At 51.9% G+C, this 54042-nt stretch overlaps 1 protein-coding gene across 3 annotated transcripts; it reads left to right on the top strand.

Annotated features, from left to right (window-relative positions):
* Positions 1–13585: 13585 nt before the first annotated feature.
* Positions 13586–53793, top strand: LMO1 (LIM domain only 1). Of its 3 annotated transcripts, XM_036860955.1 has the most exons (6): positions 13586–13736; positions 18163–18422; positions 18800–18987; positions 48552–48765; positions 51326–51451; positions 53414–53785. In XM_036860955.1, exons 4-6 carry the CDS (start codon positions 48554–48556, stop codon positions 53517–53519), a joined length of 444 nt encoding a protein of 147 aa, XP_036716850.1. In that variant the 5' UTR covers positions 13586–13736; positions 18163–18422; positions 18800–18987; positions 48552–48553; the 3' UTR covers positions 53520–53785. The 3 variants fall into 3 exon arrangements, with proteins under 3 accessions (XP_036716850.1, XP_036716848.1, XP_036716849.1); XM_036860953.1 differs by lacking the exon at positions 18800–18987 and having other exon boundaries at positions 53414–53793; XM_036860954.1 differs by lacking the exons at positions 18163–18422; positions 18800–18987 and having other exon boundaries at positions 13604–13736.
* The last annotated feature ends 249 nt before the right edge of the window (positions 53794–54042 follow it).

Genomic DNA, 54042 nt, shown 5'->3' with positions numbered 1-54042 from the left:
TGTCTCTGCTTGTCTCTACATGCTGGCTTAGTCTTTGTCTCTCCACAGAGCAGCTTTATCTATGTGGCAGAGAATATGAGTCTTGAATTTTATATCTTACAGCTTCAGCCACCAGAGAGGGACTAACTCAACTCTCTTGGTCCCAAGTCCAAAACTCCTAGCAGGGGGGACCCATCAGTCTAGCTTGGATCAAGTGCCCACTCCAGGGTCCATCAGGCCATGGGGGTGGGATTACGTTAAGAGCCGAATATCTTTCACAGGAGACATACGAATGGAATGATGGATGGGGGCAAGTAATGGGAGGTTATGCTAAGCAGACATCTCATAGTTGTCTACTACAGTGACTGTGAACCCTGGTGCCCAGCATGGGGCCTGAACATAGGAGGCACAAGACACTGTTGGCTGTAGAAAAGGGGAGCATGAGGAAGGCTGAGAGGCTTTCGGTCCAGACGTACAAAGCAGAAGTGTCAGGCCCACCTTCACTCCTTGGCATGGTTCTGCTGGCCTTAGCAGATCTGGGCTTATCTTAGGCCATTCAGTCTAGATCAGTAGCTTCCAGCTCCTGAACTCCTGTTAGGATCACCCCCAGACAAATGCTCAAGGTCAGGTTAGGTCTGACTAGCCTAGGCGGCTCCCCTCTGGGGCACAGGTTTGTGTGTTATCACATTGCTCTAAGAGTTGCTGAGCCAACTTGCTGGGGCCCTCAGGCAAGGCATGAAGTAGGAGGGTGCCACCTTAGCCAGGGACCCACCTGGGTCCTAGGAAGTGGAGTTATAGGAAAGGCAGCCCCCTGAATTTTTTGTGTCCACAGACCTGCGTCACATCTTCAAGTTCAGAGAATCTGGCTTAGAATCAGCAGAAAAGGTGAGTGAGGGGTGGGGACTGCACGAGGCCCCACAGCTGGAGCAGTTGGGCTAAAATAGCCAAGGGTAGGGTCAGGATGAACACCTAACTAGGCTCAGACCAGGGATATCTAGGCAGCCTAAGACAGAGGCTAATCCCGCTGGCCTTGACTCCTGCTCCAGCTGTGCCCTCAGCTAAAAAGATATACTTCTGCATATCCTTTCCCCCATCTGTCCCAGGGTCAGGCCCTATGTGACCATCAGGGAACTTCTTGAAGGAAGGATGAAGCAGGACATATAGCAAGGGTCTGCTCCAGGCCAAGGGAGCATTCTGGGCAGCTTCCTAGAAACCAAAGTCCTGGCAAAGCAAAGCCTGGAATAGGAAACTTGGAACTTGAAGAAACCATTTTATTGCTGGGGAATCAGGCTCAGTGTCTTCATTAGGGGAAAGGCGAAGCTGCTGTAATAGACCCCAAGCTGCGATGGCTTGAATAAGATGGAACTTTATTTCTCTCTCTCATAACAGGAGGTAAGAAGCTCAGGTTGTCAGGGCTGCTCTACAAGGTCACTCAGGGACCCAGCTTCCTTCCACTTTGTTTCCCTGCATCCTTTCCGGTGTTGTCACCTGCACAGTCAAATCTGGGTATTGGAATGTCTGTATTCTAGCTTATGGGAAGGGAGGGAAGACAGGAAGCCCTGGATAAGCAACGTCCTTGTACACAAGAGAGGGAAAAGTAGCTCATATCTCTCCTGCCTACAGATGAGAATAGTAAGTTGTCTACACCTATTTGCAAGGGAAGCTGGGAAAGATAGTCTCCAGTTGGGCAGCTGCCCCGGAGGGAGGGGAGAACGGAGGCTGGGGACACCAACAGCAGTCGGCCATGCTCAGGAAGGGGAAGTTGCCTGAGATCTGCATGAAGTAGTGTTCGAACCTGCATCAGGATCCAGGCCTGAGCAGTCAGCACCAAGTCTGAGAGGCCTCAGGGCAGCACCGCAGGCTCTTTGAGGGTCTGAATTAGCAGCCGGTCTCCAGGCTGTGGGTGACTCAGTCTGCTGGGCTGGGGCATATTTAGTGCAGGCCCTCAGTAGTGGCTGACTGTGACCTCCAGCCCTGACAGGACTCGGATATTTCTGTGACTGACCACAGAAGGGGCCCAAGTGTGAGGGCTCAGTGCCTGGCTTGGAGAAACCCAGGCAGGTCCTGGGTAGCAGCAGCCATAGAGGACTAGGTGCTTCCAGGGTGACGGGTTTTCCTCCGAACTTGTATCATTTGGGAGCTGGTGGGGCCTCTCAGACAGGCTGAGCGTGACAAAGAACCCCTTGGGCCTCTTCAATTTGCGGCAGGGGTAGGACAGAAGGACCCCACTAGATAGAATCTGGAGGAAGCAGACCAGGGGCGCTTCCCCATCAGGTTCATGTACCTTGGCCCCTGCCTGCAGCATCGGGAGGACGGCTTCTGGGATGCGTGTGCTGTTGGGACATGCAGTTGTAGCTCCAAGGGGACCACCTGCACGTGGCTGTGTTCACTCTGGTAAGCTTGTCGGGAAACTGTCTGTTCTCTGGGACTGAATCACAGTGCTCAGCCCACGGGCCGGTCGGCAGGAGTCCATGAAGCTCTGGGACCAGCCCCAGCCCCACGAGTACGTGGGAATGCCCGGCTTCGGAGACCCAGCCCAGGATCACTCCAGGTCTTCAGCCCTCGGTGGACAGGTGATTAGGAGGACGGGAAAGGGAGCAGAGGACCCTAATCATGCAGGATGATTATTCAGGATTCTGATTGGGATTGGGATTGGGATTCTGAAGCTGCCGATCAGGCTGGAGCTTGGTTGCCGGGGTGGCTGTGACCTCAGAGGGGACAGTGGGGCTCCAGGATCCCCCCCGTGGTGAGGGTCTCTGATGGGTGGGAGGTGCAGAAGAAAGCCATTTGGAGACTGAGTGTGCCGCACTCGAACTGCCGGGGAAGCCTGCAAGCTCACCAGCATCGCGGAGGGCCCTGTCATCACCAGTTCTCAGAACAAGCTAGATGACTAGATAAATAAAAGAGTGGGGGGAAATATTTGAGGAGACAGATTCTCCCAACTGTGGTTAGGGTGGTGGCTGTGAGAAGGGCAAGGACAAGTTCAGAATCTCAAAGCTGGGTTAGACCCCTGGGCCTTCTTGTCTGACCCATTTCTCCCCCAAAGCAGGGGGTTGGAAGAGAAGATGCAAACACTTACAACTTAACAGTTTTTCTTTTATCCCCGTCACACAAATAAGTATACAAATAACTATGTAATTAACTAGATCGTTGTGATAAGAGCTATGGAGGAAAAGCAGAGGGCCCTGCCAGACTGTAAGAGGGAGATCTAACCTAGTCTGGAGGGGAGAGGCCACCCTGACGAAGAGAGTGACATTAAATCCCAGACCCACGGGGTGAGCAAGAGGTGGTCCAAATGAAGAACGTTCCATGTAAACGGAACAGCGAGCCTGCAGGCCCTGAGGCAGGTAGTGGTTCAGACAATGACAAGGGCAGCGACTGCAGGTGGGAGCAAGTGGTGGGTGCCCGTGATGGGAGGTGCTTCAGGAGACCCTACTTGTGCAGAGCCAAGGGACAGGCTGCGGATGGCGGCTTTCTGCGGAGAGCAACGGGGAGCCATTACAGCTCTGACGGTTGGCCGACAAAATCTGATCTGCATTTTGAAGACATCTCCTGGCTGCATACGGGGTATGGAGGCTGTATTAGTGGGCCTCGGGGTGGATGCGGGGAGGCTAGCAGAGAGCTCTTGCAGCAGCATGCAAAAGATAATGGTCCCTCAGACTAGTGCAGTCGTGGTGACTATGTGATTGGAGGGAGTGTCAAAAATGACTCCAATTTATTTCTAAATTTTTTAAAATTACAAGTTACTTATTCATTATAAGTAATGAAAAGATTCTAAAGGTACACAATGAAGAAAGTTGGTACTTTGCCCTTAACTCCCGCCTTCCACTCTCACCTGCTAAGGCCACCCTGCTGACAGCCTGAACAGGAGCAGCCTTGCACATCTTGCCTTTGTGTTCATCTAAGCAGAGAGAGGTTTTCTTTTAAATGGGATATTACTTGCTACTTACTCTGCAACCTACTTTTCTCGCTTAACAGTACATCACAGACACCCTTCGCAATTCCATAGGTGTAGGTCTCACTCCCGTTTTAACAGCTGCATGATGTTCTACAGCTGGGCTGTACGACAGTTTATTTGATCATTGAGTGACATTGATATCAGATAGTTTCCAGTTTCCTGCCACCACAAACAATGCTGACATTATAAGGTTATCCTTAAATACGGGTGATTTTCCTCCATAAGATATATTCCCAGAAGGAGAATTTCTGGGTCAAAAGGTATGTGCATTTCTAATTTTAATCAATAGCACCAGGTTACTTGCCCCAAATTGTAACAGATAGTGCCTGATGACTTGCTCAGCAACAAATGAGAGCACCCATTTTCTCACATTTCTAGCAGACCTTAAATTTACTCTTAATTTTTTTTTCCAATCTGATGAATTAAAATAATGAAAACTTATTTTGCTTTAATTTGCATTTTCCTAAACAATAATGAGGGTAAGCATTTTATTGGCCATTTAGATTTCCTCCTCCCACAACAGCCTGTTCATACCCTATTTCCATTTTTCTTTTGGGCATTTGTCTTTTTCTTTACAATTTATAGAAACTCTTTGTATATACGACATTTTCCCTTTTACTGTTTTATATTTTGCATATATTTTTCTGGTAAATCATTTGTCTTTTTTCTTTGCTTATGGTATCTTTTGCCATCAAAGTTTTAAAAATTAACTTAGTATAATGTCTATCCTTTCTTTTGCTACTCTTGCAGATATCTCCCACCAAATTTATTCATGTTTTCATTATCCAAATCTATTCCATTTTTCCTTTAAATTTCTTCTAATATTTTCATTGTTTCATTTTTGTATTAAAATTTCTAACCCATTTGGAACATAATCTTTATGGGAGTGGGTAGGGATCCCATTTGTTTCTTCCAGATGGATAACCAATTATGGCAGCACCATTTTAAAAAATAGCTTTATTGAGATATAATTCACATACCATACAATTTACCCATTTAAAGTGTACAATATAATGCGTTTTAGTATATTTATAGATGGGTAAATCACCACAGTCAACTTTAGAACCTTTCATTACCTCAAAAAAAAACCCTGTACCTTTTAGCTGTCATCCCACTATTACCCCCACTCATCTGCTTTCTGTCTCTACTGACTTGCCTACTCTTGACACTTTGAATGAATGGACTCATATAACATGTAGACTTTTGTGACTGCCTTCTTTCACACAGCATAACATTTTCAAGGCTCATCCATTTTGTGGCGTGTATCAGTACTTCATTCCTTTTTATGGCCCAGTAATGTCCATTTGTCAGTTGATGGACATTTGGTTTTTTCCCACCTTTTGGCTATTATAAATAATGCTGCTATAAACATCACTGTACAAATTTTTGTGTGGACGTGTTTTCAGTTCTCTTGTCTATATACCCAGAAGTGGAATTAATGGGTCATATGGTGATTCCATGTTTAGCTTTTGAGGAATTACCAGGCTGTTTTCCAAAGTGGCTGCACCATTTCACATTCCCACCAGCAGTTATGAGTTCCAATTTCTCCACATCTTCAGCAACATTTGTTATTATCTGACTTTTTGGTTTTAGCTTCTTAGTGGGTGTGAAGTGGTATCTTATTGTGGTTTGGTGTGCATTTCCAATGGTGTTGAGCATCTTTTCAGGTGCTTATTGTCTTATTTGTATATTTTCCTTAGAGAACTGTCTATTCAGATAGTAGTACCATCTATTATTTGTTTTCTCTGATGAATTGAAACTTTTATCGTATATTAAATTCCTTTCTAATTTGGATCTATTTATTGGCTCTTTGTTCCTCTGATCTATTTGTCTCTTCCTAGCTTAATCCTGTACTGTTCAGATCACGGTGGCTTTGCAGTATGTTTTATTATCTAATAATGCAATTTCCCTTCAACTAATCTTTCTTTTCATGTTTTCCTAACTAGCCTCAGATATTTATTTTTCAAATATACTTTAAATTAATTTTTTACACTTCTAAAGTACTTTTAATTTGGGATTCTAATGGAAATTGCATTAAATCTGTTTTTGAAAGGATTCACTTTTTATGAGAATAAGTCTTTTCTTTGAAACATGGCTATCTTTCTATAAGTTCAGATCTTGTTATATGTCCTTCAATATGATTTCATAACTTTCTTCAAAGAACTTTATCTTTGTGATGGTTGTTGTTTTAAAATCATTCCTTGGTATTTTACAGTTTTGTCACTATTGCAAATGATCTTTTTTGTCATTTCCATTTCTATTATATCATTGCATTGAGAAAAAAAACCTATAGATTTCTATTTACCTTGTATTTAGCCACCTTCCCAATTATCTAACTAATTCTAGTAGCTTTTAAACTAAATTTTATTGGATTTTCTTGATATACAATCACATCATTTGTAAGCAAACATGTTCTTGTCTTTTTTAAAAAATCAGCTATTTATTCCGATTAGTTTATCTTCTTGTCTTATTGAATTAGTTAAAATCTCCAAAAGATGTTAAACATTAGTGATGATAATGAGCATCTTGTCTTGTTCCCAATTTCTGGAAATAGCTTCTGAATGTCATATATTTGCTATTGGGTTTTGGTAAACAGTCTTTATCAAATTCAAGTAATTTTCTTCTATTTTTCTTTGTTTTGTATTTTATTAGCAATATTTGCTGAATTTTATCAAATGATCTTTGGCATCTATTACTATAATCATATTTTGTTCCTTTCATTTGTTGATGCACTGACTTATATTGATAGATTTCCTGATGCCGAATTATGTTTTTGGTGTTAAAATAAACCCTTCTTTGTATGGTGTAAACTTTTGATACTTTTCCCATATCTAGTAGCTAATATCTTATTTCAAATTTTGCACTCATTCAAACTGGTCTGTGATTTTTTTCTTCCTTTTTTTGTTCAATCTTTATAAGTTTTGGGAATTAAGAAAATGCTAGCTAATAAAACAAACCAAGAAACTTTCCAACTTTTTCTCTTGTCTGGAAATAGTTTAGGTAACATTAAAAATTACCTGTTTTTAAAGGTTATATAAACCTCATTTTTACTATAATCTGTGGCTTGAGATATTTTTAATTTTATTCTTAATTATGGTAAAATACACAAACATAAAATCCACCATCTCAACCATTTTTAAGTGTACAGGTCAGTAGGGTTCAGTACATGCACATTGTTATGTAATCAATCTCCAGAACTCTTTTCATCTTGCAAAACTGAATCTCTATACCCATTACACAAAAACTCCCCATTTCTCCCTTCCCTCAGCCCCTGGCAGCCACAATTCTACTTTCTGTCTCTATGAATTTGACTATTCTAGATACCTCAATATAAGTGAAGTCATGTAGTATTTGTTTTCCTGTGATGGTCTTACTTTACTTAGCATAATGTCCTCAAGTTTCATCCATGTTGTAGCATGTGTCAAAATTTCCTTCCTTTTTAAGGCTGAGTAATATTCCATCATATATATACGGCATTTTGTCTACCTATTTGTCCAGTGATGAACACTTGAGTTGCTTCCACCTTTGGGCTATTGTGAATAATGCTGCTATGAACAGGGGTGTACAACTATGTCTTCAAGACTTTGCTTTCAATTCTTTTGAGTATATGCCCAGGAGTGGAATTGCTGGATCATGTGGTATCTTGTAATGTTTTAATAGCAGAGTTTTCATTAAAAAACAAATCTTCTGCTATTGGCCTATTCAGGATATCAATTTCTGTGCTCAATTTTTCACAGTTTTCTACTTTGGTTGGAAATCATCTATTTTGTCTAGGTTTTCACATTTATTTTCATAGGCTTACATACATTATTGTTATAATTCTTTAACCTTTCCTGTATCTGTGATATACCTCTTTTCTTATAGCTAATATTGTATGTTTTTGTTTTCTTTTTTTTCTTAAGCAGGTTTGCCTGAAAAAAATTATCTATTTTGTTGGTCTTTTCAAAGAACCAGGGTTGGACTTTCATTTTTTCTTTTAATTATTTTTCTATTATTTGTTTATTTTCTATTGAATTAATTTCTGATTTTTAACTTTGTTAATTTCATCTATTTTCTTTTGGCTTTGTTCTCTTTCTGATTTCTTAGATTAAATATTTTTTTTTTTTTTTTTTTTATAATGTAGGGCATTTTTTTATAGCTACTTTATTTATTTATTTTATTTTTGGCTGTGTTGGGTCTTCGGTTCGTGCGAGGGCTTTCTCCAGTTACGGCAAGTGGGGGCCACTCTTCATCGCGGTGCGGGGACCGCTCTTCATCGCGGTGCGCGGGCCTCTCACCATCGCGGCCCCTCCCGTTGCGGGGCACAGGCTCCAGACGCGCAGGCTCAGTAATTGTGGCTCACGGGCCCAGCTGCTCCGCGGCATGTGGGATCTTCCCAGACCAGGGCTCGAACCCGTGTCCCCTGCATTAGCAGGCAGATTCTCAACCACTGCGCCACCAGGGAAGCCCAGATTAAATATTAATTAAATTTTCTTTTAGTCTTTTTTTAATGTTAAAAGCATTTAAGATGCAACTATTTAAAGTTTATTTATTTATTTATTTTTGACTGTGTTGGGTCTTCGTTTCTGTGCGAGGGCTTTCTCCCGTTGCGGAGAGCGGGGGCCACTCTTCATCGCGGTGCGCGGGCCTCTCACTGTCGCGGCCTCTCTTGTTGCGGAGCGCAGACTCCAGACGTGCAGGCTCAGTAGCTGTGACTCACGGGCCCAGTTGCTCCGCGGCATGTGGGATCCTTCCAGACCAGGGCTCGAACCCGTGTCCCCTGCATTGGCAAGCAGATTCTCAACCACTGCGCCACCAGGGAAGCCCAGATGCAACTATTTTAAAAGACCTCTGTTATAACTGTAATAAATATATAGAAAAAGTAAAAAAGCATTTAAGGCTATATTTTTTCCTCTGAGTACAGCTGTGTGTCATAAGTTCTGTATGGTATGCTGTTATACTAGGTGATTTATAATTTCAGTTTTGATCTTATTTTTGATCCAGTAGTAATTTAAGGGAGTGTTTCTTAATTACCAAGCAGTATATACTTTTGGCCTTGAAATTAGTCTTATTTGACATTAATATTGCTGTCCCTTCTCCCTCTCTGATTGCACTTACTAGGTGTATCTTTGCCCATTGCTTTATTTTCAGTCTTCTTTGTCACCTTGTTTTTGGGAATATTTCTTGTAAACAACATTTGGCTATATTTTATGTTTTAACTTAGACAAACTGTTTTTTGATAGGGAAATTCAGTCTCTTCACATTTAGTGTAATATACTGATATACTTTACTTATTCCATCTTATTCCATATATTTGCTGTTTCTTACACACACACACACACACACACACACACTTCTTTTTGGTTACTTTTGCTGGCTTGGTTGAAATTCTGCTTTACTTCCAGATTTCTGGTGTTAAGAACTGAGTGGCTGGTTTACTGGAACAAGATGAAGAAAGATTTGGGAAGAAAATCATGAGCTCAATTTGTATTTTAAATTTTAAGATACCTTTGAAACAGCCAAGTGGAAATATCAAGGGGACATTTGGAAATACTGGAGTAGAACTCAAAGGAGAAATCCTGAGTAAGGGCTACACACCCCAACAGCCGTGGACAGAACCCCAGGGGAAGGTGTTCGGCAGGGGGAGGTGGGCTTTTCTGTCTAACACCTCTCATCTCATAAGGTAGGAGGTGACATCATCTGCTGAGACTGCAGTGGAGCAGGGGGATGAATCAGACAGTTGGGGAGACAAGAAGAGAAATGAAACAGAAGTTCAGGAGCATGGGAGAGCATGTGTGGCTTCAGGAGACCTCCCGGGCAGCGAGGGGCAGTGGGAACAAAGCCTTTGGTTGGCCTGATGTTAATGATGCCCTTTGCATCTCCTGCTGATCTCCACTGCCACCAGGCAAAGCTGGCAGTGGGGGCTGTTCCGGCCCATTCCTGCTCCCACAGCCTCTCCCTTCATGCCAGTCACATAGCTAAAACAGGTTGGAATATGGAGCCCATACCTATGCTGGGTACCAGATCTTACACATTTACAACAATTAGCCCTGAATTCTCATGCTCTGATTCTCTTCTTCTGGATCCTCTTCTCCAAAAAGGTGTAAGACCTTCTAGGAATGCTTACATGTGTTATCCAAGTGCCCTCTGGACACTATCAGATTTGGAGTTCTGGATAAAGCCATTTTCTCTCTAACAGTCCCAGGGTTGGGAGGTAGGGTTGATGGGCTAGGGATACAGATGCCTCCCATATAACTAGAGCTGGTCCCCAATACTCTTGCCGTCTTGTCGTCCATTGCATGCATGTGCTGCCACCAATGCCACCGAGCTGCTGACCCAGTTGCTCTTGTCCCTCTTTACAGTTACCTTTTGTTCCTAGTGACCAGCTCTTTCAGAGGAGGCTTCAATAGTAAAGCCGTTACTGACTTGCTTCCTCATCTGCACCATTGCCCTCTTCCTATGGGAGTGCCAGGTGGAAGTGGGTCAGGCCTCACTTTGTGCCATACCTGGAATTGTTGACCCTCCAAACTCCAGGCCTTGCTACTCAGTCTAGATGCCCATGAGGATCTCCTTTCAGGAAGCTCACTGTCTCTCCTCCAGCGTGGTTTCCGTTGGGGACCTTGATCCTTACAGTAGGTCTGTCCATGTCTGAATCTCAGGCATGGACTGAGTTCAGTGTCCTTCACCAGTGCTTGGGGCCCATATAAATTCAGAGATGGGCTGGGCATCTGTTTCAGTATCCCTGACCACCCATCATGGTTAAACTCTCTGAATTTTCTCTTCCTCTATGAAAACCAGGAGGCTGGTCTTCTAAGAGCTCACACAGGCCCTTGGTGTGAGTGAGGGTGGGGGCAGAGGAGGCTGGGTGCTCAACCCCTCAGGCCGGCCTCTTTGAGTGTCAGATCTGGCCAAGCAGATCACTCAATTGCAGGGCCACGCTAGTCCACATGGCGCTTCTGTGCAAATTAGCAAAAAGTGCCCTCTTTTGGTGGGTGCAGCCCATGTCAGGCATGTGGCTTGGAGAGCAGAGAGAGGGCAGAATTTCAGCCCCCTCTTGTCCTGTTGGCCAGATGCCCTAGTGCCAGGAACAGCCGGCACCAATCCAGGCAGTGGCCATGCCCAGCAACACAGAGAACTAAACAGCATGGAGATCCAAATATTAGATCCAGAGGAAGCATACACCTGGGTTCTGGTCCCACGCCATCTGAGATCCTGGGGAGGGAGGAAAGATGGTACCCAAGGTTCTCTCCTTCTGAGCCTCCATTCTTATATCTGAATCCCTCCCCTACCTCTGCAGCTCCCATTTTCTCCAGTGACCCAGTGTAGACTCTTCATATGATATCTGTCCTTCCACTCCAGAGGAGAGCTGAAACTATGCCCTCAGGGGCTGACCTTATACTCCAGGGCTCAATGGAATAATCCACATACCACTCAGTAATCCAGACTTCACACAGAGACACTCACTTAGAGAAACGTAGGGGAGATGTTTCCTTAGAGGGCTTTGAGAGGTGGGCAAGGGCTTTCTAAGCAGAGGGATGCCATGAGAAGAATCACTAAAGCAAGAACCTGCAGGGTGTGTTCAATTACAGTAAAGCAGTCCAGAGGGGCAGAAGTGTGAGATTGTTGTTGGAGATCAATAGATAGCAATTGAATTGAAGTGAAGGGCAGTGGTTGTTACAAAGGCTTCCCCAGATCTCCCAAAGGACCTGAAATGATAGGATAAGTAGTTAGGGCTTTGTCTTATGGACAAAGGGGAGCCATGGAAGCTTTTTGAGCAGGAGAGTAGCAGGGTCAGGTCTTGGCACCAGGAAGATGACTCTAGCAGCTTGTGCTGGATGGTGAGGAGGAGGATTTGCCAGACCTAGTCATGGCATGGCTATATTCAGTGCTCATGGGAGACTGAGAGCAGCAGATTTGGGAGATCATCCTGAAGAGTACCTCTGAACAGTCCACTTTTCTTTACTGAATTGAATATAATTAATTCAATCATTTCACAAACTTTTCCCAATATGAACTGTGTGGGTCCATGTGCAAGGATGGAGGAGGGCAGGAGGAATCAGGATGAGCCCTCCCTTCCCCCCAGCCCTCTCTCCACCCCTCAATCAGAATGTGTTTTGATAAGTGGGGGCTTGGGGACAGCATAAGGGTGACAAGCTGTGCTTCCCCCACCAATTAAATTTTTTAAAAAGTGGCTATGGAAGGAGCGAATATTAGTTTCCTGATTTATAAAGCCAAATGGATTAAGCTCATTCATTGCCCGAGGAAACAAAAAGGAAATCTTCAATACCTCTGTGCACATTGAGAACAGGAACAATACCGGTCTTTAGAAAGCAGAAACCTAATTTGGGGGAATCAATTACCCTCTGTGTCCCTGCCTCTGTGGGCTCTCTCACTGGCTCTCTCTCAATAGAGATTTCCTGGGAGGTAAAATGTGGAGAAGTTGGTGGACCATAGGCACACTCTCCGTTCAGCCTTACAGACAGGAGGCAAAGAAGTAAGGTTTGTGGAGTTGGGTGGGGAGGTGTGCCTAGATATCAAGCACTTGTGGAAATGGGAGGGGGTGAGCTGGGACTGGGGAGGGCTTTGGAATAAACGCTGGAGAATGGGGGAAGTATAGGAATGTGCAGTGAGAGGGCCAGGGAAGGGGATGATGGGAACCTGAGGTTTATAACTGGGGGGAGGGGGAGCATAGTCCAGTCGGTGCACAAACAGGTGATGGGGGGAGGGGGACACTGCCCCAGCCTGGGCACCGCCTCCTGATTCTTCCGGTTTCTCTTGTGTGGTCTGCACTTGCCCTTGTGGGTTTGAGCGTGCAGTGGGCAATGGCCAGGCAATTAGGCGAAAAGGAAAGGGGATGGGTGCCTACCACAGTAGCCAGGGAGTCACATTCACAGCCACACACAGAAGCACTCGCACAATCTCATACATTCCTGCGCTGGGCCTCGGACCCTCGCCCTCAGTCCCCAGACTCAGAGCCACACCCAGCCCGATGCACTCACAGTCGCACACGTGGAGTCCCACACTCACAAGGACAGGGTTACAGACTCAAAACGACACCCCACACACTCCCACCCGAAATCACACACATTCCGCCACCCCCAAGTCCCAGCTGAAGCTCACACAGTGGCTCACTACCCCACACAGCCCACACTCTGGCATGTGATCACACACACACACACACACAGAGTCCCTCACACGCACACACTCTGGCTGTGCTTTTGTGTTTTGTCAGAATTAATGAGAAAAGTTCCCGTGCCCTGCGGGTAATTAGTGTCCTTGGAGTTAAATAAGCTAATGGCGGGCACCTCTGGCCCAAGCAATTATGTTTGTGTATTGAATAATTGATTCAAAGGGGGGAAGGGCCGCTAATCAGATCTGAGCATAATGAATTGATTTAATTAACAGGGGAATCTGAGGGGCCCTGGGAAACGCAGGCTTCACTCGGCTGCGCGAGCGCTGTCAGCGCGCAGAGAAGGGCGCGCGGCGGCGGCGGCGGCGGCGGCGGCGGCGGCGGCCCGGCTCGGGCAGCGGCTGCCGGATCGGCTCGGCGATCCCGGCCCGGCGGACGCGCCCCAGCCCCGCCCCGCCCCGCCCCCGGGTTGCGCCCGCCCGCGCGAGCTCCCTGTCCGCTGGGCTCAGCTCCCGGCGCCCGTCCGTCCGCCCCCGTCCGTCCGCCCCCGTCCGCGGCAGCGCTAGCCGGGCGCGGAGCCCGCGCGGGGCCGACGGGAGCAGCGCAGGCGGGCGGCGGCGGAGTCCGAGCCGCCCGCCCCTCCGCGTCCTCGGCCCGGGGGGGGAACCATGGTGTTGGACCAGGAGGACGGTAGGTGCCCGGGGGCCCGCGGGCCGCAGGGTGGGGGCGGCGGCGCGGGCCCGGCCGAGGCCACCCCGCGCGGCGGCAGCGCCCCCGGCTCCCGGCTGCCTCGGGCCGCTAGGCTGCTTCCCGGAAGCCGGGCGGTGGAGGTGCGCGCGGGTGTGTGTCGGGGTGCCGGGCTCAGCCCCCGAGGCTTCTCAGCGGGATTAGGAAGTCACACGGGCCACCCCGAGCCCGCCAGCCCCGCACGCTCGGGCCGGGAACTTTCTCACTGGCTCTTGTCGCCTCGCAGACACGGGAGCGCCTCTCCGATCCGCGCCGCGGGCTTCCCCGCAGTGCCCGCTGGCCCCAGTCTCCCCGCCTCCCACTTGGGTATCTGCACGCCCTCCCCCTTCTGCACCGACTGCGGAACGACTCCCCCAGGGGGATGCCCAGAGAACCCGGCACTGTCCTGGGGTCCCTCAAGTCTGGAACTTCATAGCTGCGGGATGGGTGACATTGCTTCACCCCTGGCAGGGCTGGGGAGGACGCTCGCCATCAGCTCCCCAAGTCCAGCGTGCTAGGAGGTGCTCCGCTGGCTAGGGCCCGTGGATGGGCCATATATCCAAGATAACAGGGCCGGATTCACCTTGAAGCTAATGAATTTTAAGCTTCAGAGTCCTTCTGTTTTAATTTGTATTAGTGATCTACTGTTCCTTTTCTTAAAACCCCCCCGCCCCAGTTGCATAAGGAAGCTTGGCTCTCCCAAAATCTGGACCACCCCTGGATCCAACTCACACCCTTCCCATTCTAACTACCAGTCTCTCAGGAGAACTCACAGCGCTGCTGGCCCAAGGATCATTGCCAGTTGCTAGGGCAGTTCTTTGGTGCCCAGGAGATGGATCCCTGAGGCAGGAGGCTGGGAAATTTGGGGTTGGGAGGCAGCTGCGGGTCTGCAGGGAAGGGTCTGGCTGCCTGGCCTTTCTCTCCGGCCCCACTACTCCCTTGTCCCACCCTACCACATCCCACTACGGTGATTAACTGTCCTGGTTTGCCCAGGACCGTCCCTGTTTTATCACTGACAGTCCTGGATCCTGGAAACCCCTCAGTCCCAGGGCAATCTAGGACATTTGGTCGACAGCCTATATCGACAACCTTCTCTGGGCTGTTGTGCAGGGGTGGATTGGACTTCATCAAGTGAGTGGGGAGACTTGTTTTCTGGAGTGCAGTTTCTGCCTAGGCACCCACAAAGCCTAATAAGTTATAACTGCAGCTTCCTAGAAGGCCTGTCCAGGGCTTCCAGAAACCAAAAGAGGAAAAGTTTGCCAACCGTGTACTTCTCCACTCTAGCTGGTTGCAAATCTCTGTGCATGGGCTGCTTTTGTGTGAGTAGGGGGCAGGGCAGGGCAGGGCATCTGAACTTGGCCAGCAGGCATCCTGATTGTTCTGCAAAGTCTGTAGATTCACCCTGTCCCGTCAACTGTGGCGGCCACAGGGAAATGGCCTTTGTCACTCTAAATACCCCTTTGAGTGTCACCTGTGAGGCCAGCTTGTAACCCCATCTTGGAGACAGCTGCACTGTGTTGGGAGCAGGGCCCTCAGGCTGAGGCACATCTGACAGGCTCTACTGAAGAGTTCTGGAATATCTGGTCTGCCTGGGCCCTCGGGCACCAAGTCTCCAACCTCCCCCCCAACCCCCAACCCCGATGCAGGAATCCTTCCTCAGGACTTTACTGCCAGGTACAACGACAAAAACTTTGTAAAGCAGCCAGGAGCACCCCCTCTTCCCTCACCGTAACCTAGGGGACTGATCAACTGGCCTCCCTCTGCTGTCCCCAGAGGCATTTCAAGGGCATTTTGGAGCACTCTTGGCAGTATGGAAGTGAGAGTATATGCTCATCACCTGTGGAATGTGTCAGGTGCAGACAACCTCCCCCAGCCCCAGGGGATCCGAGGCCTGCACCCTGGTGTTGTGGGCGTGCCCCTGGACCTGGAGGCGTAGGAGTGAGCGTGGGCGCAGGAGTTACCTGCCTGCACAGCAATTACCCATAAGCTGAGAGGGAGGCCGCTGGATGAGCCAGGCTCATGTCTGGGTTTGTAAACCCAGCAGGCCTCTTCCTGGCTGGGAGCTCAAATCACCCGAACTGTCCAAGGCTTGCGGGTAGCTCTGTGAAGCAGAAGGCCTCTGCAGAGGCACTTCTCCAGGTGAGTGTGGGAACTCAGTGCTCACCACTGGGGCTGCAGAGAGAGCTGCCTGTGGGCACAAGCAGCCAGCCCTTCACACACAGCACCGATCACCTGCTCAGTACCCCAAGGCTGCACCAGTCCCTGGGGTGGGGTGCAAGGCCCCTGACTCCCTAGAGGGATGCTGGCTGTGTGGCTGCTAATTGGGCACCCTGGGGGCTGGGAAGAGCTGGTGTTGGGACGGAGTCCCGAGCACAACACATGGATGAAAGAGTGAGCAAGTGGCCCCAGCTAATGGAGTCCAGGTTTGTGGGTCAGGGCCAGACCCTGAAAGTCAGGAGAAGCAACCCTGGAGGTCAGGAGTAGGGCTGCAGCCCTTGTGGAGTGAATACCTCCAGGTAGCACAGAGGTGTCTACAGCAAGAAGCTACCCCTTGCCAGCCTGTCAGACCCTGTGCTTGCTACACTGTCTGGGCCCCTCACTCAGGCTGGGGTGAGGGGCTGGCACTAAATGTGCCAGCGGCAGCAGTGCCAAAGCCTCCCTCAGACCCTCAGGGTACAGTTCAGCTGCAGTGGCAGGGGAGAGATCAAGCTTGCAGTCCTGAGGGATGGTGAGTCTGAGCAAAATGATATATTTAACATCAAATATACTCAAGGACTATTAGGATTAAGTATTCAAGATGAAGGGGAAAGCGAAGCTCTCTGAGCTGCGGATGAAGCAGCTCATTAGAAGCAGCCTCTCTTCTGTTTTCTCAAAGCTTGACTTTCCTGCCTAAGACAGAGGACCATAGGCTGTGGCACCACTCCCCCATCCCCCTCCCCAGTCAAGCACCCTGCACTGGGGCCTCCCAGGGCTTAAGGGGCATGACCTGGCCTCCAAGTCTCCTTTGTACCCACTACGTACCCTTCCATTGTCTGGGGTGCCACAGTTCACAAAGCACATTCACATGCTTTATCTCCTCTGGTCCCCACAGCAACCTTGGAGATAGCAGAGCAGGTCTCCCACTTCACAAACAGGGAAACTGAGGCCTGGGGAGAGAAAATGACTTGCTAAGGTTCACTGTTGGTAATAGGCAGAGATGGGATGAAGTCTCAATTGGTGGCCCTTTGCCCCTCCAGGGACTCCAGCTTCCTTCTCCTTGCGTGGGTCTAGTCCTCAGAAGTGACTGTGGGGATGAGCCTCTGACACATCTGTCTGGAGAAAAGCCATTAAGATTTTCATGCCATCCTGGAACTCTGTACTGTCAAGAAAATAATGCTCTTGATATGGAAGAGTGGCCTTCCTGGAGCAGGCAGCCTGGGCACCAGACCCAGGGCTCTGGGAGAGAAGCAGGGGTCAGAGGGAGAGGAGATGAACACTGTCTCCCTTCCTGCCTCCCGAGTTACAGAGCAAGAATTGTCAACTCTGCAATAGCAGAAATCTTTGTTTTCACTGCTGTATCCCCAGGGCCTTAGAATAGTGCTTGGTGCATAGTATATGCTCAATAAATAGTTGTGGAATGAAAAAAACCTTTAAGGCCATGCTGTGCTTGCTCAGAGAGGAGTTGAGACAGGATCCCATTCTCTATGGAGTCAGGATGCTCTTGGGAGGGGCTGCTGGGGTAAAGGTGGTGCTGTAAGACAGACAGTGGGAAAATTTGTGCCCTGCAGAGGGTTAATTTTGCCAAACAATCCAGGAAGCAACCAGAAACCTCGGGCAGAGGAAGTAGGAAGGGAGGGCACGAGGTCAGAGAAAGATTGCCCTGTGGGAGGGGGGCAAAATCAAGGTTGAGGGGCTGGGAGTGACAGCCAGGTGTGGTCCACCAGGCAGTTAATGGGGATGAGGACCCTGGGTCCTGAGCAGAGCCACACGCCGAGTTGGGGCCGACAGGCCTCCAGGCGGCGCTGCGGAGCCGGGCAGACGCGCGTCTCCACTCCCCATTAACCCGGGAGGGAGGGGGGCCTCGCGAAATGTGTGCATTTATTCAGTAGCAGGAGTGCAAACCTCATACATTGAGGGAGAAAGGCAGCGGGAGACGGCCGCCGAGATTCCCCCATCTCTTTGAATATAATTTTAGATTGAGATTCAGATTAAATCCGAGGGGAAAACACTTTATGAGGCTGAAAGCTGTGTCGTTGCCAGAGCCAGGGTTATGAGCTATCAAATGCAATTACATTAAGACAGATTATACTGGGCAAATTGAGCCATTTAGAAGGTGAGAATCAAAGAAACGGCTCTGATCCTCTCTTCCCCCTTCTCTCTCCCTCTCCCTCTCTCTCTCTCTAAATTGCAGTTCATAGTTCCTTGCAATTCTGAGGCACAAAAGTAGGTGAGACTGCTTTTGTATCTGCGAAGTGCTTCACTCCTGAATGTAATTCTAGCTGAGTGCAATCTAGGTTAAGAGCAGGGCAAGCGGGTAATTAGAGCCCGCTAGCTGCCCGAGGACCGGCCGCCCCGCCGAAGCGCGCCCGGAGCCGGCGTCCTTCTCCCGGCCGAGCCGAGCTGCGGCTGGACACGGAGCGCCCGAGATGATGGTGCTGGACAAGGAGGACGGTAGGTGGCGGGCGGGGGTCCCGACTCCCCGCACACCCGCGCCCCCCGCCGCGGCGCGCGGGAACACACACGCCAGGACACCGGCGCGCACACGCCGGGCTGTGCCGGGCTTGCCGGGCGGGCGGTCCGCCGAGGGCTGGGGCTGGAGCCGGGGGCGGGGGGAGGACCGAGTGGGACTGGCGTGGGGAGATGAGGGAGCCCCGGGCTGCGCGGCCCCGGGGCCGGACAGGCCGGACCGAACCGCGGGAGGGCGAGCTGTGCGCCGGCCGTGTGATGCTCTGCGGGGCCGCGTGGAGGCTCCGGCTGCCCTCCGATCTCGGCGCAGCGGTGGTTCACGTAGAGCGTTTTCGTCTTTGCGGCTGCTCCTCTCACCGCAGCCATCAGCCTCGCGCCGCCCGCGTAACCCGAGAGGCGCTGAGCGCCGAGCAAATCAGTGGCTTCGGGAAATCGGACTCCAGAGCTTGCGGAGAGCGGGCGCGCGGGGAAAGACGGTGGCCGCCGGGTGCCCGGCAGGCGAGGGGAAAGGCCGGCCGGACCCTCGGGGAGACAGCTGCCCGAAAGCTCGGTGAGAAAAAGGGTTGCCTCCTGTGATTCCCACTGTCTCCCTGTCTCTTGAAATCGGAGGCAGGAGTTTGGCCCAGAGGAAGAAAGTGTCCTGCTCCCGGCCAGTAGCACGAGTGCAGGAGCGGCATGGACTTGCCCTGGCCAAGAGCCTCACTGCGCCCGGGGGGTCAGAACAGAGGGACCCATGGTGGTCCCACACACCCCAAAGCCTTCCTGACTGGGAGTGCCCTGCAGTAATTGTCCTGGTATGTGCAGGAGAGGTTGGAGAACCCAGTCCCCTTGAGGGTAAAACCAGGGGTGCCCTGTGACCCAAGGGCAGCCCTCAGGGTCAAGAGGGGCCATTCCCTGGCTGTTCCAGGCCCTCCTGCCCTGTAGGTGAAGGTTACCTGGCTTGTTAAGTTTGTTAGTGTTGTCGGGAGGGAGATGTGATTTTAATTGTTAGCACCCACGCCATCACCTGGGTTCTACTGGTAAGGAACTGAGAAGGTGGGTTTTCTGTGAGTCAGCGGGAATCCTCCTAGAGTGACATCTTCTGACCTCTACTAGTGAGTAGTAGAGGTCTGTGCCCTCTTGCCCTCCAGGTCAGTGGTGCTACTGACATGGTCACTTGGTGAAAATCTGAAGTTAAGTGACTTAAGGTCACACAGGATGTTCACTTTGCTGCCACCATGTGCTGATGCCCCTAGCCTCCCCTCCCACCTTCTGAGACCTCCAGCAGGGAGGGACATTTAAAATATCTGGCCTGGGGGTGGCATGTGCGGGAGCCCTGTGACCCGCAAGGCCATTTCTCAGCGTGAGTGTGGAAAGAGAGGGAGGGGGAACTAAATGCTCTGGCCAAAAGAATCCATTGTCCAGGGTCTGGCTGGGGTGTGACATCCATCTCCTGTATGCTTTTCTCTCTTCATGGACCCCTCCCCTGGAGCCCCATGTGGGCCATCAGAGGGCTGGGCTGGTGCAGTTGTGTACAGATTGAAAAAGAGAAGAAGGGGTCTGGGGTCAGGCCAGATAAGGAGGGAGGAGACCTTGATTTAGTTCCTTTCTCCACTAACTCCCTGTGTAATCTCAGACCAGTCATGCCCATCTCTTCACTTTCCCTCTTGGTAAAATGAGGAGCCAGGGCAGAGGGTCCTTCCTTGGTGTTTGGAGGTACTCCCACCATGGGGAGCATGTGGAAATCAGGGTATGTCTTTAGCCGAGGTTGTCTGGCATGCTTGGCTCCCCAGGCCCAAGCCAGAAATCCAGAAGACCCAGGCCCTATACGTGGGCAGCCTCAGGCAGGGAGACTGGTCTCCCGCCAATAAGACGACGCCACCACCACCACCACCTCGGGTCTTGCACTCTGTGCAGGCACCCAGAGTGCCCCGGGCTTTGTGATACTAAAGGTTTCCAGATGAGCCCTGAATGGGAATTGCTCTCTGGAGGTCATTTTAGCCCGTCTCCTGCCTACACCCTGGGCATATGTATTTTCCCTAGTCTTCGCCAGACCTGTGGAGGAGAGCTCGCACTGCCCCACAAGCCCCCAACCCTGTCCAGGCTAAACCATATGGTGCTCTGTACTGTTGATGTCACTGAGCTCTGGGACACATCACAGCACAAGGAAGAAGACTGGCTTAGGTCCTGAGGAGCCATTTGATTCTTGTCCTGCTCAGCCTAGAGCTGTCTTCCAAAAGCAACCTTTCTGCTCATAAAATCCACCCTCCACTCCCCATTGGAGTCTAGCATCTTCTGGTTCCAGGAAACCTTGAAGGTGGTACCTTCAGTTGGGGGAGGGAGAAAGGCTCTGGATATACTCACCCTCCCCCGACACCTGCTGCCTAAATCCTTCCTTGCACTTATGCCCTCCCAGCAGGTGGCCGTCTGGGCTGGGAGTCAGCATTGGTCCCCAGGGCCCCCAAGGGGTGTGTTCCTCAGGGCTGCGGACTGCACCCTTTGTCTGGCTGCAGCGGGAACTCAGGCTCCTATTAACCACCCCCAATGCCTTTTCTCCACCTGACAGCATCTTGTCGGAAGAGGCCGGGGCTCCTCTGGTTGAAGTCAGGTCCGCCAGCTGCTGAGGACCAAAGCTCTTGCTCTGCTGGGCTGCAGGGCTTTCATGTTGCACTTCTGAAAGATAATAAAATATCAATCGCTTTGCCGTAGCAACGGGTTTAAGAGACTTTCTGAAGTATTGAATCGTCAGAAAAAAAATTTTTTTTTTTTGCTTTTAAGCACAGTGCATTATTAATAAAGTAATCCATTAGGTCGAGCAGTGAAGGGCCACCACAGAGAGGAGAGATCTGTTTTGCAAACGGTTAAACTTCAGGTTTTAAGATTAATTGCTTTCATTTGGATGCTTGCTCTTGGCCTAGGCAGCTCCACTTTCCTGGAACTCAGGGTCCTGCCTTTCTACATGCCGTCGGGCCTGCCTGTCAGCAACGGAAGCCCAGCTCCAACTTTCCTGGAGAAACAGCCCTTCTTCCCCTGGCACCTGCTCTTGGGCTGGCACCAGGCTGTGGGCTTTCCAGGGAGGTTTGCAGCCCCAGGGGAGCAAGGGGAGTTACAGCCCTGAGTCCTGAGAGGCAAATTAGCCCTCACGCTGTGGGAGAAAAGGCCCTTGAGCAGGGGTAGGCAGCAGAGGGTCTGAGCAGCCCCAAGAACTGTGAGAGCCTTGGGTTGTGAGGGACTGGGCAGGGGAGGATGCCAAGGGCACCCCCAAGGGGTGTCCCCAGGTGCATGCTGCAGAAGGACAGGTCCGGGTGTAAGCTGCCTCTGCAGAGGCCCAGCAGGAGGGCTGGGGTGACCACAGGAAGCTGCAGGCAGGCTGTGGAACTAAACATCAGACATAATTCCTAGGGCATTTTTAATAAGTCAAAAACACCTAAAGAGATTGGAGCTGGGCTGAGGAGGACCAGACGGTGCACCTTCAGTTGTCAACGACTACTGAGTGCAGCGTCCACAGCTGACTCGGTTGATCCACGAGGGCAGGCTCTCGGCTGTGCTTGGGTGCTGACCAGCAGGACCTCCTAGAATATCCCGTCATGCTCTGGACCACAGAGGGTACTGGCGGCCTCTCCTGTGGCCAGGACCTCCACAGCCCCGGGGGAAAGGCAGGGAGTGGGCCCTGATGCTGTTCCACACCACAGATCCCAGCCCATCAGCAGGACGGCAGAGCCCAGTGGACACTGCTGCCTGCTGAGGGCTGGTAAAGGCCTTGTGGGGCTGGCAGGGTAGGGACCAGGCCTGGCACCCACTGTATGCCTAGAAGAGGAAGGTCTCCATCTGCACCTACCAGGCCAGCCCGGGCTGCAGCCACCTCCTCACTACAGGGAAACAAGGCATCACAGAACCTGAGCAGCACGTACAGCCATGTCCCCTTCCTGCCTACATTCAGCCAGGCAAGGAGCCTGTAAAGATGGGTCTCCCCCACCCGCTCCCAGAGCCTGGGGTAAAAAAGCAGGTGTTTCTGTCTGTTCCCTGCTCTTCCATTCATCTGCCCACGCGGAGCACTAAGGCGGGGGGGGGGGGGGACAGGGAGACAACATAAATTGGTCTGTCGTCCAGAATGCGTGTCTTGCTAATGTACCCAGATTAACTCAACTGTAAATTGTCTCCTCGGATGGCAGTGTCTTGCTAAAAGTTTCCCACATGATTCATGATTTGGATTGCTTTTAACGGCTATTGGCTAAGCAAGCCAGTGACTGTACAAGGTGATGCAATTGGCATTAGCAAGGGGAGGCACGGGAGCGTGTAATGCAGTCAATACTGCATTAACTACTGATGCCCAATTACAGGGAGTGGGAGAGAGCCTTGGGGAGCATTAGGACTGGGGGAAGCTGAGATCACTGGCCGCTGCTCGCCTAAAAGCTTCACCCTTTGCATGCCGGGGCTCAGTGCTGGCCTGGCCACTCACTTGGCCTCTGTGGCCATAGGAACTGCCTCTCTCTCTCTCTCTGTCTCTCGTCCCACAGTGATGCTTTTAGCACATGGAAATGTGCATTTTCCTAGAGCCGGGGCCTGCCTCTCATCCCTCCTGAGAATTGATTTCCTACCCGACTCCGGGTCCCAGAGTCAGATGGGGTGGTGCCCCACCCACCTCCATTTAAGGGACCACTCAGCAGGCCTATCTGAGAGTAGGACCAAGGGGAGGTCTATTTTGGTCTCTCCCCCTTGGAACAGATGGATGATTGCCAGCAAGCATTGGCGGCCGACCTTCTGTGGCCGAAGGAGACACGAGGTTTAGCCTCAGTGCAGCTGTGCTGCTGGGGCAAGCAAGGCTGCTGGACCTGGGAAGTAGTCCTGGCTGGGCCTTCTGAGCAGAAGACAGAGATGGAGAGGCTGATGGGGGAGTGACCCAAGCCAGGCTGGGGTCCTCAGCAGATGCAGGCCCCCTCCAGAGCTGCATCGACACAGGGCAGAGCTGCCCGCATGTAGCCAGGAGGCCAAAGCTGTAGTTGGGGTCCATCTCCAGGGGCCAGAGGGCCTCCCAGGAACCCCGATCAGACACATTAGGAAGTTTGGAAGGAGTTAGGGAAGAAGGTAGATAAAAGGACCTGGGTACCCCAGTGTGTCAAGTACCACGGGATTGGGACTGGTTTAGCTGCTGTAGTGCTAAACTGTGCAGGTCCAGTACATCCACTGTAGTTCTGTGTCCTGTGCCCACCCAATGCTGAGATTGCTTTGCCTCTATACCTTCTCATCTCTGCAGTGAGAACAACCACATCTAACCGGCGTGATTGTTATCAGGATTAAATGAGATAATGTCCATGTACACCCTTGATAAACCAGGAAGCCTCATGCGTGTGTGAAGAGACAGTGCTCTCTACACAGCCACAATATGATCTGAAATAGTCCTGTGCCCAGTTCAGTGCCTTGCTCACTGCCAGGCACTGGGTCCTAACCCTCCCTCTTCTAGTTTATCCATAATGGCCATCAGTCACCACTGTCCAGGAAGCAGGGTAGACTCACTACTCACCCCTGTCCAGATTTCCAAGGCAGGTAGCACCATGGGAAGAAGGCTCCAAGATCACTCTTTGCAAGCCCTTCCATTTATACGGGCATGGCTGAGGCTCAGAGTGGGCAAGAGAGTTGCCCAGGGTTACATAGGGAGTTAGAGCCCAGAGCTTCTACATCTTTTAGTGTTCCATGCCCGGCTTCCATGCCCTCTGCCTGTACCCAAAACACGATAAGGCTGAATGGTAGAAATCTCCAATGAGGAGAAATGTCAGTTGGACCAAGGCCATGTGTCTGGGCATCCTACTTATGACCCTACTGACAGCCCAGGGCACATGGTGCTGTCCTCAGATGTAGGTCCTCCTGGCAGGTGTTGATGGTTGCTAACGTGGCCTGAGACTTCACGGACTGGAGAAGCCCCAGAGGTGCATGTGGCCTGTAGCCCTTGCGGCCTTCCTGCCCTACCTGGAGTTGAAAGACATTGAGGCACACAGGGCATCCTTCCCCCCTCAGGCTGAGCTTTTCGTGGTGCTGCTAGAGTGAGTTTTTCTGGTAGGTCTGAACTCAAGATAAGACTCCACCAGGGGAGTCAACTTGCACTGGCTTGCAAGAGCTGATTTTGCACATCTCTTCCCAGCTCTGAGTTCATTGATATCACATGGGTAGCTTGACATCAGCCATGGTGGAAGTATGAACACCACGGAAATTGGCAAACACTACAAATCAAGGGTTTTTCCCCCAGAGAATCAGTTGTGAGATATCTGTCAGCATACCACTGGATTGCATTCATCTGGGACTCTGGACCCAGCTCTCTCTGTTCTGCCACCACCCTTCTCCCATCCCATCTACCTCCTTTCAGAGGACCCAGCCTCTGCTACCCTGACATTCTGCCTGAGACCTGCTGCCACACTAAGCTGGGCAGGTCTAATATGTCCACTCTGGTTTTGTGTCCCATGCAGACCTGGCATTTGCCTCTATACCCTTGCTCATGTTGTCCCCTTGCCACATCCTCTCCCCTTTGGTTGGCCTCGTAGGAGCCTACAGGCGGTCAAGGCCTCTTACAGACCATTCCAGGTCCTGCTCAGAGTCACATCCACCCAACCTAGCAACAAGCTCATCTCTCATTGGTTGGAGTATGTTTATTTTGTGTTCTGGCTAAGGCAGGAGCCTACAGTGGCTGACGTAACTGGGGGCAAATTAAAAGCAGATGGTAGAGAAGAGTAAGCAGGCTGGTCCAGGTAGCCGAGGCAGATGCCCCAGAGTGCAGGCCTACCGGGTCAGATTGGGTCCCTAGCTCTACCTCCTGCCCCTTCCTAAGTGGGCTTTCTTGAATGGCCTACTGTCTTCAGGTGTAGCCTGCTAGCATGAGTCCGGAGACCTGGCTTCTAGTCCCAGCTGACTGCTCTGTGACTTCAGACAACTTCCTGAGCCTCAGTTTTCACGTCTCTACAATGGGAGCAACACCTAACTGACACCTAATGTCCATGTACACACTTGATAGGCCTGGAATGCCTATGTGATAGGCCTCATGCCTATGTGAAGTGACAGTGCTCTCTACACAGCTACAGGCTGATCTCTTTGGCTTCAGCCTCTCAGTCTTTACACAACAGTTCTTGTTTCAGTGAACACTTAATTAAAAGTGAGCATTGTGCCATGCATGTGTATCAGTTAGTTATTGCTATATAACCAACCACCCTAAAAGTCAGAGGCTCAAAGCAACAAGCATCTATTTAGCTTTTGAACCTGTGGGTCAGTGATGGAGGCTGGGCTTGGCTAAGCGGTTTTTCGGGTCTCGGCTAGACTCACTCATACCTGGGAGATGGCTGATCAAACTGGATGCTGGGGGTAACAAGACTATGTCCCTCATCATCCAGCAGGCTCTTCCAGATTGTTCTCAGGCTGGAGGCAGGTCCAGGGGAGAGAATGGATGCAAATCTTCTTGAGACCTAGACTTGGCTCTGGAATGTTGTCACTTTACATTCTGTTGACCAAAATAAATCACAAGCCCAGCCCAAGTTCAAGGGATGGGGAAACAGATTCTATCCTTGAAGGAAGGAGGTGAAAAGTCACATTGCAGAGGGAGTGGATAGGGGAAGGGGTAGAGATGTGGTGCCGTGTGCAGGTCTCACAACTCGCAAGCCCAGGGCTGGGCTGGGAACCCAGGCCATCTGCTCTCCTCTGTGCTCTGCCGGCTCCCAGCTCCCCCGTTGTGGCTGGCAGTCTTGGGGATGGGGGAGAAGGACACTCGGGGTAGGGGGAGCTCATGGGAGAGGGGTGGAGCCAGCAAGAGGATGACTTGGGGTGGGGGTGAGGGAGGCTTGCGGTTGGGGCACTTGTTGGGGGCTGACATCAGAGCCCTGGCCCATTCCTCCATGGGCGAGCCTGGAGGGGGACCACAGTGAGGTCAGTCCCCGCTGCCTTCTCTGGCTTTTCCTCTGTCCTGCAAAGCCACCGATTGGTTAGAAGGGGCATGAAGCTCCGTGGTTCCCAGAGCTGATTGAAACCTGGACATACATGCAGATGCAGCCAGGCGAGAACCAATTCATTGGTTAGCCCCTTGCCTCAAAGCAGGGCAGTAGGTGGGCTGGTGAGAGGCCCGTGTACATTCATAAACCAGCTGATTGAAAAGCAATATTTCAGATAAATACAAGCCAGCGATCTATCAGTGGTTGTAATAAAACCCAGGCTTCAGGCTGTGATTTTATTTTGAAATAATAAGAATTGCTTGATTCTTTTTACTTGAGTTACCATGGTAATTCCAGCGTGGAGCAGTGTTATATTGATTTAGAAAGTGGACAGTAATATTTCTTTTGTGTTATTCTGTTTCTAGGCCTTGATTTCTAATTTCCACTTGGAGATTACTTTTATAAATTTCTTAAGTCCTTCCACTTTTTTTCCTCTCTCAGTATAATTTTCCTCTCATACGCCGCTATGTTCTGAGCTTATTGGTTTGCTCTTATTTTAAATTAAACTTGCTGGTTTCAAATATTGAAATGACATCTTTGTCTGTGTCTGTACTTTGGTTTAGCAAAATATTACAGTCTGACGCTTTCTGCTTAATAATTTAAGGGAGGCATTCTGTCGGCCCTCACTGGGTGCTGATAACTTATGACTCAACCAACGCAAGCCTTAAACTCCTGACATTTTAATATTGTGTGGTAGGAGCGGCCACCCCTCTGCTCTGAGTCTCAGTGGAGAAAAATCCATGTGGTACCCCAGAAGGGAGTTTTAATAATTCAACTTTGCTGGTTGGCACAGTGACTTGATAGAGAAGGGGAGGGAGGCCAGTTTTTCTCGGGTAAGTGGGAGCAGCTCTGGTCTGGGCTCCGATGGCTCCCACGAGCACCCGTCTTTCCTCTCCCCTGAATCTTTAAAAACTCCAAATCCTGATCCCTTGGTGACAGATTGTCCAGGAAGGATTTGGGGCGGGGGGGCTGCCTGTGGGTTCCATCATGAATTCTTAAACTCTGTTTCTCAGTTTTCCCATTTGTAAAACAAGTGGAACTGGCTCGGGCTTTGAGTCAGACAGCATGGGTTCAAATCCCGCCTCGGCCACTGAATAATTCTAGGTAGTAAACTGAATAGTAATTCTTACTGGTAAAATGGGTATGATCATGAACACCTTTTAGGTCTGTTGAGCCTTCACCCAGCACACCTCTTGTTGGTCTTAGAGATGGTTGGTGCGGTCTCCCTACCCTTCCTAGGGTTTTAGGAGGAGCAAGGGAGAAAGCAGATGTGGGTGTGCTTTGGAACGTTTACTCTGCTCCAGACATGCCTGGGGTTCAGAACTCTGGCAGGACTGTTCTCTGGAGAGGACCCAGGATGATGGCTCCACGAGGAAGTGGGTCAGCTCCACCCACTTTCCTGGTCTGCCCAGTGGAGAGTAGGGACCCTGCTGTCCTCTGTCCTCTCCTTACAACACTACACAGCAAGGTTGGGGCTCCAGAAGGAAGCTCACAGCAGCAGGGGTTGTGGGGCAGAGATCTGTCCACAGGCTCTGTCTCTCTGGCCTGAAGAAAGGTCCCTACTGTCCTGTGTGTGTATGCCAGTGTGGTGGTGTATTAGTTATCTCTTGCTGCATAACAAATTATTTCACAATTTAGCAGCTTAAAGCAACACCCATTTTTTAATCTCACAGCATCTGTGGGTCAGGAGTCCAGGTACAGCTTAGCTGGGTCCTCTGCTCAGGGTCTGTCACAGACGATGATCAACGCGTTGGCCGGGGCTGTGGTCTCGTCTGAAGGTTCATCTGGGGGAGTGAGCTTTCAAGCTCACTCATGTGGTTGTTGGTGAGATTCCGTTCCTCATGGGTTGCTGGACTGAGGGCCTCCATTCCTCACTGACGGCTGATCAGAGGCTGCCCTCGGTTCCATGCCTCGTGGGCTTCCCCGTTAGGGCAGCTTGCTTCCTAAAACCATCAAGAGAGAGTGTCTGCTAGCAAGCAGGAAGTCACAGTCTTTTATAAGATGTGACACATGTAATCACAGATGTGACATTCCATCAGTTTTGCTGTATTTTCTTCCTTGGGAGCAAGTCTCTAGGTTAAGCTCATACTCAAGGAAGTGGAGGGGGTGGGGTTACACAGGGTGTGAAGACCCTGTGTAACAGAGGATCATTAGGACCATTTTAGGAACTGACCTACTGTGAGAGGTCAGCCCCTGGAACAGCATCTTAGGCCCCAAGGTGTCCAAGGTATTGGGAGGCCTGGTACCTCTGTTTTCTGCATCACCTCACCCCAGGGAAGGCCACAGATGTCTCAAAGCCTTTCATTTCATCTTCACAGCACCTTTGGGAGGCTGGAGATCAAACACTAGCCCCATTTTGCAGAGGAGTAGGTTATGCCCAGAGAGGGCAAGCTTGCAAAGCAGCCATCCGTTACTCCAGGGCCTCTCTTCTGACTCAGAGGAGTTGAGGGTGGTTCCTTCCTGAGCCAGCCTCCCCACAGCTGTTGGACTGAGAGCCTCAACCCCTCACTGGCTGTTGCCGGGCCAGGTGGAGACGGTGTCTTTGAGGCGGCCTGGGCAGAGGCCACGTCAGCAGTTCCTCACGTGGGAACAGGGCTGAAGGAGGCTCTCCTTTGGGCTGGGACCAGAACTCATGCATCCTCAGCCTGGCTCTGCCACCAACTCACGTTCCTTGGGAACGTCCCAGTACGTCCCTGGGCAGGCCTCTTTTCCTCTCTGGGTTTACGTTTTCCCGCTGATGTTTCAAGGGTCGCCGGCTGCTTGATGCCTAGTGGTACTGTGCATGCAGACGTGACCACTGGTGGGGAACGGGTGGGGTGAGGCCAAGGCCAGGAGAAAGAAACCACCCCGTTGACGTTTCTGTGTCTTTCTTTGGTCTCCCGGGGTCAGGAGAAGTAGAGATCCCAGGTGAGAGCATTTGTGGCCTCCGGCCCTCCATACTTGGTCTTGCCATGTTTGAATCCAGGTGGACGGTCCCATCCCTGGCTGTTCCCAGGCAGAGCCTCAACTAGGAGGCAGAGGGGACCCTTGGAGTAGGCCCAAAGCCTGGAGACCAGTGAGCAAGTCACAGCCTCAGACCTGAGAGGACCCTGGTCAATTATCTCCTTTTATCGATGGTTGGAGGGCGGGGGGACTGAGGCACCAAGAAGCATCTATTTCCTCTCTCAGCTGACGTTGAGATACTCAGCTGAAATCTCAGCTGAGATACTTTCTGAGTAGAAAAGTCTGGGGCCCAGCAGAGGCTGCATCCAACCTGGGATGGGATATCAGGGCTGAACCCCATCTCTTTGCCTGTCAGTCAGAGGCTGTCTCTTGCAGGTGGCTGCTCTCACCCCAGCCAGAAGCTGTTTCCCAACTGCCAGGCATCTTGGCAGGGGCTAGGGCTCCAGAGGAGCAGAGGGCAGTGGGCAGGGCTACCTCGGGCACCAGGTCCTGACCTGGTACTCAGCCCAAGTGCAGAGTGTGATGTTTTGACCTGCCTTTTTGCCCCGAGGATGTGTTCACGCTACTCTTTGATCCTCAGAATGCTTTATCAGAGCGGTGCTAAAATATGCCTTATATAACGAGAATAACATCTCATTAGTATTACTGAAAATGTAAAAGAACAAAATGATCCAGGAAAAAACTTAAATTGGTTGAAATAACTAACACAAAGCAAAACTGGCAACAGCTAAGACTGCACCTGGCAAAATATGTTATTGACTAAAAATTGACAGAGGAATCAAATCTTCCTGAAAAAATTTATCTGCCGAAGTTGGCTCAGGAAATATTTTCTGGTAGAAATAATTACTACAAAAGAAGTCTCAGCAACAATGGAAGTTCTAATTTGTAAGATTTGATTTGAACCCAAAGCTGATCATAAACCAAATAGTCACTTAAAAATTTAAAAATAATTTATCCCAATGAAAATAATTTCAATAAAATGAAAATGGAGAAAGAGGAAGAAATGGTTTAACTCTAGTGAATAGAAAATTGATCAAGACATTGAACTGACTTAATGAAGCTCCCTAAGAACTACTTTCTTGATGAAAAATCATCAATGTTGATATAATTCTTATTAACATATAGGTGTTAGGGGCTAGCCCCTAGTAGATGTTTAGTAAATATTTGTTGAGTGACCTGTGAGTGAATGAGTTAACAGGAGAAGGAGGGCAGGAGGAGAGCAGAGAGGATCATAAGAGTTCCTTTATCCCAGAGAGAGGGCACATTTCCATTTTATTAAGATCATTTGGGCTACTCTGGAATGTTTTTCGACACCACCAAGCTATTCTCCAATTCTCAATGGTCACCTACTGTGTGTCCTACAAATTTAACTCAATTCTGACACTATCTACCTAGAGATGACAGGTTAAGGGCTCAGTCCCACCAGACTGCTTCCACTTCAGAGGCCAGTCGCAAGTCCAGGTTGTCACCTGTACTTCTGACCAACACACTGTAAATCGGGGTTCACCCCCTCCTCAGGTGAGATAGTTTCCTAGAATGGCTCACAAAGCTCAGGGAAACATTGACTTACTTTTACCAGTTTACTCTAAGGAAATGATAAAGGATACAGATGAGCAGGTAGATGAAGAGGTACATAGGGTGAGGTCTGGAAGGGTCCCGAGCACAGCAGCAGCGTCTGTCCCTGTGGAGTTGGGGTACGGGTGGACATGTTCACCAACCCAGACCTTATCAAATCTTGTTCAAGACTTTGTATAGAACTTCATCACTGGCCACTCCCCAGCCTTTCCTGGAAGTGAGTGGGTGAGGCAGAAAGTTCTAACCCTCTAATCATTTGGTCTTTCTGGTGACCAGCCCCATCCTGAGGCTACCTAGGGCCCTCACCCTAAGTCACCTCATTAGCATAAACTCAGAGGTGCTCAAAAGGGACTCCTTATGAATAACAAAAGATACTCCTATCACTCAGGAAATTCCGAGGTTTTTAGGAGCTCTGTGCCAGGAACCTGGAACAAAGACCAAATATATTATTATACTACATCTACTCTGTGGAGAATAATTGGAGGGCATAAAACTAGGGGCAGAAAATAAAAATAAAAAACAGCCATGATGTAGGAGGGAAGCGTTCTTCCTTTGGAGCTTTATAGTGTGACCACTGTAGTGTGACCTCCAGCCTCAGACTGCCCCCTGCTCCTTCCTGCAGTTTCCTTCCTTCCAAGCTTGCAGTCTGGGCCTGGGGCAGTGGCGGGGGGATGCAGATGGGGGTCCAGATGGTCAGAGAGGAGGCAGTTGAAGTCCAGGAAAGAAATGGTGGAGGGCATGACTAGAGCTGTGGCCTTGGGAATGTGGGGGGCTCCTCTGAAGTCTCCTGGTGGTCAAGATCTTGGCTAGAGCGTCTCAGCTACCGGCAGCAGGGCCTGAGTTTCTGGAGTTGAGCCCCAGGGAAGGCAGACTCTGACTGCAAGCCTGTGCATACCCACTCTTGTCCCAGAGGCCCCTGCTGGCCCTGCCCAGCTTTGGCCTGAGGCTTCCGCGGCCCCTACACGTCCTCTTCTGTGGCTGCCCTGTGACTGGACCAAGATCCTGGCTTTCCAGACTCCAAAGGAGGGAGCCAAAGCCTGTAGGCCTGAGGCAGGCGGGAGCACACCAGGGCAGGGAAACAGCAAGTCCAGACCTGCCCAGCTACCCACTTCCGAACTCCTGTGATCTCATGTGATCTGTCTGTAAAATGTTTCATGGCCTTCCCAGCTCTGGGCCGGTTTTCTTTCTCAGACTGGCTTCCACGAAAGCTCCTGATTCTGGGAAAGAGCTAAGTCTCCCTACCCTTATCTGTGTCTAATACAGTCCGCCCCCTGATTATATATGTGAGTAGGACTGGCCCGAGAAGAGCAGAACTTGTGTCTAAGCGCACTTCCGTGGGGAGCTGAGTCTAAGGCCCTGCCTCTGCAGTGAACTGTCCCTCGGGGCATCTGTGTACAGCACCGCTCCTGCCTGGCTGCCCAGGGCCTAGAGAGCCACCCAGCCCATTCCACACTGGCCACACTCTTCTCCCCATGGCCCACATTCCCAGGTGCTCTGCCTTCCCTTCCAGGGTGAAGGCTTTGGATTCTTTCCCTCAAGAGGAGAGAAACCCCAATAGCGTCCGTCCAGACACCAGATTCAGGGGCAGCTGGGTGCACCCTGCCACAGCGCAGGCCTGACTCGCTCTGCCGGCCACATGCTTCATCTTGAGTCACCCTCTCAGATTAGCCACAGAGGGTGCTGCCCTAGCCTGGGCACTGAGCTCTCTCCCTCCAGCAGTTTTCATTTGACCCAAAGGCAGCCTTTTTGCCTTCCTTCCTGGCCTACGTGGCCTGGATCTGAGCTTGCACACCCTGTCTTGGGCGGGGCTCTCAGGCCCTGGGAGAGGATAGCACTCTTTACTGAACCTCAGCTGGGGGCCTGGAGGGCCTCACTCTGATCCTATTCATACTGCATGTACCGTAACTTGTGGTACCCGATGTAGGACAAACTTGGGGTCTAAAACAGGGACCCTACCCAAGAGTGTGCCCAGTTTGCAGGTGGGGCATAGGCCTCGGAGGATGCAGAAATTTCAACAAAGAGAGATCTAAGAAGACAAAACACGAGTGTAGTAGTGGAAGCAAATGGGTCAGAGAAGAGTGATGGATCCAGTAGGGTCTGAGTTGCCTAGGAGCAGGGCTGGAAGAGTGGGCACAGTCAGATTTCTGGATGGGAGGGACTGGGGAGGGAAGCAAGGGGGTGATCTGGAGCCCTTCCCTATGAAGTAGCTGGGGTGAGGTCAGGTGACCAGGGCCCGGCCTCTCTGAGGGCTGGCTGCTGGACCTCCCAGGACCCCTCTCCTGATCCCAGGACTTAATTTTTTATGAACTGGTTTCTCCTGTTCTCAAAGGAATATTTGTTTTGTTGTTTGTTTGTTTTGCCTTTCTTTATAACAACTTTATTGAGAATAATTTGTATGCCACCAAATTAACCTTTTAAAAATGTGCATTTCAGTGGTTTTTAGTATATTTAGAGTTGTGTGACCATCACCATTATCTAATTCAAGAACATTTTCATCACCCTAAAAAGAGACTCCATATTCATTAGCAGTCACTCCCCATTCCCCTCCTCCCTGGCAACCACTAATTTACTTTCTGTCTCTATGGATTTGCCTGTTCTGGATATTTCATATAAATGGAATCATACAAGATGTGGTCTTTGTGGCTGACTTTTTCCCTAGCATAATGTTTCCAACGTTCATCCATGTTGTAGCATGTCTCAATACTTCATTTCTTTTCATTGCCCAATAATATTCCATTATATGTATATACTACATTTTATTTATCCATTCATCAGTTTATGGGCATTTGAGTTGTTTCTCCTTTTTAGCTACTGTGAGTAATGCTGCTATGAACATTCATATACAAGTTTTTGTGTGGACATATGTTTTCATTTTTCTTGGGTATATATTTAGGAGTGGAATTGCTGAGTCATATGGTAATTCTATGTTTAGGGATATTTGTTTTTCACTTTAAATAAACAGTACAAGAGTGTTTAGGAGAGAAAGCATCCTTGGCTGTCTGAGCTTTGGGAAAGGAGCTTGCCTGCAGCCTGGTCCCCCGGGCTCCTAAGGGTCAGCGGAACCTTGGGTAAGTCCTTTCCCCTGCTGGCTTCAGTTTTCTGATCAGTGAAATGGGATTCTTATGGATCCCTGCTCGCCTCAAGGGCTTTTGTTAGTACTTACTACTTACATAGCGTGTCAAGGATTGCAAAGCACTCCGCTTGTTTTAGCTGCTTTGCTTCCTTGGCCCCACAATTTGGGTATTATTACTCGAGTTTTGCTGATGGGGAAGCTGAAGCTCAGAGAGGCTAAAGGACTTGACTGAGTTTACATTGTGGGTTAATGGCAGAACCTGAACTTGAACCCAGACTCATCAGAGTTCAGGTCCCTGGCCTGAACTCCTGTCTCACCTGTGTCTCTGGGCAAAGCAGGGCATTATGCAAGGGAGATCCCTGTCTGAGCAGCCATCACGTTCTATTCTCCATCCTGGGTGCTGGGAAGTCAGGGCCCAGACGTGGCAAGGTGTGGGCTCTGAGGCAGAATGGTGCTCTAGGAATCAGGACTTTGCAAAAGTCCCCTTTTACCTGTGTGACTTTGGATAAGTTGCTCCACCTCTCTGAGCCTCAATTTCCCCATCCACAAAATTGAAACAGTAACTACTACTCATAGCACTGGAAGGGGAACGTGGTAAGATGTTGTATAGGAAATGCCAAGCACGATGCCAGGCAGGGAGAAGGTGTTAGGTTATAGAACACCCGAGGAGGGCTGGAAGAGGGTGCAGAGTGCTGCGGGACCTTTGAGGAGAAGTGGCTGGATTCTGGGCTGGTCAGAGCCGGTGTTAGGGAGGGAAGGTGAGAGAAAGTGGGCTGTGCCAATGTTCTCCAGCCTGGGGCTGCCAGAAACCAGGAGAGGTTTCCAGGGATCTCACAAAAACCTCCCGTCTCCAGGAGAGCTTGTAGACAGGCCCTGCTGGCACCAGCAGTCCTCACCCCCAGCCTAGCCCACAGCTGCCTGAGAGGGGGGGCTTGCATGACTGCCTAAGTTAACCCAAATGGTAAGAAAACACTTTAAATTTATTGTGACATTTGGATTTAATTAAAAAGTACACACTTAGGGAAGTAGAACATAATGGGGAGAGAGGCAGGGTGGCTTTTCCCCTCCTTTCTTCCCCAAACTAATTAGCGTTGTATTTTAAATTGTTTATGTGCCGCTAATCATCGTAATAAATCATTTATACTGAAAAAGACACAGTCGGCTGTGCCCGCCACGTAGGTTCCGCTCTCCGGGCTCTATCGCGAACAAATTGATCTGGAAGTGAATTTATTAACCACTGGGGAAGAAATCATTAGTGCTTTCTCTAAACATTCCCCAGGTACGCTTTATTGCCGCAGTTTACGCTGTAACTAAAAGGAGCATTACCCAGGCCCATGTTGTAATTTCCTTACAGGGCTGACAGCCCACTCCCAAGCCAGGGGGTGGGAGGGGTTGGCGAGGCCCTGCCTCCTCGCCCATAAGTGGTCTGGTGACCCCAGCCCTTTCCCAGGGCTGCTCATTCCAGAAGGGGCCCCTTGAGGTCTCTGCAGGCCCAAGGCCTTGGCTACCTTCCTGCTGCCTCTCAGAGGAAGAGTGGTTCACAGTCGATCGTGTTTCTGTCTCGGGAGTGTGGCTTACAGTTGGGGGTTTAGCCTCGGGTTTGGAGAACTGAGGGGCAGGGGCTGTGAGTCATTGAGGTCATACAGGCTTGTTGTGGACCAGCTTCCCCACCCGGAGACGGGAAGGCATCAGCGGTAGGCTGATCGTACGCTTAGAGGAACCAACGTGGCTGAGCAGGAACCCCGGCAGGAACAGGGGCTGCCAGGAGCATCCTCTGCCTGCAGGCGTCCCAAGGCCCCCCCTCCTGCGGCCCCTGGGACCTCCTCCTAGGATTGGCTGAAGCAGTCTGTTCTGCTCAGCTTCCTGCTGAGGCCCGCTGCCCCGTGTGTCCCCATGCACCTCACAGCGCAGGGCCAGGACGGTGCTCGGTGTGCCATACATGGTCTGACAGGTGACAGGCAGCATGATTGTCAGCTCCCTGGTACAGATACCGTGCCTCAGATCATGCAGCCTGTGGCCACAGCAGCCTTCCCAGCAGCCTGGCTACCCTGTGATGCTTTCTCTCCCTTTGCACTGGGGGCTTCAGACCACTCTCACCTCCCAGGGCCTGCACTCCAAGACCCTCACGGCAGGCTTTCTCCCACCAGGTTTCTTGAAGGGAAATTCACTTCTGAACCAATACCTTCTCCCTAGGAGCCCATGGCTGCTCTAGGATACAAATCCCTGCCTGTCTGACTCCAAAGCTCATGTTCTTAACAGCTTCATCCACTGGGGCCCCATGAGCCTCCTCAGCCAGGTTGGGGGTGCATGGGGATCTAGCGCACGTGGGCCTTGCCTTGGGCTCTTTTCATCCGGGTCTGCAAAGGAGGGGGGAGCAGCCCCCAAGGCCTCAACGGGAAGCCCCAGGGCGGCACCTCAGGCAAGTACCCCAAGGTCGTGCTGGGTCCTCAAGAGCCGAAGGCGCTCCTGTCCCTGCGGCTCCCGGGGTCTTTCTCCCAGCCCCCTCCCCCTCCCCTCCCTCATGCAGCCCAGTGGCTAGCAGATGGGCCCCGGCTGCTTTGAGAAGCAAGCAGGACCCAGCAGCTGGCTAGACCAAGCCTGCCTGGAGGGTCCCCTCCTTGCGTCTAGGGAACACATTTAAAAGTTTGAATTCAAAATTGATTTTGAAGGGCCCTAATCTCCGATCCCCTGGCGCTCATGGTGTGTCTGCAGCTCCTGCCAGACTCTCGTTTTCTGGTTCAGCGCATTGGTGCTCGCGTCTCTGTTGCTGTGAAATTGAGACTCGTCTGAGAGTCGGTGCCTTCCTCCTCCTCTGTGGAGACTGCAGGCCCCTTGGGAGCCATGTTTCATTAGATGGGTGACGCGAGCTTTCCGGGTGCCCAGGGAGCGGCTGAGTTGCTGTCTGGGGAATGCAGCTTCCAGACGCTTCCCCGCTCGTTCCCATAGCTGTGCAGCTCCAAACAGCATCCTGCCAAGGGCTCTGGGGGCTGGTTGCAGCAGCCCAGGATGGGATGGGGCTTGGAGGAGGCTACAGATAGAGAAAGACTTGGGACCTGGGGATTTTCTGTAGCAAACTTCAGGGGCTTTTTCCTCCTGCTGGCCCTCAGAGGCTCAGACTAGGCGGGGAGCGGGGAGTGGGTTACATCGTTAAGCCAAAAGGACCCTCAAGTGGAGAGTTGCAGGGGCTAGGTCTACGCCAGGGAGGAGGGGTGCCCTGGCCACAGGTACAAAGGGAAAGACTGAAATGCCAAGGTTACACAGATGCCTGAGCTCCAGGACTCCACTGCAACCCGAGAGTTGGGATGTAGTATTTACGCATGAGGAGAGGCACCGAGGGGGGCTTCATTCCTCATGGGTCTGCAGGGCTGAAGGACAGGATTGCTGCCCCTTTATCTAAGGAGTAGAGGGTTTATATTTGCACAGGAGCAGTCATTTCTCAGCTGGAGCCCTGGGGTGGGCCTATTCAAATTCCAGATAGTGGCAGGCGGGACCTAGGCACTGCCACAGTTGAATCTGCATTTGTTTCTTAGAGCTGCATAGCTACAGGTGTGTGGCACGGGGCAGCACCAAGCCAGATTAAGGCTCCCATCTCTGGGGAGGCTGCCTATCTGCGTCAGCCCACTCTGCCCAGCAGGCCCTTGCCAGTAATATCTGGATAGATTCCGTTCAGTCTCTTCATCCATTAATTGAACTGATTAAAACACTGGTTAAAAAGTGACCGCTATGGCGTTCAACCCTGGGGACACAGTGGTGAACAAGACAGAGCCCCCAAAATAGGCCTTCATGGGGCTTACATTCTTATAATAAAATTCGTAAACATTTTCTTAGGTAAAATCACAAAAAAGTAAAACAATTACAGATTGTGGTAAAAAACTGAGAAGGAAATGACCAGGGAGTCATTTAAATAAGGAAATAAAGAGATCAAGGCTGGCCTCTCTGAGACGATATTTAAGCTGAAGCCCCCACATGAGAAGGAGCCAAGCACATGAAGAGACAAGGAAGGGTGTTCTGGGAAGAGGGGAAACAGCAGGTGCAAAGGCCCTGAGGCAGAAGGGAGATCTGGAGTGTAGCTGAAGCACACTGGGGGTGGAGGAGCAGAGGCCAGACCACGTAAGGATATCATGGGCTTAATGAAGAGTGCGGATGATATTCCCAGCCCACTGGAAGTTAAGGAAGGGTTTCAAGCTGAGCAGTGACCTGACCTACTTTGTTTTGAAAGATTTCTCCAGCTGCTGTTTGAAGCTGGATTGTAGATACTAAACAAGAAGCCGGTGGGGTGCTTAGCTGAGAGTGCAGTGAAAGATAGTGGTGGCTCTGGAAATGGAAAGAAGCAGGTGGGACGGGGTGGGGACCAAGCAGGGAAGAGGGGATGAGGATGATGGAAGGTCTGAAGATGACTCTGAGTTTCTGGCCTGAGCACCTGGCTGGATGATGGTGTTAGGACCGTGAGGGGAAGCCTGGGTAAGGATACAGGTTTTGCGGGAGGAGATCTAGAGCCCTATTTTGGATCTGTTGCTTTCTAGATGTGTCTGGGGCTTTACAGAGACAACCTGAGGATGAGAAGAGAAGGCCTACACCCGTGCCGGAGGAGCACACATTGCAGATAACCATGCAGTTAACGTAGGCATCATTCCCTGTGACAAACTCCAAAGAGCACATGCAGCTTCTGATGTTTCAAAGTGCCCCTCAGATTCTGTTTGCAGCTGCTCCCATGTCTCTCGGTGCATTGCCAGGTCCCCTTCAAGTTATCGACTGGGTCCCCTAAAGCCGTTGCCTAACAGCAGGCTGTGCTGGGTTCGGCTTCCCTCAGCAAGGAAGACCCGTGAGGTATGTGTGGAAACGCCTCAGCCCCTCCATCTCTCCACACTGCAAGGTCCCCGCGGGCTCAGGCTGCTGGACCCACCATTCCTCAGGATGTTTGTCTCTGCCAGAACCTGCTGCAGAAATGCCTGCTGCTTCGGACGGCTGCATAGGAAATGGGTCCTCTGGGGGGATACTGGGGACCAGAGGCCCATCCTTCCCTGATTTGTCCCTGTAAGGTGTGTTTCAGAGCTGCCTTCTTTTGGCAGGGCCCAGTTAGGGTCCAAGCAGAAGTTCACTTTCCCCATTGCTTAGGGAAAAAATTGACACGATGCTGCCTCTAGAGAGAGCAGGAAGGGGGTGGGGCACTTCCTGGCCAGCAGCCTGGATCCAAAGCCCTGCTTGGCCACACAGGATGCCCCTGGGCAGGTTGTGTGATTTCCCTGACCTCAGGGTCATGATGAGAGTGAGCGTTAACGAATATAAAGCATTTGGCCCGTAGTAGGCATTCGGTGCGAGGTGTTGTCATGTGGTCAAACGCCGCAGTTGTTTGGGGATGGGACTGGACAGTGCTTTCCTTCGGCCTCTACTGTGGTGATCTGTGGAGACCAGGAGGAACTTGGCACTTCAGAGACGGCAAGCGTTTGCTGGGCCCCCTTTAAATTTCTTACCTTCAGCCGGGCCCCTCTCCAGCTCCCCCCACACCCTCGCCTCTCCCCTCATTCACACAGAGCCCCTGGCTGTTGACCGAGGCTCCCCGACCCTTGTGGCTCTGGGTCTGGAGCCACCAGCTCGCCCCTCACAGCTCAGCTCTCCCCAGCGAGGCTTCTTCATCTCTCTCAAGGCTGCAATGCAAACATCTCTGCTCTGCCTCTACATGGCCTTCCTGCTCCCTCCCCAGCCCCTGTGCTGTCTTTGTCCTTAGATTCTGGTCCGTGTCCCCTTTCTGGCCCTGCCAGAAGCCCTTTCAAGATCCTACAGCAGCAATAGCTTCTGAAGGAACAACAGGTGAGAAGCAATAGCCTGTGACCCACCAGAGCCTGGAGACAGTGCACTGCCTGTCTTCCCTCCTGGTCTTAGTCCGGGCCCTGCTCTAAGCTTGCCCCCCAGAGTCCCGCCCTAGCATCTCCTGTGTCCAGGCTGCACAGGAGAACCCAGATGCTGCCCCAGCAAGCCTTCTTCACCTGGGCTGTTCAGGGAGGCCACGGGGTGTGTTCTGGGTGAGAAACGGAACTCTGGATTCTGGCAGGCCAGGGTTCCGATCCTCCCCCTGCCGCCTGTCGGCTGTGTGACCTCGGGTAATGGCCTGAACCTCTCTGGGCCTCTGTTGAGTGGGGTAATCATTTAGTGCCTCAGGGTTAAAATGAGGATTCACTGAGACAACAGATGTAGTGAACAGTGGGTAAATGGTGGGTTTTATGAAGAGGCATATAAAGTCTTGACGGAGACTGAGGGGTCCCCTTCTTAGTTTTTTTGTTGTTGCTGAGGTATCATATATATGCAGTAAAAGGCACAAGTCTCAAATGTTCAGTTCAGTGAAGTTTTCGGCATGTATGCTCCCATTTAAACATCACCCAGATCAAGATAAAGGACATTTCCAGAACCTCAGCAGGCTTCCTCACACCTCCTGCCAGGTGATGATACACCCCATTATTCTGACATTGATCACCATGGATCGGTTTTCTGTTTGGGAATTACATATAAATAGAATGATACAGTATCTACCTTTCTGTGTCTGGCTTCTTTTGTTCCACATTATACTGTCTGATTAATGCATATTGTGGTGTGTACTGGTGATTCATTCTTTATCATTGCCGTGTACTATTCTATTGTATGACCATAGCATAATTTATTATCCATTTTACTCTTGATGGACATCTGTGTAGTTTTCAGTTTGGGGCTATTATGAAGGAAACTGCTACGAACATCGTCGTACATCTCTTTTGGTGGATATAAGCTCTCATTTCTGTTGGGCGCATACCTAGGAAGAGAATTGGGGGGGTCATCAGATGTGCATAAGTTTTCTTAGTTGGTTTTTTTTAAGCTACTGTGTCCAACATTGTTATAAGTATTTCATGTCCATTATCTAATTCAGTCCTTCAAATAATCCTTTAAAGTAGTCTGTTCTCATTTAGCAGGTGAGTATATTGAGGCAGAGCTGGGGAGTGATGGAGTCAGAATTCCAGCTGAGGCCATCTGTCTGCAGGGACCACCACCTGCCTGCCTCTTCTCTCGGAGCCCGTTGAGGGGCACTGCTAGAGTCAAAGGGGCCAGTCCCCCCCCCCCCAGCGCTGACCGCCACCCCGGGAGCCGAGCCCCCCAGCCCCTAGGGGAGTTGGAGGCCACAGGAACCCCACTTCCCTCCCTCATCAAATCCAGTGAGCAGCTACCGGCGAGGGGTTGTGCACAGGGGCAGTAATGAGCGTGCTCTAGGTGGCTGTAGCCGTGCGCTTCAACAGTTGTTCTCGTTGGCTTTTGATTCCAAATGAGTAGGAAATGCTATTAGTTCAGGCCTCGCCTGGTGCATGGCAAGGCCCTGGGATAGGAGTGCAGTGAGACGAGAAATTGTGGAGATAAAACTGGTGTGAAATGGAGGCCTTCGCATGAGGCTGGATGTGTCCGTGCGAAATGAAGTTACTTCTGAGAAAACGAGATTTAAAGAGATTCTGCAAAATTAGATTACACTTTCAAATTTCCTTATTAAACAGGATTGATGCCGAGGAGGGGCCGCTGGCTGGCTCTGTTTGGGATCCTACTCTGCAGTTCCAGACCCGGGTGTGGGCCCCACTGGGTACAAGCACCTTGCAGGTGGCAGGGACCCAGACCCTACCCCTCCAGCAGCTGACATGGGTGTGACGACTGTGGGACTGATCACTTCTGGATAATTTCCCCTGCTTTGCATGGGTCCATGTGGGCGAAACCTCAGGGCTTGTGCTCCTCCGTTTCCTGGGGAAAGTGGAATTAAAAACAGAGCACCAGGCCTCTCATTCAGGGGTTTAGTTCAAATCAGAGCTTGATTTATAGCTACGATCCACTTTTTGGAAGTGTAGTTTTTTAAAAGGCAGTAAATGTGCATGTGACTGCTCAGGCATATGTGTGTACATTTTTATGTGACACCCGTGCACGTGTGTCCTTTGGATGCAGGGGTGTGTCTTTTCATGCAACTTACTGAGCACCTACCGTATGCTAGTGCTGTGCTGGAGCCTGGAATAAAGCTGTTCTGGGGAGAATACGCAGGCACAGTCCCGCCTCTCGTGGACCTTGTACGCATGTGTGTGATTACACGTATGTGTGAAAGTATGTGTGCAGCTGTGTATGTTTGCATGTGTGACCTGCATGTGCATACCTTCTGTGTCTCCTAATCTCTGTGATGTCTCCCTCCCGGGTCTACTAGCATCTCAAGGTAAGCAGCGCCCCGCCTGGCATCAGAGCAGATGAGTCCAGCGCTCGGGCCCTGAAGACAGGCTGCCAGGGTTCAAATCCCAGCTCTGCCTCATTCTGTGTGACCCATGACAAGTCACAACCTTTCTTGTGCCTTAGTTTTCCCATTGTTGAAATGGGAATAGGTTTCATCTTGAAGGGTATTTGCTGGTTTCTTTGATGAAAGAGGTGCATTTAATGCAAGGTCTTATCCTACATACGCCTGAGGACATCCTTAGAAGTACATGCTAGAATCGTTCCCACTGTGCAGGTGGGGAGACAGACAGGCCTTGAGAGACACAGTGATTTATCCAGGATCAAGAACAGGGCTCCACACAGGAGGCCGGACAGCAGCTGATCCATGGAGCCCCTGCTCTATCTGCCTGCAGGAGGGGCAGGTGCCCCACACCACCAGCGAAGCCTAGGACAGGCTCAGGGGGGGAAACGTGTCAACAGTAGACAGCAATGGGGCCTGCATGGTACCCGTCTCATAAAGCAGTTGTGAGCTGAGCACTGCTCAGTGTTCAGTCAGTGATATCTCCCTGCAGAATGCCCTTCGCCCCCAGGAGAGTCCAGCCCAGGCTCCCTGCCTGTCCCCCAGTGTGAGAAAAGGAAGCCCCAGCACTGTGCTGGGCAGCTGTGTTTTGCTGTGTGGGCACAGATTTGGAACAGTACTGAGGCATGTGGAGAGATGATGAGAAATCCCAAGCCTACACCTGCCTGTGTCCCAGGCCTCCCAGGGCACACAGAGGGACCTGCCCTGAGCTGCCACAACCCCCTTCTCCTCTGACTGGTCCCTGAAGTAGCCTGTGGGACAGATGGGGCTGACCTCCTGCACACATTTGCAGTGGCCACTAGACTACCCTTTGGGTAAGACTGGGCTCTAACCAGTGCCTGCGTGACTTTAACCACGGTTGCACATTCAAATCAGGTAATTCTCCTCCAAATGTGCCCATCACTGTTGTAACGGCCTGAGATGGAGCTATGACTAAGGTCATCCTTCCCCATGTGCTGAATGGGGTGACACCAATCAGAGCTAAATTTTGACTGCCAGGTTCGGTTAGTCCTGAGCACTTCACACGTATTAGCTCCTGGATTCCTCACGGAAACTCTATGAGGGCTATTCTCATATTCATTTTATAACAAAGAGGTACAGAGGAGTTAAGGTCACATAGTCAAAGGTGTCAGATAAACCCAAATTGAAAGAAACTCCATAATAACTGGCCCGTACTCTTCAAAAATGCTAGTGTCTTGAAACACAAAGAAAGGCTTAGGAATTCTTCCAGATTTAAGTAGACTGAACTTGACAACTGAATGAAATGTGTGATCCAGACTTTTATTTTGCCATAAAAGATATTGGGGGAACTGATTAAATCTGAATGGATAGATAATAGTATTAGATCAATGATAATTTCCTGGTTTTGATCATTGTACTGGAGTTACGTGAGAGAATGTCCTTGCTCTCAGGAAATCAAACCAAAGTATTTAGGGGTATAGGGGCTTCATGTCTGAAACCAACTCTCAGATGAGTCAGGAAAAGAATTATAGGAAGGGAGGGAGGGAGGTAGATGGATAGATAAACAGAGAAGGATAAAGGAAATATGGCAAAATGTTCATATTTAGAGAATCAGGGTAAAGGTTATACAGGAATTCTTTCTATTCTTACAAAATCTGGAAGTTTGAAATGTCAAGATAAAAAGTTAAAAGAGCAAAAAAACAAGTGTCAGAACAGGAAAGGCATCCCAGGGTGCATGTTAACAATATACCAGTTCCTGTTCGTTGGTCCCAGCTGGCTGCCAGACCCTGTGCTGTGGCTTCCTCTGCAGAACCTTATTCTACCCTCACTATAGTCTGGTGGAAGGAGACTAGTATGGCCCCATTTCACAGATGACAGTTGGAAAGGTAGAGGGGTTTGTGTCAAGCCCTCCAGCTACTTGGGACAGTTCCCAGATTGGAAAGTAGGTTCTCTGAGTTCAAAGTCTGTGCTCTTAGCCTCAACTCCACTGTTGACTCTGACCTTTGGGGAAGAGTGGGGCAGGCAGGACAAGGCATTTCTTCCTGGAGCAATGGCGGAGGGAAGGCTCTAGGGCAGAAGCAAATGAGATCCGTTTGCAGGATGGAAAGGGATATTATTCCTGGGATTCTACAGGGAGCAGAGCCAGCAGTGCCAGGCAGGAGGTGCTGGCATGTGGGAGGGGACCTCGAATGCCAGGTAGAGTTCCCAGTGGTGGCCACAGTGGCTTCCAGCAGGGGAGCCACAGGGCATGACCTGGAGTGACAACGGGGCTGGATGGGGTGGGCATTCTGGGGAGGAGGACCTGCCTCAGAGGAGCTCACTCTGAGCAGAGGGAGTGCTCCACAGCCGGGCTCAGTGTGCTGTCCAAACTGGAGGCACGGGTGGGACCGGGAGCCGGTGGCCTTGGCACCTTAGAGAAGTCCCATCTGAGGGACACGCTGTCCTGGGATAGGTGGGCAGGAGTTGCTGAGGACTTGGGTCTGGCCTGGCAGACCACTCTCGGGGATGCGGGAAGAGCTGAATGACCTCTGGCAGTGCCTCCCGGTCACCGGCACTGTCTGGCTTTTCCCCAGATTAAAGAGCTGAGGGTAAGTGTCTGGCAGCCGGATGAGTCAGACTGGGAGGCTGCCTCCTTCCACCGTCAGCCCGCCCAGGGTAGAGGCGGGGTAGGAGTCTGGCCCATCTCCTCGCAGATGTCGTCCCCCTCACACCCCGAGATTTGGGGGAACACACGGGGCTGAGTGAATTGATTTATTTTGCTGGGTCCCGTGTGTGCGTCTGAGCGTGAGCCCACACGCGCATGCAGGGGCAAACATCATCCATTGTAAAATATCAGTGTTTTCATGGGTGAGTAGTAATTACTGGGTAATGCTTTAAAACCTTTCCTGAAGGAGCGCAAAGCTGTTTTTTTCTAAAGTCAGGAGTACATTAAAAGGATTACCATGTAGATTTGATTTTTAGATAACACTAAAATGGGTCCCAAATGGACTTCAGCAAAGGGATGCTATCTCCTTAATGGAAAGTGCATGGCCCGAGGCTCAGCTCCCAGAGCCGGGCAGGGGAGGGAGGGAGGGGAGAGGTGTCTGCAGGGCCGACAGGCAGGCTGGGTGGGAGCTGGGGAGGCAGGACAGGAAGGGAGAACCCAGACCCTCTGGGGAACATCTTGCTCTATTTGGGAGAAGGAGACTATAGATGCCCCCCTTAAAGCCCCTTCACCTTTCCAGGAGTGTTTTCAAGTCTCCTGCGCTAGCCCAGTGAGAGCAAACAGTATGGGTGCTTGGTAAAGAAGGGAGGGGTGAGTCAGACTTCTCCCAGGACCTCAGCCTTCCCAGGAGAAGAAAGCTCAAGGTCCCCAGATGCTCTGGGACCTCCTCAGCCAGGCTGGGCCCGGTGTTCCATGTCTCAGTGGACATCAGACACTGGCAGAAGCCATGTGGCTTCTTAAAGAGTTCTCCGGGGCCCAGGAAGCAGAGTCCAGCACCCTAAAGCAGGGTATTCAGGCCTTACAGGGCACTCTCTGTATGCCAGGTGGGGGACCTGGGGCAGCGTGTGGCTTTGCTCCCCATATCCTCCCTGCATCCTCTAGGTGCTCGGTCCCACTGGTGATGGAGTGACCGGCTACCATGTGGTCCATAGCCCTGCAGGCTCAGCCTCTCTAGGAGCCAGGCCAGATGGAAGATGGAGCAGGACAGGCGCTCCTAGTGCTGGGATCCCCCTTCATTTGGGGGCATAACTTAGTGGGCCAGATGTATCCCCTGAGTCATGATGTTCCAGCCACTCACCCCCCTCCCAGTGATAGCACAAGTATAGAGCCCTGGGAGGGCTCAGGGCTGCTGGGAAGGGAGCCAGGCCTGCTGCTAGCCCTGGGGAGCCAGGGGAAAATCAGCCGTGGGGGGACTCGAGAGAGGCTTGGTCTGGGGTTTTCCAAGCTGGAATGTATATGCACAGCTATGCTGGCTGGGTGCTCCTTCCACAGGCCCCAGGGACAGTAGTTTTACCCTGGGAGCCCCCAGACCTTTCCATGTCCAGCTCTTTGAACCCCTCCCCTATTTGATCCCTGTAGGCCAGGCCGAGGAAGGAGCCTCTCAGGCCCCCCTTAGCTCTCGGGTGGGCCTGCTCCCCAGCGGCCTCTCTGGGCTGCTCTGAGCTCTGTGACCGGGCTGGCCCCTGTCAGAGGAGACGCAGGCGGGCCTGAGGACACAGTCATCCTGAGCCCCATCACTCTCTCAGACCAATTAACCTTTAGAGCTGCATTAAGGAAATTAGGCAGCAAACTTGCCAGCTAACAGATGGGCCCGCGGGCACTGGAGGAGGGAGTATGTTCCGCCTCCTGCCTGCCCTCACCTGTCCTGCTGCTCCTGGGGGCCGGGGGGCCGCCCCCTCTCCAGGAGAAGTCTGAGGAGGCAGCGAGGCTGAGAAAGAGCACAGGAGGGAGGAAGAACCCCAGAGGCCAGCTTGATCAGTGGCTCACACTAGCTCTGTGGACCGTCTGGGCCTCAGTTTCCCCATTTGTAGAATGAGAGCATTTGCCTGTACGAACTCTGGGGGCCCCTCTCACCTGACATCTGTGGATTCTGAGACTGAGGTCCTTTGGAAGCTGGTTGTCTCCTGGAGCCTGAGGAAGGGTCACAACCCAGAAGAGGGAAGGGAAAGGAAGTAGGTCTGACTCCGGGCTGGGGGCAGTGAGGGAGAGGGAGGGAGAGGAGGGATGCCAGGGAATGGGAGCTGAACCCAGAGCCCTGGAGAGTGCAGGGGTCCTGTGGAGACCTTGGGCCCAGGGGGAGGGAGTCTTCAGGGGCTTGCTGGAAAACCGAGGAGGCAGGAGGGCGTGGGCTGTTCCCCCCAGCAGTGACCCCTCAACTCATCTGAGCCCTTGTGAGGGTCGCTTAGACTTAGACAAGTGCAAGGCAACCCCACCATCCAGCTGGGCTCTGAGACTCTCCGCACTTCCCTCCAAGCCTAGTCTTCACCACTCTCGAGCCTCAGGACTCCACGTGGATGTCCAGGTTCCCAGACAACATGTGTCCCACCTCCTTCTCAACTGCCCCTCCCTATGGCCTCCGGGCGGGGGGCTGGGAGCCTGTGCCTCTGTGCACACACATGCCCACGCCTGCACACCCTGCCTGTGTGCACAGGGTATGCGTGAGTGTACATGCTTGCCTGCTGGGAGGTCTGCCCCTCCCTCCAGTCAAGGCCATGCTGCGATTCCTGTCTTTTGTACTTACCACTTTCTTGTATGTCGGGAAGCTCATATGGGCCCTGGGAGAGGGCCAGTGTCTCCAAGATTCTTTCCCTGGTAGGATGAGCAAGGATGCTGGGGCACCGATGCTCCCCTTCCTCAGGCTAGGGCAGGTAGGAAGTTTGAATCTAGCTAGAAACATTCCTGAGGAAAGCATCAACTAGGCCAGGCCCAGCTACCTCCCCAAGCACTGACCAGGAGCTCCAGAGCTCCTGCTGCCCCCTGGGAGTATCACAGGGGCACCTCACTGTCTTCTTTTTTTTTATTTTTAAATTTTTTAAAATTTATTTATTTTTGGCTGTGTTGGGTCTTCGTTGCTGCGCGCAGGCTTTCTCTAGTTGCAGCGAGCAGGGGCTACTCTTCGTTGCGGTGCGCGGGCTTCTCATTGCGGGCTTCTCTTGTTGCGGAGCACCGGCTCTAGGCTCGCGGGCTCAGTAGTTGTGACTTACAGGCTCTAGAGTGCATGCTCAGCAGTTATGGCGCACGGGCTCAGTTGCTCCGCGGCATGTGGGATCTTCCCGGACCAGGGCACGAACCCGTGTTCCCTGCATTGGCAGGCAGATTCTTAACCACTGCGCCACCAGGGAAGCCCTCACTTTCTTCTTGACGCCTCCACAATCAAGAGGCTGTAGGCTGACGTGTTAGGTTAAAATGGTCAAGCACACAGCAGTGTGAGGAAGTCTTGAGGTGGCAAAAAGATCTGGGAGTTCTAGTGGACCCCAAGCCCGAGATTCCATTCTCAGGGCTGCCGAAAGAGCCAATGGATGGTGGCTGCATGAGGAGGCCTCAGGCCCACCGTGGATCACACGGCACAAGGGGCAGTGGCTGGATGGAGAGGAACCACTCAGGGAGGCGGGCCTGAGGACTAGCTGTGTGCCCTGCAGCAGAGCAGACGCGGGGCTCCCGCAGCTTCTGGAGGACCTTCACGGGGCAGGGGAGGAGGCTATGCCATGCAGCCCACACAGGGCGGGACCCAGACCCAGGGGAGGCAGCTGCTGGGGAGACAGGGAGGGCTCCTGGAAGGGGGCAGCAGAGAGAAGCAGAGGGATGTACCCTGAGGTGGGAGCCGCAGGGCCCACCATGTCCACTGTCTGCCCATCCGCAGGTATGCCCATGCTCTCTGTCCAGCCCAAAGGGAAGCAGAAGGGCTGCGCGGGCTGCAACCGCAAGATCAAGGACCGCTACCTGCTGAAGGCGCTGGACAAGTACTGGCACGAGGACTGCCTCAAGTGCGCCTGCTGCGACTGCCGCCTGGGCGAGGTGGGCTCCACGCTCTACACCAAGGCCAACCTCATCCTGTGCCGGCGCGACTACCTGAGGTGGGCGGCCTCCCACCCCATTGCACCCCAGCCCTTCTGCTCAGAAAGCCCCATCCTCCAAGGCTGGCACCGCCCTGCCCTGCTCTAGCCCCAGCATCCTGCCTGCACTCATCCCCGCCCCTGCCCTGCCCCTTGGACTCACTGCCCAGCACGGGTCCTGGGCGGGCACGTCTGTTACCATTGGGCACCCAAGAGAAGCTTCCCGAGGGCACCAGTCTGGCTCTGGCCCTGCCTTTGTCAGGTGCTTTTGACCCACCCCGTCCCTGAAATCTGGGAAGGGACGCCCTGGAGGGGCTTCCAGGAGCAGGTGGGGAAGCTCTGGCTTCCCTGGGCCCCTCTGGCCTGATGGTCTCCTTCTCAGTCTCCCCAGGGCCCAGCTCCCTATCTTCCAGGTGGGCCCTGGGATTAAACACCCCCACGCCTGGGGAGCCTGGTAGGTAGCCAGACCCTAGAAGAAGAGCTGCTGATGTTGGAACTTAAAGACCTGGGTTTGAACTAGTTCTTCACCTCTTCCCCCACCTCAGGTTACCCCTCTGCGAATGGTGAAAAGACTAACGCTTCCCCTCCTCGCATTCCTCCGAGCTCTAACCCCCCCTCCTCCACAACCTGGATCCTATTCCCTGGGGCTCCCCCTCCCCAATTAACCCTCCCTTAGGCCATCTATGACATCAGCAAGGCTGGAGGGAGGCCACAAAGCAGGGGCCTTGGCTGAGACCCAGCATCTGCATTTGGCTCCCATGCAGGCTGCTGGGTGGCGGCAGGGCCTTGCGGGGAAGGAAGGCCCATCGCGTTAATTAGTAGGTCATGGCCAGGGCTTCTTGGGGCTCCCTCTGCTCAGGACTGGGCATGTTGGGGGGAGGGTGGGGTTATCAGCAGAGGCTCCCCTATTTCCCCGAAGAGCCTAAGATTTACCTGCCTGCACCTTCGCTTTTAACTTCTGCCTTTGCAGGAGTTTTTTTTTTTTTTTAAGTGGTGCTAGAAACCAGGATGTGTGACTCAGTGCTCCTGACTGGGGCTGGAGGAGAGATGCTGAGGCCAGGAGGAGGGGTTAAGGATGCTCTGGGGACTCGCCCCTCGACAACCTGGAAGGGGTCTCCAAGTCTGGAGGTTTAGGACATCACCCGGGAGCTGAACCTACCAGGTTGAGGGGAGGTGGCAGACCATCTGACGAGTCCACAGGACCTAGAGAGGGACGACCACAGTGCAGGATGGGCTCATCTACAGAGCTGATGCACCCACAAGCATCCCGGGCCCTGCCAGCTACTGGAGCCTGAAGGTATTCTCCTGGACTCTGGCAGAGGCTCAGGAATGACTTCAGGGCCTGGTGGGCCAGTGGGCCAGGGTGGGCGTGGGTATGGGGCTTCCTTGAGCTGCTCAGCCCCAGAGAATGGCTGTCCAGAGCCTGCCTCTCTGCAGTCACTTCTCATTGGACTGGTGGCCAGAAAGGCCCCTCTTGGCAAGCAGATGCTGTTGGCCTGGCCTTTGTCTGCCTTAATCTGAGCCACAGGCAGCTCAGGCTGATGAATAATGGAGCCAAGCTCATCTGCAGGCGCCCGAGCTTGAGCTGGACAAATCAGGGATTAGAGGGCCTCCCGCCCGCCTCTCAGCCCCCTTGCCTCACTTGGGGCTTGCTCTGCCAGTATGCAGAGCAGAGGCCTGGCTGGCTCAGACCCCTGGAACATTCAGCCAAGGACTGGCCTCCATGGGGAAGGAGTGAGTTCCCTGTCCTTAGAGCTTTGCAACCGGCAGCTAAGAGGAGGGGTGCCTGCCCCAAAGAGGCGTTGTGCCAGATGGCCTTGGAACTTCCTTTTGGCATCAGTCCTGTTTTAGAAGCATCTTTGAACAAGATCATCTAGTCCAGCCTTCCCATTTTAAAGAAGGATAAACTGAGGTTCAAGAGAAGGGAGTTAGGCAAGTCACACCATGAGTTGGTAGCAGAAAAAGACCACCCCATAGGGTTGTTGTCAGGATTAAATGAGTTGGTCTTTGGAGAGCCCTTAGAACAGTGCCTGGCACATAGCAAACGCTACATAGGCATTTACTAAAGGAGCTGTGACTGAGAGGTTACAGTTTTCACAACAAGCCTGTGAAGAATGTATTATGGTCCCCGTTTTACCGTTGAAATAAATGAGGCTCAGAGAGACTCGGTAACTTGCCTGAGGACACACAGCCCATGATCAACAGACTGTCTCTAAATTCAGGCTTGTGTGAGTCTGGAGTCCTTGCTCAGGGCCCAGCCCAGTGTTCTTCTGGTGACCCCAGGTACTTGAGGGACCCCAGTGGAAGCCTGGGAGGGGACATTGTCAGTGAAGCGGGGGGACGGGCAGTGTCAGCCAACACCTGGGTCCCCAGAGTCTCCTTCCTGGGTGAATGTGCCAATTTCTCTGAAGCCTTCCCTCTTAGCAGAATCTAGACACTGTGATCTGTGCTCCTTCCTTCTTGCCCAGGCCCACCTGCTGAACCAGGGGGAGGGCAGGTGGGGCCCTGGGTGGAGGCAACTCCCCTGTCCCCCACACCACCCCAGCAGGCCCCTGAGCCCTCTGCACCCTTCCCTCTGCAGGCTCTTCGGCACCACAGGAAACTGCGCCGCCTGCAGCAAGCTGATTCCAGCCTTCGAGATGGTGATGCGGGCCCGGGACAATGTATATCACCTCGACTGCTTCGCCTGCCAGCTTTGCAACCAGAGGTGAGTGCTGACCTGTAACAAACCCAACACACTCAGCAGACCCCAGCTGACACCTGCTGCCACAGACCAGGAGTGCCATGGAGACATGCATGCAAATGCGGGTTCTGTGTGTGCATGTTGTGAGCATGTATGTTCACGTGTGTGTTTTATGTACACCTGAGCCCTGTAGCCAAATGTGTGCCCTCCAATACAGCATGTACATGTTTGTGGAGTACAGCTCTGTGCAAATGTAATGGACGGGGCCATGCATGATCTGTGTGCAGTGTGTGTAGTGTCCATGCATGTATTTTTATTTTTTATTTTTTTATATATTTATTTATTTATTTTTGGCTGCGTTGGGTCTTCGTTGCCGCGCGTAGGCTTTCTCTAGTTGTGGAGAGCAGGGGCTACTCGTTGTGGTGCGCGGTCTTCTCATTGTGGTGGCTTCTCTTCGTTGCAGAGTACTGGCTCTAGGCGCACGGGCTTCAGTAGTTGTGGCATGTGGGCTCAGTAGTTGTGGCTCGCGGGCTCTAGAGTGCAGACTCAGTTGTGGCACACAGGCTTAGTTGCTCCGCGGCATGTGGGATCTTCCCAGACCAGGGCTCGAACCCGTGTCCCCTGCATTGGCAGGTGGATTCTTAACCACTGCGCCACCAGAGGAGTCCCATGCATGTATTTTTAAATGTCCATGTACGGGGCGGGGGGGGGGGGCCGGCAGGGTGGGTGTCTGTGTGTGCATAATAAATGAGTATGCCTGTGCATGCGTGTTTTAAATGTGTGTGCACAAGGGTTCTGTATGCATGTCCTGTGCCCTGTGTGTGTGCTACATGCAGGAGCACGCATGGACATTCTAGCGAAAAAGGATTCCCAGACCTGGAGGGTGAAATCCCCTTGGGGAACGGTCACTCACTTCTGTGATTCTGGTTCCAGCCCAGCCTTGTTTCTGGTCTTTTGGCCCCTACTTTGTGCGCCAAGCCCTATGGGAGACCCTAGGGACCTAAGGAGCCAGAGCCCTCAACCCTGGCTGGGGGCCAGGCCCCAGAAGGCAGGCCCTTTTCTCAGGAGCCCCCAGGTGAGGAAGGAGCTCATACAAGTGTTCCCAGAGGGTGAGGTCCAGAGGGACCTGCGGGGAATGCTGGTTTGGCTGGGGCTCTGCCCAGACCTACTGCCAGGAGGGCTCGGTGAAGTTGCAGCGCCACCTGGTGGTTGAAGTGGGATCTGCTGGGACTGAGCCTGTGACCCTGGGGTCCCACTACAGCCTCAGACACTCTGGGGACGTCTTTGGGGGAAGGGCTGAGTCCTCCAGTGCTTGAGGAGGACTGGGAGAGGCAGAGAGGCAAAGCAGGGCCTTCTTTGGCTTAGAGGGTAGATGGTGGGACAGGGTCACCTCCTCCTGGAAGGATGTTCCCGGAAGCCCACAGATTCTGTTTAGAGGAAGAGTGCCCTTCACTGAGCCATTTCCTTAAGCTGGGGAGGGGAACAAAGGGTTGGAAAAGTCAGCCATTTTATCCCTTCCTCCTGCTCCATCTCTGCCTCTCTCCTTCCCTCTCCTCGGTTGGTCTTTTCCTATTTCTTTGTTCCTTCTCTCTTTCTCCCTCTCTGGCACTGAGGTACATTATTTCTACACCTCCCCTCCAACCCCACCCCTGCTCCCACCACCACAGGAGCTCTGACTATGTGGAAGGGCTGTGCCCCGGGCTTACCTGTCTGTCTTACACCCCAGGCTGCAGGGCCTGGCCGAGAGACTTTCAGGGGTCCCCTCTGGATTGACCAGGTTTGCATGGGACTTTCAGGGGTCCCCTCTGGAATGACCGGGTTTGCATGGGACTTTCAGGGGTGCCCTCTGGAAAGCTCGAGGAGCAGACTTCCCCGGGACCTCACTTCCCACATGTCCACTTCCTGGCCCGGGTGGGGTCCTGTCTGGAGCCTCCACCATCCACTGGGACCCCTCCATGGCCTCTCTCTCCTGCTTGGATTTTCCAGATTTTGTGTGGGAGACAAATTCTTCCTGAAGAACAACATGATCTTGTGTCAGATGGACTATGAGGAGGGGCAGCTCAATGGCACCTTTGAATCCCAGGTTCAGTAACGCCCGGCACCTGGCCTCCCGGCCCGTCTGTCCGTCCGCCCGCCTGCCCACCCGCCTGGCTGGCCAGCCACTCTCCTGCCGATTAGAACTCCTCTGTCCTCGATGGGAGGAATGGCCCTTCCTCCACCGCCGCCCGTCTGTGTGTGACCCCTCCTGGGGCCAGGCTGGGCCTGTACAGTCTGTCTTCTGTATATAAATGGGAACATTTATTTTATGAGAAATGTAATGCGATTTTATTACTGGCGTGGATTAAACTTATGAATGTTTCCGGGGAGGTTATTCTGCATTGATCACATGACTGACACAGACCTGGGGACCCTGCCCTTGGCTTGGGAGTAAAACAAGACCCTCCCCTTGGTCCTTGGTGGGGAGGGGGCCCTGGAGCAGGACACGGGGCTCTAGCGTATGCCGTTGCCGGCAGGGCGGCTCCAGGTGGGCTTTAGCGGGAACAAGCTGGAGAGGAGGGGACAACCCCAAGCACCCCCTCAGCCAGAAGGGGGAGCTAGGCTGTCCTCCCCCTCCC

The sequence above is a fragment of the Balaenoptera musculus genome, chromosome 8, assembly GCF_009873245.2.
Source record: "Balaenoptera musculus isolate JJ_BM4_2016_0621 chromosome 8, mBalMus1.pri.v3, whole genome shotgun sequence".
Classification (NCBI taxonomy): Eukaryota; Metazoa; Chordata; class Mammalia; order Artiodactyla; family Balaenopteridae; genus Balaenoptera; species Balaenoptera musculus.
Note: the sequence above shows the minus strand (reverse complement) of the source record. Positions and strands in the feature narration are given on the sequence as shown.

What these genes read in the sequence shown, in the direction of transcription:
- LMO1 (XM_036860953.1), top strand. Translation starts at nt 18,398, where the DNA reads ATGATGGTGCTGGACAAGGAGGACG. An exon ending in GGTGCTGGACAAGGAGGACG is followed by an intron (nt 18,423 to 48,551) that starts GTAGGTGGCGGG and finishes GCCCATCCGCAG; the next exon opens with GTATGCCCATGCTCTCTGTC. An exon ending in TGCCAGCTTTGCAACCAGAG is followed by an intron (nt 51,452 to 53,413) that starts GTGAGTGCTGAC and finishes TGGATTTTCCAG; the next exon opens with ATTTTGTGTGGGAGACAAAT.